General features: G+C 39.7%; 1 protein-coding gene and 1 long non-coding RNA gene across 6 annotated transcripts; one reads left to right on the plus strand and one right to left on the minus strand.

The window, feature by feature from the left end:
• Positions 1-29,243: 29,243 nt before the first annotated feature.
• LOC120566439 lies at positions 29,244-29,691 on the plus strand. Its single transcript, XR_005640400.1, has 3 exons — positions 29,244-29,261; positions 29,412-29,501; positions 29,649-29,691. It is a non-coding gene; the product is annotated as an uncharacterized LOC120566439 (long non-coding RNA).
• A 13,166-nt stretch (positions 29,692-42,857) lies between these two features.
• Positions 42,858-51,665, minus strand: LOC120566266. 5 transcript variants are annotated; one of them, XM_039812583.1, is made up of 12 exons: positions 51,438-51,665; positions 50,649-50,661; positions 50,376-50,506; positions 48,722-48,848; positions 48,202-48,368; positions 47,441-47,594; positions 47,235-47,318; positions 46,889-47,062; positions 46,087-46,149; positions 45,737-45,799; positions 45,401-45,469; positions 42,858-43,705 (listed from the first exon to the last, which is right to left on the minus strand). In XM_039812583.1, the coding sequence occupies exons 1-12, from the start codon at positions 51,447-51,449 to the stop codon at positions 43,524-43,526; spliced, it is 1,239 nt and encodes a 412-aa protein (XP_039668517.1). In that variant the 5' UTR covers positions 51,450-51,665; the 3' UTR covers positions 42,858-43,523. The 5 variants fall into 5 exon arrangements, with proteins under 5 accessions (XP_039668517.1, XP_039668515.1, XP_039668516.1 ...); XM_039812581.1 differs by having other exon boundaries at positions 47,235-47,330; XM_039812582.1 differs by having other exon boundaries at positions 47,235-47,330; positions 50,649-50,668.
• Between the last annotated feature and the right edge of the window lie 20,424 nt (positions 51,666-72,089).

Consider the following 72,089-nt stretch of genomic DNA (forward strand, 5'->3'; position numbering starts at 1 on the left):
TGAGGACAATGTAGATAACAACAAGAGTGCATACATTGGATGAGGAGAATGCTTACCTAAAAGAGAAGGTGGATGAAGCTGAAAACAGGAGCCGTATAAACAATCTCCGTTTCATTAATGTTCCTGAGAAGAGCGAAGAAGCTGACGTGATTGGGTTTCTGACCCAGCTGATACTTGGCCTTCTTGGCAGTGACAATTTATCCGTTACTCCAATGATTAAAAGAGCTCATCGTACTCCGTCTTATAATTCTAATAAATTAAACAAACCTCGACCGATCATCGGCAAGTTCCTGCACTACATGGACAAGTCTAAGATACTGCGCTTGGCCAGGGAGAAAAAGGGGCTCGTATACAAGGGATCGCAGATTCATATTAATCCCGATTTCAGCGCTGATCTGGTTAAACGATGCAGACAGTTTGATACTATAAAAAAGAAACTACGTGGAGTGGGCTGCAAGTACTCCCTCATGTATCCATGCACTTTGAAGGTCGATGTGGACGGTAAAACAAAACTCTCTTAGTGCCGAGGATACAGAGAAATACTTCAATGACATTTGAACTTCTTCATAAGTCAGTGTGAGTAGTGAATATCTGGCTGATCATCTGATTGATTCGGAGTTAACTTTTTGTTATTAAAGAGTAACATGCGTCTCTTGTTCTGATTTTGATTTTCCCCTTGATAAGAATGTGGGCTTATGATCACATACTTGTTTTGTTTGCAGCCCATAGTTTTGGCTGCCATAAATGAGTGACGTAAACTCCATTTGTTTTTTGTCTGTCACAATTGCTGTAAATATATATGGATTAGCTCATTAATGCATCGATATATTTGTGAAAGTAGTCTGGATCTATTCCATCACTAAATTGTAATCTTACAGTACATACATGTTTAGCTTTTTATGTTTTGTTTTTGTGTTATGCATGTCTTTAAATGTACAGTGTGCTCCCCACTTTTTTCACCACCTAACCCTATTGTTGTTGATGGCAAGTTTCTATAATAATGATGGCTTTTAATTCCTATAAAGGCCTTAAAATAATTCATTTAAATATTAGAAGCCTTATGTCTAAAATAGATCTTTTAAGAGCCTGGGCAAATTATAATAAATCTGATATTATTACAGTCTCTGAAACATGGCTACATAGTGGCCTAATAATGATGTTGAAATGGATGGTTACCTGTTATACAGGGTTGATAGAGGATCAAGAGGTGGTGGAGTGGTCACTTATGTGTGTTCCAATTTGTGTTCTCAGCTTTCTATCCCTAAAATTGGCCCAATTGATTTTGAATGTGTTTTTGTTAATATAATATTACATGTAAATAAAACACTTATAATTGGAAATATATACAGGCCGCCCTCAGCCCCTTCTGGCTCTATGAAGAATATATTGGCAACCCTAAGCTCCTTAGAAAACAATAATGAATGTATAATTCTAGGTGATTTTAATAGCAATTGGTTTGACCGATCTTCAGCAGGAGACAGAAATCTAATTAGTAGTGTGAATTTATCACAACTGATTAATACACCTACCAGAGTAAATTTACAATCATCAACATTAATAGATTGGATACTTGTAACTAACCCTGAAAGGATATTATCCTCTGGAGTCATGTCAGATTGTTTAAGCGATCACTCTGTAATATACTGTGTGTGGAAAATTTAAATGTCTAAAGCGCACCCCAAAGATATAACATTCAGACAGTGTAAATATTTTGATGTAGACCTTTTTAATGATGACATGGGCAATATTAACTGGGAGCGCCTCTTGCTTATACCTACTGTTAATGACGCATGGGACTTCTTTTACAGTGAGGTTATGAATGTGATCAATAAGCATGCTCCACTTAAAACAGTCAGAGTAAAAGGGTCTTCCCTGGATTAACTCAGAACTGATTTCTCTGTTTAAGAGAAGAGATGTTGTTTGGGCCAAATTCCGTCTTACTAGAAACCAAAGCGATTGGGAAATATATAGACTATTACGTAATAGTAGTAAAACTAAAACAAGGAATGCAAAGTCAGAATACTATAAAACTAGCTTAAATAGAGAGTTTAAGAATCCAACACAATTCTGGAATAAACTTAACATTTTACCTAACCGTAACAAAACAGGGCGAATTAATCAACTGAATATCAATAAGGAAATTATACAGAACCCCACAATAATTACACAAACTTTTAATGAACATTTTGTTGCAGTCTCTCAAGCTAATGAGACCCCTTATTCACATGCAGTTTTCAAAAATCCCCTGCCCCAAAATCTTTTTTCTTTTAAACTGATTTCACCTATAGATGTTTATCAAACTATAGCAAAATTGAAGTTGAGTACTGGCGCTGGACCTGATGGAATGGAATCTAAATTTATAAAATATGGACTGGAATAACCTCCCATTGTCATTGAAATCTATTACATCGTTACATTCATTTAAAGTGGCATTATTTTTATATTTAAAGATACCATGTTCATGTTTTAATTGAGGATATTTTGTTTTCTTTTTGGGCTCATCTGAATGCTGTATTATTATAATGCTGTATTATTATGTGAACAGCTTATGAGGACTTATTACTTATTACTGTCAATGTAACCCTGTAATTTATTGTATAATTTGGGGAGGTGGTGGACTGGGGGGGGGGGGGGGGGCATACTGTGAATGATGTCTTGTTGAGTTTGTTTTTGTTTGTTTTTTGTGATGTTTTCTTTGTATATGTGTTATTGTGTAATGTCATGTTTTGAGCATGTGTGGCTCTGGCTGATATTTTCTAATAGTGATTGAAAGGACCCCCTTGAAAATGAGATGGTACATCTCAAGGGGCTATCCAAAATAAAGAAAGAAAGAAAGAAAGAAAGAAAGAAAGAAAGAAAGAACTCAGAGTTCAGGGTTAGACGCTCTACAACATGATCGCACCACTTCCTCCTTTGCCCCCGAACGCAAGAGTCACAATTCCTGTGGCCTTCACTTGAATTTTCGCATGGGGGCCACAGCTAAATTTATCTATCGGAAGCCATAGCAAGTTTGTGCAGTCCTGGGGCCCGTTTCAGGAAGGAGGTTTAACAAACTCTGAGTCTAACCCTGAACTCTGAGTTGATTTACCCTGAGATGGGAAACTCTGAGTTTTCGGTTTCAGAACAGCTGATTTGAGTTGGTTTAATCAACTCAAAGTATGTTCATGCGTGTGCACCACCAGAATAAAAAGGCAGCATGAATGGAGCCATGATACTATGATTCACCATGGTAACAACCACAAACAAACGGGTCGGCAGAAATACTCATGCACACATACAGCGAGTTAAAAAAGCAACACAACAGCTGCTGCAAAAAAGAGCGAATTTGGTGGGAGAAAATTGCGTATATTCCAATATAGTGTATATCATATTTAATCATAAGTATAGCCTAATATTACTGGTGAAATGGTATTGAATCTAATTTAGGTGCAATACTGCGGGCAAAAAAGTACTAATCCCATTCTGAGGCTGCAGCACCATCATTAACAGAATTATAATTCATAATATTGTATTTGAAAGGGTTTACATCATTGACCTGCAATACTGTGGAACTCCTTTTTAATGGCTCTTACTGGTTTGTGTCCAGGGAACAATACAAAAATGTTTAAAAAACGTTTCAGAGCGAGTCACACTCTTCTGGCGGCTCTGCATACAGTGGCTTTATTAATATGCTCCGCATCACCAATGTTGTAAAGAAAACTGCCATTTGCAAAAAAAAATTATGTGACACATAGGTTATAATAGGTAATAGGTTCACAGGCTCAGTTACCATAGTAATTGACTCTGAAGTTAAGTTACCTCTCTTTCTGAAACAGAAAACCCAGAGTTTCCCTCATCTCAGGGTTAACAAACTCAGAGTTTTCACTAAACCTGCTTTCTTTAACTGGCCCCTGGGGCTCAGTGACTCTTAAAAACTCAGACTTCCTGAGAACAGGTATCATTGGACCAGTGGAAGATATATTCCCCTGTATATAAAAATATGTTTGTAGTGGAGTATAGGCAGACATCTCAATCTGTTTCTCAAAAACAGCTATCTGCATGTCATTTTTGTCATTTGGGTGAACTGATCCTTAAATGACAGGTGCTGTACATACACACTCTCTTCCAGATACAGTACACTCTGTTCATTCTCCAAGTCACACATAATCAGCTGTGCCGCTTCAACATCAGCACTAGCTGGGAGGCAGCGTGACGGATCTGCTTCACACTGTGTGTGTGTGTGTGCGCACTAAATCTCACACCTGAGTCACAGCGTCACACTTGCCAAGAAGCCCTCTTAATAGAAGATACAGTAACACTCGACTTGGCAAACGTTAGCCCGCACCCTATAACCTGCCATGCAGCATACGTTTCTCCATGCAGCACTGCATCAACAGCGCCTAATAGATTACCAAACAAACACTTCTCCTGCCAGAGAGACACAAACATTGCTGCCACTGCTGATTTATTAATCAGCTAACAAAAGCTGCCTCCCATATTAATAAAGACATGTTTGTCATCAGGCAAGGTGAACCCGCCTGACACCTTCTATATTGCTGTTTGTAAGGGTGGTGTGTGTGTGTGTGTTGTGTGTGTGTGTGTGTGTGTGTGTGTGTGTGTTGGAATGTGCTTGTGTAGAAAGCAGGGGCTGAAACTGGTGTGAAGGTGAGTAATTGGTTGCTATTAAAAAGGTGTAGAAGGTGTAGGTGTGTGTTGTGAGCAACGGTTTGCACTTTCACAAACACACTGAGTTATTTACTTCGGCATTAAAAAGTGTCTTTGTATTTCACATCTTGTTTGTGCCACAGCCTTATATTAGTAGAGTGTATGCCCCCCCCCCCTCTCTCTCTCTTTCTAGCGTTCAGTGTTTTTGCATTAATTGCAGATTTTTCCCGCCACTAGATGGAGCTCTTCCTATTCTTCAGGAGCCTTCCTTCCCTCACTCTCCACTCCCTTCCTTTCCTGTGGATGTGGCTGCCAGCTCTCTGTCTTAAGCAGTGAACGGATCAGCGGTGGATAACAAAAGGATGGATATGATCCCTCGATATCCTCCCTTTTTCCAACTCTGGCCTCCTCTCCAACTGGCACCAGCATGTGTCTCATATCTGGCTTGTGTCTCTGCTCTGATTTAGCTGGATTACATTTACACCTGGTGTTAAAATGCATCTCCGGTATACACACTTAAATTGGATTTCTCTTCCAGTCTCCAAAGCCTCAACAGATTGCTCTGCACATCTGTTGTCGTTTTTCCCTTATTCTTTTTTTTTTTACACCAACAGCAGTGCATAAACGATGAGTTCAACCGTGAGATACAGTTTACACACCTTCTCTGTTCCAGATCGACTTCACTGACACGTGGAACTGTTGTGGCACAGCAAAAAGGAACAAGGAGCATGTGCTATTGTGAATTCTGACATAATGTGGGTCTAAATACTTTAAAAATTAAAGCAAATACTTAGTTTTGCCTGCTTTCCAGCCGCTAGTAGCCTATATTCTTATTCAGAGCCAGATGAGCCAGCTATGCGAGCCCAGGGCAAAAATAAGATTTGTGCCACTATTGACCCCCCTTTTCATCCACTCTACATTGTCCATGCATTGGCCTGTAATGATGAATTATTTTGTTTTTGGTCCTTGGATTAAGCATAAATTCATTTTGGAATGTACCATGTATGCCTAATATAAACTGAAATAATAAAGGCCTCAAAACTAGATCTTAACTTGGGTTCCCTCTACAAGATGGGGCCTCAGGAGAATCATAATACCTCAGGTGTTGCCTTAAAGTAGGGATGCACCGATACCGCTTTTTCAGACCAAGTACAATATTTGGGTACTTGCCGATACTCAGCACTAATATGAGTAGGCTACTTAATAATACAGTTCTAACAATGACTTTAAATCACTCACAATACTGTATTGTGTGAACAGCGAACTTCATTTAATATTGTACGTGGCGTTTTCTTTTGCGGGGTGCGAATGTTCCACCAAAACACGTTCAGTGTTTGGTGTTTTAAGCCCCCAACGTCGACTTCAAGGCAGCGCTACCTGGAGGGCACTAGGATTAGGCAATGGTTAAGGTTAGGGTTAGTTGCCTTGAAGTCGACGGTCGCAGCGCTGCCTTGAAGTCGACGTTGGCAGCTTAAAATCCCATCGAGCCGTTCCTTCCAGAGACTATTTTGCAGAGCCACCGTCGCTGCGTCTGGAGCTTGGCACCGCCCAAGATGACTGTGATTGGCTTAAAGAAATGCAAACAACCCAGAGAGTTTCAGTATCAGTGGTGTAGCCAGACCATACTGCAGAGACTAGGCTTTATCCAAGCAATGTACATCCGTTGTGACAGACTAACCTCAACTTAATGGAATTAAACGTTCTTACACTTATACAAACAACATAAACAGATGACAACAGTGAACCAGAGGGGACAGTGTTATGTAGTGGACCTCCCCAAAATTAAGAATTAAACAAACTTCATATGAAGTAAGTCTCGCCAATGATCTGAATAGAATTTGCTCAACAGCAAACACTCACTCAGTACTCCCTATATAGTGTTTATTAAATAGTGAACTATATAAGGAATGAATAAACGAGATTTCGGACACTCACTGAAAATATCGTTGTGTCAGTAGATGCGGCGGTTATTTTGATTGGTTTAAGATTTTTCTCCCATCTCGGAATGCTGTGTGGACTCGCCAGACCTTCCTCTGCAGTACTGTGGAGGAAGGTCTGGCTATGGGAGAGGTTGTATATATTGAAAAGGTTGTATATGTGTTGCGTGTTACGTTTCCACTGTTTAGAAACAAAAGCCTGCTCCATTTTTCCTTTTCAGTTTTCGCAGTTCTTGTTCTTCTCTACGATGCACCCCACAGTAAATTGTAGGGTACATTGTACGCATACTCAAATCAGCTGTGCATTGTGGGTATTTTATAAAGGACTACAGTATATAGTGAATGAAATTAACCGCTGAGAATTCGAACACCACTACAAAATGGCATACACACTATATAGAGCACTATTTCCATTATAGGGAACGGTTTGGAACACAGTTATGTTAATAAAGAGTTAATCTCTCTCCTAAACTCTAAGCTAATATTGCTTCCTGTCCTACTCTTTGACTTGCTTGTCTTTCTTCCTCCTCTCATCCCCTGCTTCCTGTTGGTAATCCACTGTCTTCTCAGCCGTGTGTGATTGACTCTAGCAGAGCTGATTGGTTGTAATTACTCCCAACACGTTGCTGATTAAACCTCTGACACACATTGGAGCACATGCACAGATGCATGTGTGGATTTAAACGCACCTATACACAATTTTTACACCTGCACACGTCTGCAAACACTCAAACTTCCTGAGTTGTTTTATGCTTGCCAAACCCTAAACCATGACTGTCAATCTAAATGCTAAATTTAATCCCATCCCAAATTTGAAGAAATAGTTCAACATTTTTGGAAGATGGACAATATATATTTCAATATGTCTGTGTTAAGTACAGTTCCAAGCAGAGGATGGGACCAAGTCACTGTTTTGCTAGTCACAAGTAAGGTTGCTTTGACACCTGCCTCGTTTGATCCGTTTAAACGAACCCTGGAACGTTTGGTCTGGTTGGTTTGGGGCGGTGTGAAAGCTCATCCAAACTCTGGTGCGGATCAAACAAACAAACTCTGGTCCGCTTAAAAACGGGGGTCTCGGTTCTCTTCCAAGTGTATTAAAGTTCAGTTCACTTCAGGTGAGAACGTGATCCAACCCAAATACAGTAGGTGAACCAAAAACAGAGCGTTTACTAGGCATTGCGGACTTAAACGTCCCATGACATGCTGCTTTTTGGATGCTTTTATATAGGCCTTAGTGGTCCCCTAATACTATATCTGAAGTCTCTTTCCCAAAATTCTGCCTTGGTGCAGAATTCCAGCCACTAGAGCCAGTCCCACATTGAGCTTTCCTTAGTGTGTGCCATTTCTGTGTCTGTAGCTATTGAGGAGGGGGGTGGGGGGGCAAGGTGGAGGTGTGGCCTTGACCAACTGCCACTTTGCTCGTTTGAAAGCCATGATGTCTCTCTCTCATGGGTGGGCCAAATTCTCTGGGCGGGCAAAGCAGAGAAAGGGGAGCTAACCTTGCTCCTTATGACCTCATAAGGAGAAGATTCCAGATCGGGCCATCTGAGCTTTTCTCAGAGGCAGAGCAGGATACCCAGGGCTCAGTTTACACCTATCACCATTTCTAACCACTGGGGGACCATAGGCAGGCTGGGGGAACGCATATTAATGTAAAAAAAACCCTCATAAAGTGAAATTTTCATGCCATTGGACCTTTAAAAACAGTATGATTTAAGAGATGATAACTTCAGCTGTTCTGAGCACACATCGCTGGTCGTCTGTGTGACATCATCAGTCTGTGTGACATCAGCATCTCTCTCATTACTTGCTGTCTGTCAGCTGCTCATTGTTCGCCTTCTTCTAAAATATTAGAAACACTAAAGCAGAACCAGAAAACCCAAGATATTATAAATGTGGTGTTGCTCCATTATTTCTGAGACCAGAAGTGTCGGCGAGTTTCAGATATTCTGTCCAATAAACAAGCGACCGATGGTGTGACGTATGTTGACAGTGTTTGGTGTGTTTGACAAAGTGCAGTGTGAAAGCAAACCAAACCAAATGAAAGATGCAACGTTTTTTTGTTTTTTTTTTAGAATTGAGTTTTGTGGCATTTTAGGCCTTCATTAGATAGGACAGCTTTTGACATGAAAAGGGAGAGAGAGGGGGAACGACATGCAGCAAAGGGCCGCATGTCGGAATCAAACCACGACCACTGCGTCGAGGACTGAGCCTCTGTGTATGGGCGCACGCTCTACCAGGTGTGCTAACCAGGCGTCAAAACTGCAACAAAGTTGCAACTTCAACTCCTAATCGCTTTAGTCTACTAAACTATAGGTGTGAAAGCGTCCTAAGTCTCAAGTCTTTGCAGTAAAGTCCTAAGTCCTAAACTTCAAGTCCTAAACAAGTCATTATGCAATATCCACCAAATGTAGAGGAGCAGTTAACCATTGTCCTCATAAATCCACCGGAGTTTAGAACGCCAACAAAAGGAAAGAGGAAGGTAACGGACATCCGGCCGAAATGAGGGACATCCGGCGGAGTTCTGGCGGCACTTGAGCAATCCTGGAAATGAAACGTTGTCGATATAGACTATTGACATACTAACCTGAAAGAGAAAATAAAGGCGGATGGTAAAATGATTACCCAAACTGTTGTTGTAAACCTCCATCACAGTTTACAGACCCACTTCCTGCTCCAACTTTGATCAATTGTAGGCCAACCAGCTATAGGCTACATACAGGTTTCCAAATAATCTGGATAAACCTTTGCTTTGTTTCCAACATGTCCGATTGTCTCACCACTATTATTTTTTTGGCCTGTTGGACCTATTTATTCTAGTCCAGTAAATAAGTAAAGTTTATTTCTAGAGCACTTTTAAACATGACATAAGCTGACCAAAGTGCTGTACAAAAAGCAGTAAGGTGCTGTATAAAAGAACATTCAAATGTTAAATAAAAATCAGAAAGAAAACAAAATGAACATACCAACACCAACAATAGACAGCAATTCTCAAATACAGAATTATAGACGTGATAAGAGATTGAGGGATTAGTGGGCAAAAAAAGCCAGTGAATCAAAATGTGTCTTTAGCCTAGATTTTAAATCAGAGATGGGAGGAGCACATCTGATATCTAACGGCAGCTGGTTCCACAGCTGTAGAGCAGCAACTGCAAAAAGGCTCTGTCACCTTTTTAGTTTTAGTCTTACGGGTGGGACAGACAGTAGAGATTTGTTGTCAGATCTAAGAGACCTCGGGGCTATACGATCTGTTTTATAAGACAAGGTCGCACCATTAACAGCCTTGAAAGTGATCAGCAGGGTCTTAAATTGGATTAAATAAAGAGAGAGGCTAGTACTGGGGTGACATTCTCACACTTTTTAATGCTAATCTACATGGATGTGCATAGTGAAGGCTGCTGGGTGGATCATTGGTGTCTCACCCCCTCACTCCTAACACCTCACCCTCAAAGAAACCAGCATTGTGGGTGATCCCACATTTTCAATATTTTTAGTTTTCTATACTGTTTGGTTTTGCCTTACATTTTTACAATTTAGAATGTATCACTGTATTGCATATATAACTTTTTATATATGCAATTTTATCTTTATTTGTATATATATTATCTTTTACATTGTACTTGTACGTATATTTATGGAGGAGGTACGCCTCCAACAAAACAACACAAGGGAGGTCTGGAGGGGACTGAAAACCATCTCTGGTCAAAACAAAGACAATGGTAGAGACTTTGTTTCTGGTGACCGTGACAGGGCAAATTAATTAAATCTTTCTTTCAATAGATTTGATTCTACCCCCTTTCCTCCCCCCTCCATCCAGACTTCAGACCTGTCGGTGACCTAACCTTTTCCTCTCTGGCCGCTGCGGACCACCTCACCCCCCCTCAGGGCTCCTGAGACATCAGCATCCCCCAATTCACACCTGTCCGCTGCTTTTGATTCCCCATTCATGAATGTTTCACACCTGTCCCCCCCCATCCTTCTCTCTACAACTCCCTCCAGCAGTCTCTCTCTCTGACAGTCAATCAGGTGAAGAAGGAGCTAAAAAAGATCAAGGCAAGAAATGCCCCGGGCCCGGATGGACTTCTGCTCCAGACTGCTTAAAGATTGTTCAGATCAGCTCAGTGAGGTCATCATGCACTTCTTCAACCTGAGCCTGAGTCTGGAGCGAGTTCCAGTCCTGTGGAAGACTTTGTGTGTGGTCCCAGTACCTAAAACTGCGCATCCCAGGGAGCCTAACCACTTCAGACGGGAGTGGGATTAATAAAGTCTAGCTTTTCTTATCTTATTTTATAAATCCACCAGAGTTTAAAATTACAACACAAAGTAAGCCCAAGGCAAGAGATATCCGGCTTAAATGAGTGAAATCTGGCAGGTTTTCCGGTGGCAACGGAACAGTCCTGGAAGTGAACCGTCAAGGGTATAGACTAAGAAATAGGCAACTTAGTAACAGAATCCTGATTCATATTTGATTAGAACCCACTAATATGGCTAATATAGATGTTTTCTGAGTTTCCTGAACCTGGTGCGTTGCAGTGGATGCAGTATGCCAGTTACATTCTTTAACTACGTTTGGTAAGCATGACGCTCCTCTGTCAGTCATCGTCTTAAACCTGCGAGATTACGTAAAATAAATGGTTGTGATTGGCCCATCCAGGCTGTGGTCATCTGGAAATCTGTCTGAATGAGAGGGTGGCTAGACGTATCTGCTAGATCAAATAAAACATGAGCTTGCAGATTCGTCTGGTTTCCAGGCTACCTATTTCTAGCTGCGTTCCCAGATCTCGGCAATTCTTTTGGTGAGCACAAGAGAAAAATAAAAAATCAGTTTTGTCCCAATTGTTTTCCTTCAATGCACAGACAAATAAATGCTTCCCAACATGTTGAATTATGCCTTCATGTTAAAGCAAAAGCTAAAAATGTAACAGGCCCAACTCAAAAGTGAAACTGGCTGTCACAAGGCAAAAAATACAACACACCCGACCACACACACATACACACGTTCCACAGGATGGCAGGGATTACTCATTCGGGCTCCACAGCGCAGCGAGCCAGACGGCAAAATCAATTAAGTTCAGCTTATAGCTTCATGAGTTAAAGCATCTGCAAATATTTGATAAATGTCAGTTCTCACATCGCTCAATCTCTCTTCACACCGGCCAAAATCCTTCATAATCACAGGAAACTCCACTCACAGAAACAAACTTGAGAATGTGACAGTTATTTTATGTAAAAGTCGCCTACTTATTATTAATAGACTCCTGCTACCCCAGTGTGTGTAAGTGCTATAGATATGGAGCGGGTACAGTGTCACTTAGCAGTTGTGGTGGTGACATGTAGATAATTATCAGCTATCATATTACATGCTGTCTAATATGTTATTGTGTTTGAATGAGTGTGATCTCAGCTCTCTGATTAGCTGCCTTTATCCGTGTGTAGAACACTGGGATGTAAAATGGCTGGATTAAAAAAGTAAACGTCAGCAACTCAATTGTCAGCGTATTTCATAGCCCTATAGAATATATATTAATAGAAGCACAGGTGATACAATGTGCTTCCTTATGAGGCCCCAGTGTTTGGCATTTTAAAGTGAAATTGTATGTATGACACAAAATAGTAAATGTATGAACCTCAGACTAATTACGTCATGGGAAAATTCAAAAACATGATTAAAGGTGTGTTGAGACAAAAGCAAAGTCAATTTTAAATGCATGATTGCATACAAAGTTAATGAACTTGCAAGTTAGAGACCCCCAGTGAGTATACATAGTATATACACACATTATTTTTTATCGCAAGATTAACGTTCTTTTTGGCATAGCAAACTTTGTAGTGAACGGAGCTATCATCGCAGCACGTCCAGTCTGAAATACCACTTGATGGCCAAGCACACAGCTGATGTGAATTCTCTGCCCCCTCGTCAAAGCCAGGCGACAAAAGCACAGAGCAAGCCGATCCACTTTTCCATGTTAAGACTATTAAAATGAGAAAAAAATAATGGGACAAAAAGAAATCAAGGGACATTTAGAATAGATAAAAATGTGCGATTAATTGCAAGTTAAGTATGACGTTATCAAAAATATTTTAATTGCTAGACAGCAATAATATATATATATATATATATATATATATATATATATATATATATATATATATATATATATATATATCCCACGCCACTGACCACCTGTGTGGAAAAAATCTGCCATGCCATGTTGAGAAATTGATTTTGATTGGCTGTCAGGGTTTCTATCGTTCATCAAATCGCTCTGAAAGTTATCCCAACGATATTGTTTGCCACTGTCGTTATAGTTGTGGTGTGGACTCCATCACCCACTTGAGTTAGAAAGAGTTTTTAAAACTATATATTTATAGTTATCATTATACGAGTTATTTTTCTTGGTGTGGACGACCCTTTATTCTGAATAATTCATACACTTCCCTGATGTTGCTGTTTTAAGTTCTAAAGGTAACTATTTACTGTCGCAACTCCTGACTCTGTTATAAGAGCATTTCACAGTGTAATCAAACTTTAATATCTTTATGACAAGTCCAAATTGTTTCATTTTACTTGAGTTCAAAGAAAATATTCATGACACGGACACCTGGGTAGCTCACCTGGTAGAGTGCGCCCATATATAGAGGCCCTTTGCTGCATGTCATTCCCCCTCTCTCTCCCCTTTCATGTCTTCAGCTGTCCTATAAAAAGGACGGCCTAAAATGCCCCCGCCCCCCCCAAAAAAAAATCTAATAAAAAAATAAAATAAAAAAAATATTCATGACACAATTATAATGGTCTCATGACAGAACATTTCAAAACCAACCACTTATGGACAGTTTAATGTAACTAGTGGAGTGTCTGTTCATACCAGCTGCGATCAGTCGCGGAGCGGCTGCACCTGCCCGCGTGCTGCAGTGATCGTTTCGGCGTCTCCTCTATTTCTTCCGCGAGCAAATGTGTCAAGCCAGGCAGGTAATCAGATACAGGAAGGCCACAGTGCAGCCGGATTCTTTACAAAATAAAAAATTATTCCAAATAAAACACCCAGGTTTATGGTGATTTTGGCTGTCTTGACTTCTCAGCTGTGTCTACAGCGAGACACGCGATCAGACACACGGAGAGAGACGGGACAGACAGACAGACAGACAGACAAAGAGAGTGACACACACACACACACACACACACACACACACACACACACACACACACACACACACACACACACACACACACACACACACACACACACACACAGAGAGAGAGAGAGAGAGAGCCGAGAGGAGAAGGATCACTTTGGCATAAAGGTCAGGCGCAAAATCATGCACGAATCTACGCTTCAGCGTGCGGTGTGTTTTCACTGTTACAGGAGGCCCCCGAAGCACTTAGGGGAAAAAAAACAAAGATAAGATTTCCAACTCTTCAATTGGCAAAGAACAAGGAAGGACTTGCTCTCCGCTGCCTAAAGGACTATTATATATGGGCCCTATTAAGGATCTCGTTTTGGTGGTGCAATTCAGATTACCAAGCGAGATGGAAAATAAATTAAAGAGAATGTGTCCGAAGCAGTTCCAATTCAGGCACGTTTAGGGGATTACAGACTAATTAAAAACTTAATGGAAACAGATCAACCGGATCAACCTATCTCTGAAAACATGGTTAAATATTATTACTGAGAGTGGCTTGCTTAAAGAGAGAAAAATTCTGAAAACGGTGCCCCATGATCTTAACTTTACTGCAAACAAATTGGATGCAAGTTATAAGGGATGGGCTAACCTGGGTATGGGATTTAAATGTAATGTTCAGACATTGAATAGAATGAACAGGTTAAATAATTATGACTTTTTAGATTTCTTCAGGTATCCCATCACATAAACAGTTCTATGTTAGTGTGCCAAAAGGAGTTTGAAAACAACCTATTGAAAGTTTATATTAGTGACCATGGGGTAGATTTGGGGGTTTAAAGTGATTTCACGACTATATAGGGGAGTCCAGGAACATAGCAGGTACCACCTACACTAAACTAAAATAGGAAATGGAGAGTTAGGGAACAGTTGCATTCCAGAGGAAGTCTGAACAAAATATTGTGAATTTCAATGGAGGATATCAAGCTCAAACTCATGGAGAGCGTTTGGCTGGAAGAGTCTTAGTAGATATTTAGATAAATATTTAGTAGATATGATAAGAATCACTTTCTACATGAGGCTTCAGGAAAATAAATTTGTGGATATTTAGGAGAAGTTTAAGATGTATATTTCACCGAAACACCCTTCCTTTGTTAAAACTGGTTTAACACATTTATTATTATTAATAATTATTAATAATATTAGGCCTATTATCTCAACTGTAAAACAGCCCATGTTCTGTTCTATTTTTGTGTGAATGGAATCCTATGTTGCCGGTTAGCATGTTGTGAGTAAAAGTGAGCCAACAAAAGACAAAAAAACAACCTAATTACTTGCACTGAGACAAAAAATGCGTTGGCCCACCTATCTACAGCCAGGGTAGACCGTGATAAGCCCTATTTCAACAAACGGTGGCGTATTCCTTTAAAGGCTTAACGGACATCAGAACAGTTTATAAAGCTCACAGACAAGATTTTACATCTCTGGATTGTTTTCATTAGGTTGGGTACCGAAACCCGGTGCTTATATGGCACCGGTGCCATAACGACTGGTATCTACCGGACTAAATAGGATTTTGCGGATTTTGCCACTTAAATGCCTCTCTGATGCTCCGAAACGGACGATAGAGGCAACAGAAAAATTGCTGCATGTGACGGTAATTAACTTGACAGCAGGTAACGTTAGCCTACCATTAATTAGTAGCTGTATTAAACACGGTTAAAATGCTGACAGCTAAACGGTGTAAAGTGTGTCTGTATTTCACTGTAGAGGATTCCAACACCGGGGACGTCCAACAGTCCGCAGCTGCCGTTGTCAGAGAAACAACACAGACGGTGCGTTCACTTGAAACTGGTAAGCCTGGTGGTGCATTCACAGTTATTGTAAAATACCCTTTTCCCTAGTGGTTGTTTTTGTTGTCTGAACAGTAATTTACTGGTTAAATAAGTTATTGTTGTAAGTTATTGATATTACATTTTTAATAAAACATTTAATTTTGACCATATAGACTTAGCAATAAACAAGCATTTCTTAAATGTTGCCTACTCTTGGTTTGTGCTCTTCCTTTTCTTTAAATCTTATGTTTTTTTTTAAGTATCAGTTTAGGTTCCGGCACCGTATTAGAAGTATTGTTATAGTACCAGTATCGGAAAAGACCCAAACGATACCCAACCCTAGTTATCATGGTAACAATTGTTTTACATTTTGATTAGAAACATACATTTTTGTAAAATCTGTTAATATTGTCCACCTGTTATGTAACTGCGGTTCTCCCCTGACCAAATCTCATCACTGTCGTTATATCTTCTTATTCTTTGACCGGACAAATCATTACAGTGTGGTTGTGGGAGGATTTTACTCAACCATCCAAAAAAAAAGCTGTAATGTCACCTGCCTCCCGCTGTGTTAAAGAGCTTCTCAGTGTCCTGTGATGCTGCTTCAGAGGATTTCTCACAGTGCCAGGAAGACAGTTTTGGCATGAGAATATTCACATTTAATATTACTTGGCACAGTCTATCCGCCATCCATAACAACTGGCACTGTCTTCTGAACCATCCTACTCAACACGATGTATTTTACACCAAGTAAAGGCTCATGTTCAGATTCATATCCCACTCAACTCCACCAGGTAAGTATCAACCAAATGCACTTGGATCCTTGCAAACACTCGACACCCGCTTTGGTTTGTATCGTCCCGTGATATAGTCAACATTTGAAGCTGTTTGGCAGTGAGCAAAGAGTTAACAACACTTCATATCCTTCAAACAAAAAAAGAAATTGAAATATTTCCGTTGATTTTCCCCATGTGAGGCCCACTGGTGTACATGGTCTTTTTTTAACAGGTCTGTTATTTAAAGGGGTGATAGAATGCAAAACTGATTTTACCTTGTCATAGTTGAATAATGACAGTTTAGTGGGTAACTAGGACATACATAGAACCTCTAAATCCCATTGACACCTCTTTTCTCTGCAAATCTCACTATTTGAAACTGCCTCTGAAAACGGGCGAATCTCAACGAGCCCCATAGTTGACGTCAACTATTGCGGCTCCTCCTCATTTGGCTCTAGTCTTTCTCTTTGTCACGCCCCAACATTTGCATAGGCTACACAACTGACCTGAGATCAGTTAGTCTTCTGAATCTAGGTCGTGCAGATCTCAGAAATTGTATACATTGTTCATATGCTATTTTAACATTAAATTCACTTCTGACACACTTTTTTATGCGAGAAATCAACTATGTAGAGGTCAAATACGGGCCTTTTTACGAAAATTTATGTCTAATTGCAAATTTTGTCCGCCTGTGTGTCGGAGTTCAGCGCCGGTGCTGCCTGTGTAGCTGCCTCGCCGCCTGGCCTGCCTTCCTTCACAGACCCCGGCCTGCCGTGAGGTAGATGGATCTCAGTCACGGCTGGCAACCCACAGCACTCCATACCCGCGCAAAGTCACCGTTTTGGGCTAATGGACTACGAAACGCCGCTGCTCTGACAGAGCTCCAGGGCCTGCAACTCCCCTCTTCCTGCTAGCTAAATGCCCGGTGTATGTGAGTGAAAGCGCGGTCAGCGAGCTTGTTACGCCAGCATTCTCTTACCACAGGTTCCAGTTACTCTTTTAATGTGTGTAATTATAATGTGTTGAGTTATTTAAACAAACGATTGGGGAAATAAACGGCGCTTGTCCGTGAGTCTCATTGATAGAGCCTGCGGCTGGATGGAGCTCTATCAATGAGAGCTAGCTAGCTAGCCTCCTCTTAGAATTCCTCTGGAATTCACAAAAATTCATTAACTTGAAATTTGACACAGTTGTTAGCTTTATAAAAGATTTAGTTAGATGTTGTGTAAGTGGCGTGACGAAATTCAAACTGTAAATATACTTGAATTAAGGCGAAAAGGAAGCTAACTTTCCGTGATTTGTAGCTAGGATTGAAGGGACAGTCACAGCTAACGAAACACCATGCTAGTCTTCACAAATATTAAATTGAAATCGGACACCGTTGTTAGGTTTATAAAGACATATAGTTAGATGTTGTGTAAGTGGCGTGACGAAATTCAAACTGTAAATATACTCGAATTAAGGCGAAAAGGAAGCTAACTATCCGTGGTTTGTAGCTACACATAGCTAGGATTGAAGGGACAGTCACAGCTAACGAAACACTGTCTTCACAAATATTCATTAACTTGAAATCGGACACCGTTGTTAGCTTTATAAGACCTTTAGTTAGATTTTGTATAAGTGGCGTGACATGTGTGTAACATGTGGTAAGAGATTGCTGGTGTAACAAGCTCGCTGACGGCGCTCTCACTCTCACACAACGGGCCATTTAGCTAGCAGGAAGAGGTGAGTTGAAGGCCCTGGAGCTCTGTCAGGGCAGCGGTGTTGGTAGTCCCTGCTGTGGGCTGCCAGCCGTGACCGAGCTCCAAGTACCTCATAGCAGGCCGGGGTCTGTGATGGAAGGCAGGCCGGGCGGCGAAGCAGCACCGGCGGGCGGCGAGGCAGCACCAACACACAGTCTTACCAAATTTGCAATTAGCCATCAATTTTCGTAAAACGGCCCATATTTGAGCTTTATATAGTTAATTTCTCGCTTAAAAAAGTCTCAGAAGTGAATTTAATAACGAAATAGCCCGACAAACAATGTATAACTTTGCAGTGTCTGAAATATGCGGCCTGCTGCCGAGTCTCCCATATGTTTCCATGTAGTTTGCTCAAACCAATCAGCGCGTAGCTCATTCTGAATATTCATTAGCATACCATATTTGGAAGAAAAGCTCTTGTTCCAAATAGAGCCATATTCACAGGGTAGTTAAGGGCCTAATAAAAATAGCATTCGGGCAATTTTCAGCCCAACCAATGTTACATACCCCATTAGGAGACCTTAAGGAACAGTGTAAAATACCCTATATAATCATTCTATCACCCCTTTAACAAAAATACCCTTTCATATTCAGCAACTCTTTAATTCATAATCACTAAATGCATTTATTAAATTTGTGTGGGTCTTGTGTGTCTAGTTGGTTAAAAAAATGAAAAGAAGGTACAAGTGTTCCAGTGAACTAACCTAAATTATTTGCAACAATGTATTAACTTGCAAAGAGTATGGGAATAATCTTCTCTGTCTCTGCTTATAACCATCACATGATTAATTATAAGTTCATTCATAGATATGACTGGTGCCCCAGGAAACGCTTCCATTTCCAGCTTTCTGTCACACCATTTGTTCCCTGTGTGATAATAACAAATTAATTTATGAATAAGCAATGTGGGATTGGCCAGATGTGAAGTCTTTTTGGTCCAAAGTTGCACATGTATTATTCAACACTATTGGCAGACAGAGTGTTGAAATTGAAATATTTTGCAGTGTCCAAGGATATAAAATACTTTTGTTCAATGATATCAGCACATGGCAGCTTATTAAGTTATGGGAAAATTGTATGGTTAGGATTAGTCACATAAAAAAAAAAAGATTGTGGTTTCAGTTAAAAAAGACAGTCCTCCCAAGAACGACAGCTTTGTTTCAGAAAATGCCCCAAAACAACATGTTTACATTCAAGTAGTGATGTGCAAATGAAGCTTAATAAAGCTTCGTAGAGCATTTTCTTTATTTTATGAACCCACTTGGTGGCGCTTTCAGTTTATCAAAGCATTGAAAGCAACACATTTCCTTGTGGCTTTTTCTTTAAACCAAGAGCGCTATTTAGTGGGCTCAGAAAATAAAGAAAATGGTTCACGAAGCATCATGAAGCTTAATTTGGCCATCACTACATTCAAGTGAAAACGCCCACTATTGGTTGTAGGAATTGTGATGGGGGAAAAGGAGGAAAGGAGGAGATCGGGCTGGAACGAAGGGTCAACAAAACATTGGACTTCAACACCAGAGACTGCTTGCCTGTTTCCTACTGATTAGTCTTGTTTTGGTGGAACATGTGTACGTTCAAAAGTTGTTTTAGTCGTGCAACAGAAAACTCAGATTTAACAAATAGTCTAGCTAGCCGTCTGGATTTACCCTGCAGAGATCTGAGGAGCAGTTAACCACAGTACTCAGAAATCCACAGGAGTTTAAATGCCAACAGAAAGAAAGCACAATGTGACGAAACATTGTCGATATAGACTATTTTTTTTGAACAATGTACATTGAGTTTTCGTTTTAAACAAAGAACTAAATAATAATAATAAAAAAAGTGGATAAAAAATATAGATTAATAATATATATATATATATATATATATATATATATATATACATAACACACACACACACAATAAAAAAAATAAAAAGTAAATATAAGAAAAAATAAAATAAAAAAATATATAAAATCTGTATTTATACATATGTATGTACATACACCCATGAACAGGCGATGTACTTACATACACACCCATACATAAAAAAAAGAAAAGACCTTTTTTATAACATCCCAGTAAGAGTGAGGTATACACGTACACACATACATGAAGTCTTTTAACCATCTACATTGAAGAATATATGAACTGTTAGCTATTAGCTATATATCTACATAGGTACCCTTACATACGCACTCATCCATATATTTGTGCAGCAACCACCCGTTTCCATTCATGAAATAGAGACATTTGCAAAGAAGAGATAATCAAATTAAATAACATAGTACTTGTGCATACATGCACATACACACACACACACACACGCACAGAAGCCCGTATAAAAAAAACAAATAAAAATAAATAAAGGATAAAACTAGAGTCGATATAGACTATTTTAACCCCAAAGCACTATGTTTCCATAACCCTCACTAATTCTATATTCCAACCCTAAATCTAATCAAGTTGTTTTAGACCACAAGGACAAATGATGTATTTTGTCATTTCATTCGGAGAACTTGTTAAAACAAAAACAAATAATGAAGTAGTCCACCCAGTCAGAATCAGCTGACTCTTCACCAGTTACACTGAAACAAGTCAGCAATCATGTTCCATCAAATCAGTGTGTATTCCATGTGTCTGAGAGCGTCTGTTGGCCTCTGTTCTGTAGAGCCCTGAGGGCTTTATTCCACTTCCTGCTGAGCCTCTTGCTGCTGCTTGGATTCAGTGGGGAGAAGGGCCTATTCTGCCATAATGTTAATATATAACTATCTATGCGATAAATGATCCTACATCCTGCGGCACATCTCTAACAGAACACCACTTGTTATTTTCATTTTCTACATATACTTTTCGTTTTATTTTCTTAAGTGAAAAGTCAATTTCCTCTCCTATGAATGTTAGGAAATCAGACGCATTGATTTCCAATTATTATGAGTGGATGAAACCAAAGAGTCGGATTTATTTTCTCATCTAACCTGCTAAAAAAAGAAAAGAATATGATGGTTTGGGATATCTTCACAGCGCAGTGTCTTTGCTGGAGTATAGTCTGTTTACAGTCCTTATCTATTCTTGGATAGGGGAAAGAAACGCTTGTTCTATTTCTTTAAACCAAACACAACTTTCCTTGGTGGCGCTAAGCCCTTGGTGCCAGTCGTGGTTCTAGACCATTTCAAGTGGAGTGGCCAGGCTGGGGCCACATGCCATTTTAGGGATACCAAATATATTAAGCACAAATGTAACATACCACCAACCCTCCATAGATTTGGTTTAAAAAAATACACATATAACAATAAACACAAGTATACTCATTCAGTGTTAATCTACATTTTATTTATCACTGCACATGAAAAATACCCCCTATTTGAGGATAAAGGTGGGATTAAAAATGTATGAAAATATTAGCCACAGTTAGGGTGGCCAGAGGGGGGGGTCGAGGCTTAATATTACGGCACCACTCCTCTGGGTACAGTAATGGGGCTCTTGCAAAATAGATAGTGGCGATGGCGAAAGGGGACGGACGCGCCAGATGGCTTAATCCGAGCATTGTAAATCCAGTACGCCAGACTATGAATAAGGTAACTTCACCCACCTTGATATAAGGGGGTTATGATTTTTTATTCATTTGTAACTGATAATTAATATATATAGGCCTACTTTTGAACTGAACACAATTATGAACCTATAACAAATGGCCGAGATCTTGATTAATGGTAAAAGCATGGCAACCTCACAGTGATAACAAGACTACAGGAAGTCTGACATGGCTAACTTCCTGTAAAACAGCAAATTATTATCTTTACATTTGTTTGTGTACATATTAAGTTAACATAATACACCATGTTAACTACTACTGTCTGTCAAATAAACAAACTATTTATCAAGTGAACAAATAAATAAAACGTCATTTATTAACTTGATTCGTAGTGATCATGTTGAGCAGCTAAAGAGCCAGGTATTTTATATAGTTGGTGGAGACCAAAACAGAGCTGAAAGGAGAGTGAATATTAGACACACAACTTCAAATGAATGCTAATGTGGCTCTGTGTCTGAATTGTAAATAAGCAGCTGTTTGTAGCGTTAACCATAACAACATTATTTCTGCTGCCTTGAAGTGGCCAAAAACTGTAGACCTCTGCCTCGTAAGTTACTGGGAAGAAAACACAATGAGAGTATTGCTGCAGTGCTTAGCCACCCAGCAAAGTGGTTCATTTCATCCAGGTAGTAGGAGACTTTCTGTTGCCGTGCTGACGAGCCAATAAGAGTGGCTCTGGATGAATGGCAACAGTGCCTCCTTCCTGTGTTCCCATCAGCCTGACAAATGAGTGCAGAATAGAAAAACGCTGCCATTCAGATGGGCTACAATGGCTTTTTAATAGCAGCACACTGATTAGTTTTGAATGTTTACTGCCAATAGGAGTGAACCATCAAATCTTGCAACCATTTTAATCTAGATCAGGTTCCACACTTCCTGACTAGAGGATGGATACCCGAACCGAGCCCGTCGGGACCCAACGGTACCTGACGGGTCGGACTGGGTTCGGACAGATATTTAGAAATGATTTTTAGCTCGGGGAACTGCAAGATTGTCCGAGTTCGGGGGGGGGGTTCCGACTTTGACTTCAGGAAATTCGACTTCCGAGTACAAATGGAACGCACTTTAATATGCAGCTCCACTGATGACCAGATGAAGTACAGGTGTGGATGGCACTCAGAAGGGCGTGACAGACCTGCAGCAATGACACAAGACAGCTCTCTTCCAAAAAGGGGCCAGAGTAATGTTAGGGAACATAACAGTGTGTGTGAGCCTCAACAAGTTTATCCCAAAATAGTGAAAGTTCCCGCTCTGCGGTGTTTGTCTGTTTGATGTGTGTCTCCGCTCAAAAAGAGACTCCAGGTATTCTGCTGGCTTTGACTACGGGACCCCAGCCAAGTAGGCAAAGAGAGCATGAAAATTATTAAATGCATTGTAAGTTCATTTTCTCTAATCATTTTTCACACACAGGGATGGATTTGGAGTTCCAGTCGGCCGATGTTCTCCGTCAAGGGAGACACATGAAGAGACTTCAAAAACATAACTAAGCTCTGTATTTAGTCCAGGCAGAAGCCATTCAGAAGCTCAGAGAAGCAGTGATAGACTTTCACCACATGTGGAGTGGAAACAGACAGCACAGAAATATATTTTCAACTCCTGACAGTCACAGCGAGAGAAAAAAAAAACCCGTCCTCATTCTTATGCATCCTCTTTGTCTTTGTTTGAAGCAATAACGGCTGACAGAGGGGACACAAAATTATAAATCTACTCGAAGGAAAAAAGCTACACATGGATTTTCATAATGATCTATTTTTCACACACATACACTCGGCAGAAAAAAAAATCTCTTTACTTTTTACATTTTAGAGCTCCCGCTCGGCGACTGTTAGACAAATGAAAGCAATTTTTCTGCAGTATAATTTGGATTTGTTATCACATTCTATTACGTTAATGCCTGCACGCCTCTGTGATGCATGCTCAGAGAGAGGGCAAGAGAGTAAAAAAAGGTAGAGTAAGACAGAGTGAGAGTGGGGGAATTGTGAAAGTGTACCAACTAGAATGAGCTTCATATCCTTAAGGCAAGCACCCGCTTCGAATGTTATCATTGGATTGAATGGGCGTTATCAGTGGTTATCAGCCTCATAGATATGGGTCAGTAGGGGCCTGCTGCGCCTACTGGTAGGCTCAGAAGGCTGTTATCATCCATTCGCATGGTTAATCACGGATAAATACACGAGAAGACTCCAGATCCAATCCCAGAACAATCCAGGCTCGCGCGGAAGTCTGCTGGATAACGGCATATGTATACACAGGTAAGACCATTAAAATGAGAGCCTTTAAACTGTGATTATTTAGTCAATAAGCGTCAATAAGCGAAAACAATACAGAATTTTTTTTTAAGATGGCGTGACATTAGTGTTAACATGAGAACGTTATGGTATACGTGCAGTTAAGTGTCCCAAATTCCCCATACAACGTTCTTAATTAACTATGAACCTGCTAAACCACCTGTGCTTCCATAATCTTAACCATTACCATAACCTGTCTCAAATAAGACCCTCGTCATTTGGGGAAATCCGTTTTTCTAAACTGCACGTAAGTCGAACGTTATTCTATTATTAGCCTACTTGCTTTAAGTTAGCATAAATGTTACTAATTAGCATGTTTTGTTTTAGTAAATGACCCCATTAGCTTGAAATTAAGTAATTTTCCACAATTTACACAGTGTAAATAGTAAGGCCTATTGCAATATATTGGTGTAGCGTGACATTAGTGTTGACATGAGATATTTTTTGCAATTGGCGTTAGCTAACGTTATTGTATTATTAGCCTACATGCGTTACGTTAGCATAAAACGTTACTAATTAGCATGTTTGTTTTTAGTAAATGTCCCCATTAGCTTGACAGTAAGTCGTTTTCCACACTGTTCACAGTGTAAATAGTAGTTTTCCACACTGTTCCCAGTGTTAATAGTAAGGCCTATTGCATGTAGCTGCTCATTAACGCTTCACAGAAGCTATATCATAAGCCTATTGAGTGAAATAAAAATAAAATAATAATATCACCCAAAAGCACACTCTGTGTGCTTATCTATCTATCTATCTATCTATCTATCTATCTATCTATCTATCTATCTATCTATCTATCCATCTATCTATCTATCTATCACATATATATAACAATAATAAATAATTGCCAAATATTTTGATTTCAGATATGGGGAAAAGCTAGTAAGAGTGCACGCTTCAGGAGCCGTTAAGATTAAGGTGGTGAGGAGGTGTATTGCTGCCGTGCAAAGGTTTCTTACCTTAGTCAAGGTCTTCCCCAACCCAGCGCCAAACAGACCCACCCTTCAGACCCTTCCACATCTGTTACACCTCAGGTTGAATCTGATGATGTGGCACCTAGTTCATGTTCTGAGACTGCATACAGTAAGGCAAAGAAGAGAGAGATTCATGCCTGGGATGCAGTCAAGGATGACATGCTTAAGGTGTCATTTGAATGTTCAGCACCAATCACTACGCAGTGTGTTGTCTGCCTAGAAGATGCTGATTATAGGTGCATTGAGTGCAGCACAACTGCAGTCTTTTGTGAGGCTTGTCTGAAGAGGACTGCACCTACCTGATAAGTGGAATGTAAGAATAATAGCATGCAGTCATACATACAGACATAACTAAAGTAATTTTAAATTGTTATGGTAATATTTTAGCACTATGTTGTATCAATTATTTGTGTCTTCAGTCTGTTTTAAAAACTTTCTTAGAGCTATAAATCTTTCTTACAGAATGCCTACTATGAGCCGTTTTCCCTGGGGTTATTCCTATACTTACCTGAAGGCCATAGCACCCATGCTGTGTACATGAAGGACATGAAGGTCATTATCAGCACAGGTTTGTCATTTTACATTGAAAAAATGTGTATGTAATGTATTTAATTTTAAAGTTGAGGAATCCAGTCCTGTTAAATGTCGAGTAATGTATGTGTCTCTATAGTAGTACTTTGTTATGTTTTTATTTTATTTCCCTCTTTTTATTTGGCAGGACAGCTCTGCACCGTCACTGTCAATATGTGTGCGTGTGAACCAGAAGCCTGCACTCTGCGAAGGTATGGGCTCTGGCCAGCAACAGCTGACAAGCCCCAGACAGCCTTTTCCATCCCTCTGCTAGAGCTTTTTGTTTGTCTGTCACTCGAGTGTCAGGTTTCTGTTGAGGGTTTTTGCAACACCCCTACGCTGGAAAAACAACCTTACACTTGCAGAGGTAAGTCAGTTTGCAGAGGTCAGTTAGAAGTCATGTCTATGAAGTGAAGATTTTAGTTACTTTCATGGAAGACTGACCAGTCCGCATAGATGTGACAATTGGACCTTTTACTTTGATTGTACTGGCGTCATTATTATTTATGGAACTGTCTAGGATTATATAGTTACATGCAAAGTTATTATTGATATTTTTCTATAAAAATAATGTCTTACCATCACCTTGGACTTTATTTAGGAAGTGTAATTGTATGAAAAGTAAAGGTTTTCACTGATGTGAAAATGCTGCTTATATTGCAGGTTAACGCGCTCTTACAGAGCCCTGGTGGGAGAATCCATATCCCAGTTTAGGCATTACACTTTCGACAAAGAAGTTTGGTAGATGTTTGCCCACACTTAGATGATGGGACCACATGCCCAGCATGTCCAAAGGTTGGTTGTAGTTCTAGCATGGTTATTGTTTGATTAACTATATTTGCCATTTTATGACCTTTTGGCATTAAATTTATATCGCAAAATCAGTTAATTGTTGTATAAGGTATTATCATAAAATAGTGACAATATTAGTATGAGCGTATCAACCAGGTGTTCTCTGGTACAACCTGCATTTATGAAGGCTGTATGAGATTAACCAGGATTACTGTAAATGTTTGTTTCCCAGGCAGATGGAGATATGATAGTGACATTGGATGCCAACTTTGGCCCGTGTGCGGAAGCAAAGCTCAGGGACAAGTGTGGTTGAGCCATTTCATGGAACCCGCATGTTTGTTGATGAAAAGGATGTAGAGGAATACCTTCTTTCACATCCTGACGGCTCAAAGCCTAACGAGGTTAGTCACAGTTGCAGAATACTGTATTAGGACTGAAAAATCTGAGTCCATGAAATGTTAAATGTAACTCCTGGAAGAAGACCATTATTGTGCTCATAAATCCGAATAGTTCCTTAAATCTTTAGGACTGCAGTAACTTCAAGGCTGGCAACGTTCTGAGGTCCCAACAACAAGCAAAGAAACTTGATGTTACAGGAGTGTTTGGAGCTTCCTGTCGTCATGAAATGCCGCTAATGTTTGTCAACATGAGCCAAGGAGAAAGGCAAGTAGTGACATTTATGACTATTGACTAGGGCTGGAGCGATATGGCTGAAAACTGTATCACGATATAAGTGTTTAATATCGGTCGATATTGATAATTATTGATATTTTTTATGACCTATTTAAAATAAGGACCAGGAGAAAAATATAATGACTTTAAACCTTTTTATTTTAAACTTAACCTTCCTCTGATTATAATCCCCTCAGTTATAAAAGCAGAAATGTCAACACAACCATGGAAAACAATCAAATAATTAAAATGTAACATAGGTCTAAAATCATAATGACACTTAACAATTATCTCTTAACATTAAGGTGCAAAATTAAGTAATAAGTAAGAAATGCTTCATAAAGTGCAAAATGTTAAATATAAGAAACCTGAGAAGAACTATTTTCTGCAGGTTTAGTGCGAGTTGGTAACCTGGCTTCTGGACAGTGCTCAGCATGTCTGCCTTCGTTATTTCTTTGTAGCGTTTAGTAAGGTGCTGATGCAGAGTACCTCTCCATGGTGTCTGCTGCTTGTAGCGTTTAGTAAGGCGCTGATGCAGAGTACCTCTCCATGGTGTCTGCTGCTTGTAGCGTTTAGTAAGGCGCTGATGCAGAGTACCTCTCCATGGTGGTCTGCTGCTTGTGCGGTGTAGCAGCTGCAGATGTTGTTGGACGTTGCTGGCAAATATGGCTCTGCTCCAAAGTGTGAGCGCGGCTAACATGGTAAAACAAGTTTGTGGTATTACCAGTGTTGGTGGGGACGACAGTCTGATGACATTGGTCTGACTACGGTCAGAATTATAAAATCCCCAAAAACTGCCATACTGACTTTGTTTTATCAACAATTTCAATGCGTAGGATAACATGAACCTAACATAAGCCATTCGGTCTACAGTTGCAGCCTTCGAAGGCTGCAGACCTTGAATTGGAAACAGCTTATACATTTTTTTTCAATCACCAAATATTAATCTCATGGAATGTATATGGGAGATTTCAAAATATTGCAAAATTTAAACCTTGCCACCATTCTAATTTTCATTTTATTTATGCTTGTATCATTTTGAGTGTTCTTATTAAGTCTTCACTTTTCCTCAGTATTAAGTGTTTCATTATTCACATTTTTTGTGTTGAAATAGATTAGCCTATCCTCTGTATGTCATTGATGAGCTTCTTCGAAGACGTGAGGACAAGAACATACACCTCAGAGTAGTCTATGACATTGCCTGTGTTGTTGCCTCACATTTGCGTGTAAGTACTTTTTTTTTTGTGTGTAAAACTGAATTATTGATTTGATAAAAGACCTTGACAAATTAACTCAAAATTATGCCATACTGTGTTCAACTAGAAATCAGGGGAGGGCATACCACAAAACCTCTCCTTGGCCGTACCAGCTTTTCACATTTATGGACACAAATTGCCCTGCCAGGTAAATTCATAATTTGCTCTCTTTTGGCATCCATTTTTTATGTCTATCCACTGTACACCTGAGATAAGTACAAATGCCTTAAAGTAATCTTTTATTCTAACATTTCCCCACACCTAGTGTTTGACTTGTTTCAGAGATGCACTGTTTAGTGATATATTGGAAACCGCTTACAGTGTTCATATCTCTCCGGGTCAAGTTAATAACTGTAAATTGATTGTTATAAGCAAATTTGTTTATTTTTTATGCTGATTAAAATCTAATTTCTATAATTATTACATTAATATAAAGTAATGAAATGGACAGCTTTGCTACTGATTTAAAATAACATAAACTGTATCAGGGCCCTCTCCTGCTCCAAGCCCTTCAAGTCTGAAAGGTCAGGGTGAAAGCATTACACTCCACTCATAAAACCTACAGTAGGTCTACCTGCTCCTGTGAGAGACCAGGGCCAATAATTATTCACCATAAAAGTCTGAAACCGCAAGCAGAGCAAGAAATGGAAGGCAAAATAACTCACTGAGCCACAGTGGTGTGAGTAGAGGAAAATATCACATGACGGAGCTTATGTACACACACACACACACACACACACACACACACACACAAATGAATTATTCTGTCCCAAGCTTTTTGATCCATATAGGCAGTTGGTCGTTGTAACCATGATCACTATAAGCAGTTTCCACTGTAGTAGAATAATGCTTAATGTCAGTGCATGTGATATTCTAAGACTTTGCTTTAATCACAGATCAAGTACAGCACCAAGGCGGCTTGAAGGGTTTGGGCTCACAGATGGGGAAGGAATGGAAAGGCTGTGGTCTTTCCTCCCGAAGATTTGCCAGAGTCACAAAGGAGATGACTCCATCTCACCGCCTTGACCTGCTGACTGATGCCCTTTAATATCCATGGAGGGGGAAATCAACTGACCTGGGTTTGTCCACTGCTGTATAACCTGTCTAAATTTGTTGTTCAGTGTTACCACTGTGCCAAGTTGTTTAATGTCTAAACAATTGATATATTTTGGAGTTAAGCTGATCACACACAAATTGGTAAGCATAAGTACATTAAACTTTCTTTACAGAGGTCCAGCTCCTGCAAAGATTAGACAGAGCAGAGAAAATATCAATTCTCGCTCAAGAAGACATCTCATCTGTCATCAGAGAGGCACCAGGTAAACCCTGCACATAAGAAGCAGTCAACAATAGTTGTGAATGGAAGAATTTTAGATTCCATTTACAAGCATTTTGTGAGTATGTAGCAATGACGGTTTTCCTTTTCTTTTTATTGTCTTGTTTCCTGTTATTTTGTTGTTGCCTAGTGTTGGTTTCTGAGCGAGACATGGAGAGATGGAAGAAAGGGAGATCGAACTAGCCCAACAGAAACAGAAACCAATAAGTATGCAACTGAAGTGACTGTGTGAATGTCTTTAATATTGTAATAAGGTCATGAATATTATTAACAAAGACTATTGCAAATATGTTATACTTACAGTGCCTTGCGAAGTATTCGCCCCCTTGAACGTTTCGACCTTTTGCCACATTTCAGGCCTCAAACATAAAGATATAAATCTGTAATTTTTTGTGAAGAATCAACAACAAGTGGGTCCCCAATTATGAAGTGGAACGAAATTCATTGGCTATTTCAAACTTTTTAACAAATAAAAACTGAAAAGTGGCGTGCAAAATTATTCAGCCCCTTTACTTTCAGTGCAGCAAACTCTCTCAGAAGTTCAGTGAGGATCTCTGAATGATCCAATGTTGACCTAAATGACTAATGATGATAAATAGAATCCAGCTGTGTGTAATCAAGTCTCCGTATAAATGCACCTGCTCTGTGATAGTCTCAGAGGTCCGTGTAAAGCGCAAGAGCATCATGAAGAACAAGGAACACACCAGGCAGGTCCGAGATACTGTTGTGGAGAAGTTTAAAGCCGGATTTGGATACAAAAAGATTTCCCAAGCTTTAAACATCCCAAGGAGCACTGTGCACAGCGATAATATTGAAATGGAAGGAGTATCAGACCACTACAAATCTCACGAAGACCCGGCCCGTCCCTCTAAACTTTCAGCTCATACAATGAGAAGACTGATCAGAGATGCAGCCAAGAGGCCCATGATCACTCTGGATGAACTGCAGAGATCTACAGCTGAGGTGGGAGACTCTGTCCATAGGACAACAATCAGTCGTATACTGCACAAATCTGGCCTTTATGGAAGAGTGGCAAGAAGAAGCCATTTCTTAAAGATATCCATAAAAGTGTCGTTTAAAGTTTGCCAAAAGCCACCTGGGAGACACACCAAACATGTGGAAGAAGGTGCTGTGGTCAGATGAAAACGCAAATCGAACGTTTTGGCAACAATGCAAAACGTTATGTTTGGCGTAAAAGCAACACAGCTCATCACCCTGAACACACCATCCCCACTGTCAAACATGGTGGTGGCAGCATCATGGTTTGGGCCTGCTTTTCTTCAGCAGGGACAGGGAGAGATGGTTAAAATTGATGGGAAGATGGATGGAGCCAAATACAGGACCATTCTGGAAGAAAACAGTGGAGTCTGCAAAAGACCTGAGACTGGGACGGAGATTTGTCTTCTAACAAGACAATGATCAAAAACATAAAGCAAAATCTACAATGGAATGGTTCACAAATAAACATATCCAGGTGTTAGAATGGCCAAGTCAAAGTCCAGACCTGAATCCAATGCGACAATCTGTGGAAAGAACTGAAAACTGCTGTTCAAACGCTCTCCATCCAACCTCACTGAAGCTCGAGGCTGTTTTGCAAGGAGGAATGGGCAAAAATGTCAGCTCTCGATGTGCAAAACTGATAGAGACATACCCCAAGCCACTTACAGCTGTAATGCAGCAAAAGGTGAAGCGCTACAAAGTATTAACTTAAGGGGGGCTGAATAATTTTCGCACTAATATTTCAGTTTTTATTTGTTTAAAAGGTTTGAAATATCCAATAAATTTCGTTCCACTTCATGATTGTGTCCCCACTTGTTGTTGATTCTTCACAATAAAATTACAGTTTTATATCTTTATGTTTGAGGCCTGAATGTATGCGCAAAGATCGAAAAGTTCAAAAAGAGGGCGAATCACTTTGAAGGGCACTGTACCTTTCCATGTACAGTAATGAAATACAATCCTGTAAACTGTGAGGGTAAAGAAGTAACAGTAGCAGTAGTAATGTCTTTATCATTTCTCCAGACACTGTCTGTAGATGGAAAAGGGACTACATCACCAATCTGATTCAGTTTTTACAAGTTCAAGTAAGACTTCCAATGTGTTGATGTAAGACTATATAGTAATTACACCCATCTTTAAGTAACCTACTGATGTGCTTCAACATGGAAGCCTAGGTGTGATTACATAGCTATGGGTGAGACAATAACAGCATATTTTTTAGGAAACTCTTCCAACTTTTTATTAATTACCTATAGGCCCACCTATAACCAGCTCACTAATATGTTGGATTCATTTTAAGACCCAACAATTTTTGGGTCATTGACTCTGAAGACCCCCTGTTGAAGATTCCTGTTATAAATGAAGAGTTGCTATAATGCTGCAGTACCACCAAGGCCTTCCTTATAACTTCTACAGTGTTTGGTCAGGTGTACCACAGTAATGATTTCTGGTAGGTAACTACTGAATTCTTGTGCTGTACTTCTTGTAATGTATAGATCTGGAACTTCGTGGAGTTGTACATGGAGGATGGAACAGAGTAAGTAGGCTGTATCTGTCTGTTGCTGTTCTCTGATCAAGTGTCTAAATAACATTTAATAATATTTACTTGATGACCATTGTAGAATTGAGAACTCTCTGCTGAACATTGAAACAAAACAACGCATTGGGAGAAGATGGAAAGAATCTGATTTAGACTTCCAGTCTACCCTTAAAGATGTTGACAGTGACCTGCAGAGGCCAACTTATATGCAAGGCAAGAACTGAATCAAGGGAGAGAGCAGTCCTCCTCCATCTGAAAAGAAAATATCCAGGTAAAGTGCTGTGGATAAGTTAGGGCTGGGCAATATGGAGAAAATCAAATATCATGATATTTTTGACCAAATACCTAGATATCGTTACCACAACGATAGTGTAGTGTTAACTATTGGTGCTTTCACAGAATATTTACACAATGAGATTTTAGATAAATGATAAAATATAATATATGATAAATAATCAGCAGTAATGTGGATATAACGAATAAGTGGGTAAAGGCAAATAATAGAACAGTTACAACAGTCTGGTAAGTTCAGAAAATGACATCACTTTACTGTAATGTAGCCTTTAAAATCAGGAAAAGACACTTATGCCATTTTATGATATTACGATATCCAAAATCTAAGACAATATAATATTGATATATTGCCCAGCTCTAGGATAAGTAGATACAATAAGTAGATTTTTTAAGATTTGAATTTTTAACTTTCAAAGGACCATAATACAAACTAATGAATTCATTTCTTTGCATGTGTGTTTTCTAACTTTGTTTCAGATGGGCAGGGCATTGCCATTAGACTGTCCAACACGTAGTAACTCCAACAAGAGACTGAGACAAGCAATCAAAGGAATACAACAGTATTCCAGTGGCTACCGCAGATGAGGCATCTTCCTGCAACAATTGATTTTCAGGAAGCATCGCGATCCCTCTTGGCCTGTCTACTTCTGCTCTGATGAAACTGTAAGTCTAGTTACCTAAACCTAGTAACCACACCGCAATCACTCTAGTAACCATCTGACAACCGCTTAGTAACCACAACTACCCGGCAATCATTGTCATCAACCACCTGCTAACATGAGATAGCACTTTGTTTCCTTATGTCTTCTACTAGATTGAAGAAGATGATGTTTCAAGGAGTCTGAAAAGGCGTGGAATTGATGCCTTACATATGAGGACACCGGGCAGCTGAGGAAAAGCACATGCTTTACAAGGAAATGAGAACTGTAACTGAACACCTCAATCAGCAGCATGCCTTTCTGTGCTCTGCCATCAATGACACAGAGCAGCCTGGTGCAAAAGCTGCTCTAATCAACGTCTCAAACAGCTGGAAAGAAAGCTACATCATGCCACTGTGATGTTTCACCAACATGTACCAGACATTGTTCCTGCAACATGTAGTTGTAAGTGTCGTCCAGAAACCCCTACCTGTCTCAGGACCTCCCATGTCAAGCATACAGACACTGGTATACGATGATGATGATGATGATGATGATGATGATGATGATAATGACAGCAACTAGCACTGTAAGCACTCATGACTAGGGCTGGTTTGCTGCTTCCTGGTTTTTTAATGAATAGTTTGAGAGCAGCTTGTAGCTCTTGCTATTTATCATTCAAAATGTCTCCTTAATTCAGCGCTAACCAAAATTCAACAAACCGACAGTTTAGGTTCTGTGTGTTTTCATTGTAACTGATCTGGATCTAATTGATGCTGTGTTGCTGATTAGTTGATTAGTCTAACTGCAAAAAGTCCATGTTTGTTTTTCTTGAGCTCTGAACTGTCCTGCCAATGTGAACAAAAAAAAAATTTAAACAAAACTGTTTTTTGGACAATAAATAAAACTTTTTGTAGAAGCTGCTGTCAAAGTAACTTTCGCTTACGTTGTTATTACTCAATGGTATAGCCAAGCTTTGGTGTTTTGAAGTGACCTTACACTTAACACTTAATACCATAATATATCTGTACAGTATGTTTTTCTAAGAAGGACACTTAAATAAAGTTTTTTCAGTCTTTACGTAGAAGGGTTTTAAGTACATTGACAAAACAACACTACCCACAATGCTCTGCACAGTAACAGCAACGTCTCTGATTGTCCAATCTCCGCGTTGTTACCATAGAAGCGTTTACCCGCAAAATCACGAACGGCTACCTTTGCCTTTTCCATAGATATATATGCGCTTTTCTTGCCGTTTTCAAAATGTTTTTTTGTGCGTTTGAATCAAATGGTTTATGCTCACTATTCATCTACAGTAGCTGGTTGTCATGGGTTACAGGCTTAAAACTCTTTATATCAGCTATTTTTTTGAGATGGGGGAAAAACACTTCCGAAGCTAAGAGCCATTCAAAAAGTGGGTAGTCAATGTTGAGCTCTAGCTATATATCTGAAATAAACCAACATATACATTTTTTCTTAACATAGAACATCTAGATGCCGTGTAATTACTAGTTCGGGCTTTACTAGATGTTGATATATTCAGTAGATATATCTTTTCAGAACCTAGTTTACAACCCTAATTTGCAAACCAGAAGAACTACAACTGTAGTGCTGATTTGATATCAAGCTACACATGGTGGCTGCAGGGAGTTGTAGTTTTTAAACATTACCGTTTTTCTTAGAATTGGAGGTTGTAAATATTGAGATGAAGGTAGAGTGAGGGGTTTAGGTGTATAGTAAACATCTATGTAATCATATTTCAAATATGTAATTGTTAAATTGGTTAAAATTAATTAAATTACATTTTAAGGTATTTGACACCACCCCCAGTTGTTGTTGACTATAATGACTTGATAGATGAGGCCAAGAGCTTTTTATAACACTTGGTCCCATGTCTCCTAACCCCTTTTTGTTACTGAATTACAAGCATTTAAACATGCACCAGGGTGACATTTCAAAGGGCGGTCATTCAAAGCAGGAGCCATGAAGAATCTTTATACTAACATATGTTACTCTCCAGGACAAGACCTTTCCAACAATGTATTTGGTTCAACTCTACAACAAAGTTTTAATTTTTCTCATTTCACAGACACAAGCCATCTCAGGTGTAGTTTCAAGAGCACTTTCAAGGCTTAATATATAAAGTTTTATGAAGCTTTTTGTTTTTTTTTTGTTTCTGACTGTGTAAACATATTTAACACACACACACACACACACACACACACACACACACAGAGTTTATTTCTGTTTGGGACACACATGGCATGCCAGGCTATTATGTTAATGCTGCTATTAGGGTTGTAAATCAAGCGTGTATTATTAGTGTTATTCAAAACCAAGAGGGACACATCAAACTGTAGCCTAAGGCCCTGTTGTATTCTCTGTAGGCTATTTATTCCTCCATTGAAATTTTTTATTTTTGAGCTTTACAAAAGGCAAATATTTAGTTTTTCTCTTAACATTTTCCTCCTTCCAACACCTGTCACTGTGAGCAACTAAATGCTACAGCTATGTTTGGCAAATCTATAGCATAGCCTATTTAGCCTAGTACTGTAAAATCAACCAGATGGTAGGCCTATGTAGAAATTGTTTTATGTTTTCCAAGAACAGCTGATTTAATAGTAACATATCCCCAGCGACATATTCTTTGAAGTATACAATCAAATGACATAAATAAAATTTTACAATCACAGGCTATTAAACGTCTTTTCTTAATAGAGAGATATAGTCTAGTGGCATTTGGATGTGGGTTCGCGGCCAGACCGGGCAATTTGAAATGGAATGGAGCCCCCCGTACGAGACAGCTCTAACCATGATTCGAACGCTCCTAGCCTTCCGCTATCCAAACTGACGTAATAAAATGTACTTCTCAGAATCAATGGATAATAATTAAAACGGATATCCATAACATAAACCCGTCATATTGTTGAGTTGTCACGGACACTTTCATATTTTCTCTAAAAACGTTAGAAAGAAAAAGCTTAACGTGACAGTAAAGAATACTTGTGAGCGAAGTACGTCATACAAGCCACTGATGCGAAGCTGTAGCTGGTTTCAACCATATGTCAATGGTTTCAGCCTCAGCTAAAGCAGCGTCCATAGCAACCAATGAAAACAATGGTTGTCTTGGTATTTGCTAGCTGTTGGGTTGTGGTGTGTAAGCGTGCCTACGTTTCTGTATCTTTTATCTTATGTTTTTTTTTTTCCTTTCTTTGCTTCGCTTTTCTTCTTCTATCTTGTTGATGTATCAATTGTTGTACTTTTCATATTTTCTTTTGATACTTTAATGTCATGCTGCATTTGAAAATCCAACCATTATTTTTTAATTTATTTTTAAATTAGAAATAAAGTGTAGTCTTCCAACTGTATGCCCACGTTTTCATAAGTTTACTAATCCCCTTTGACATAAACCCTCTTTTCAATATCAATTTTGCAAAATACCTACTAGTGACAATAAACAAGGACATTCTAACAGTCTGGGTAGTAGGACTGTGGAAAATAAGTTTAAGTTATGTAAAACTATCAAATCATACAGTGACCCTGGGTATTGAATAGGTAAGCCAATAATGAAACTGAGAAATAGGATACCTTTTATTTCCAACAGGTACCTCCAATTCATTACAATATAACTTTAAATGTTCCCACATATGTACGGTTTGAAAGGGACCACATTGATGGAACCAATAAACAACAATAAAGTACAAAGAATCTTAACTAGGGTAAATTAAAATATATAAGGTTAATCCAAAGGCATGTAGAGCAAGATTCACAAAGGAGTCTATTTTAATGAAAATGATGAACAGGCACCTAATAAATGTTAACAGGCTTTAAATCGCGTGTCAAACTCAAGGCTGCCGGCCAAATCCATATACATATATACAATCCGTTACAGACATGCACCAGAGTTCAAATGAGCTTTCACTGATTTTTTTCAATTCACTCAAGCTGGACTTTCCCGACCAAACACTCCCAGGGTTCTTTTTAAACGGAGTGTGTGTGTTTGTAACGGGATGCAGTGGGGGCCATCAACACAAAACCTCAAACTTGTATGCGTTAGATGCGTAAATATTACAACAGAAACTCCAGATTGGACGAGATAGTCTAGCTAGCTGTCTGGATTTACTGCAGAGAACACAGACTCGCAACACAAAAGAAACAGGAAGGGGGACGGACATCAGCTGAAAATGAGGGACATCCGTATGGGATTTTCGGTGGCAATGGACCCTAGATTATAGACTGCTAGAAATCCAGGGTGAATTTAACCAGATGTGTGTTGACCCTGGCAATGAAGGCACATATGCTTCTTTTTTTAAAACACTAGGCAGTGCATGGGACCATGATTGACTAACACTGAGCACTGAGACCATGACGCCCACTTCTTTTGCTAGCATTCTTCGCTCCGGAAATTAAGCGTCAAAATGGATCACGGCAGACACCTAGCACAAATTGCCTCATCTACCGAGAAAGAAAACATACAGAATATTTTTGGAAGTGAAACCAGTTAGTTGAAATCATTAACATATATAAAACAATGTCTCTAAGGCAGCCATTTCATTTTACAACTTTGCCAAAGAGAAGATCTCCCCAGATTTTTAACGGGTTAAGCTTACCAAGCAAAGTTAAATAACAATAAAATAAGTCAGAAAAAGACTGTGAGACCAGTTGACCTGAAATATCCAATTAAATTTCTTGGCCCCACCATGATTGTGTCCCACTTGCTGCTTAGGATTCTTCCACAATAAATTACAGTTTTATATCTTTATGTTTGAGGCCTGAAATGTGCAAAAGGTCGAAAAAGTTCCATAAATTTAATACTTTCGCAAGGGGTGAATTGCACCTTTCCACAGAAGCAAAATACAATCTGTAAACTGTGAGTAGCGTTGCACAAAAATGCCCTATCTGTCTGTGACACTGTCTGTAGATGGAGGGTATGTAATTGCATCACCAATCTGATTCAGTTTTCATGCCCAAGTAAGACTGTAACAAATTGATGTAAGACTATATAGTAATTACACCCATCTTTAAGTAACCTACTGATGTGCTTCCAACATGGAAGCCTAGGTGTGATTACATAGCTATGGGTGAGACAACACAGCATATTTTTTAGGAACTCTTCCAACTTTTTACACTACCTATATATTCACCCATAAGCAGCTCGCAACTCCATAATATGTTGGATTCATTTTAAGACCCAACCACCTGGGCCTATTTAATTCTAAAATAACTCTGCTAAAGACTCTATGTTAAAGAGTTATTATGAATGCTGCAGTACCACCAAGGCCTTCCTTATAACCTCTGCCATGCTTGGTCAGTGTACCACAGTAATACTTCTGCAGGCACCACCACCCAAAGCAATTTTGTAATGTATAGATCTGAACTGTGAGTTGTACATGGAGGATGGAAACAGAGGCAAATGACCTGCCTCAGCTGCTGTTCTCTGACCTAAGTGTTCAAACATTGGCCACACAATACACCATTAGAATTGAGAACTCTGCTGAACATTGAAACAAAACACCGCATTGGGAGAAGATGGAAAGAATCTGATTTAGACTTCCAGTCTACCCTTAAAGATGTTGACAGTGACCTCAGAGGCCAACTTATATGCAAGGCAAGAACTGAATCAAGGGAGAGAGCAGTCCTCCTCCATCTGAAAAGAAAATATCCAGGTAAAGTGCTGTGGATAAGTTAGGGCTGGGCAATATGGAGAAAATCAAATATCATGATATTTTTGACCAAATACCTAGATATCGATACCACAACGATAGTGTAGTGTTAACTATTGGTGCTTTCACAGAATATTTACACAATGAGATTTTAGATAAATGATAAAATATAATATATGATAAATAATCAGCAGTAATGTGGATATAACGAATAAGTGGGTAAAGGCAAATAATAGAACAGTTACAACAGTCTGGTAAGTTCAGAAAATGACATCACTTTACTGTAATGTAGCCTTTAAAATCAGGAAAAGACACTTATGCCATTTTATGATATTACGATATCAAAATCTAAGACAATATAATATTGATATATTGCCCAGCTCTAGGATAAGTAGATACAATAAGTAGATTTTTAAGATTTGAATTTTAACTTTTCAAAGGACCATAATACAAACTAATGAATTCATTTCTTTGCATGTGTGTTTTCTAACTTTGTTTCAGATGGGCAGGGCATTGCCATTAGACTGTCCAAGCAGGTAGCCAACTCCAACAAGAGACTGAGACAAGCAATCAAGGAATACAACAGTATTCAGTGGCCACCGGGAATAAGCATCTTCCCTGCAACAATTGATTTTCAGGAAGCATGCGATCCCTCTTTGGCCTGTCTACTTCTGCTCTGATGAAACTGTAAGTCTAGTTACCTAAACCTAGTAACCACACTGCAATCACTCTAGTAACCATCTGACAACCGCTTAGTAACCACAACTACCTGGCAATCATTGTCATCAACCACCTGCTAACATGAGATAGCACTTTGTTTCCTTATGTCTTCTACTAGATTGAAGAAGATGATGTTTCAAGGAGTCTGAAAAGGCGTGGAATTGATGCCTTACATATGAGGACACGGGCAGCTGAGGAAAAGCACATGCTTTACAAGGAAATGAGAACTGTAACTGAACACCTCAATCAGCAGCATGCCTTTCTGTGCTCTGCCATCAATGACACAGAGCAGCCTGGTGCAAAAGCTGCTCTAATCCAACGTCTCAAACAGCTGGAAAGAAAGCTACATCATGCCACTGTGATGTTTCACCAACATGTACCAGACATTGTTCCTGCAACATGTAGTTATGTCGTCCCAGAAACCCCCTACCTGTCTCAGGACCTCCCCATGTCAAGCATACAGACACTGGTATATGATGATGATGATGATGATGATGATGATGATGATGATAATGACAGCAACTAGCACTGTAAGCACTCATGACTAGGGCTGGTTTGCTGCTTCCTGGTTTTTAATGAATAGTTTGAGCAAGCTTGTATGCTTTGCTATTTATCATTCAAAATGTCTCCTTAATTCAGCGCTAACCAAAATTCAACAAACTGACAGTTTAGGTTCTGTGTGTTTTCATTGTAACTGATCTGGATCTAATTGATGCTGTGTTGCTGATTAGTTGATTAGTCTAACTGCAAAAAGTCCATGTTTGTTTTTCTTGAGCTCTGAACTGTCCTGCCAATGTGAACCAAAAAAAAAATTTAAACAAGCTGTTTTTGGACAATAAATAAACACTTTTTTGTAGAAGCTGCTGTCTAAGTAACTTTTTAAAGCGTTGTTGTACTCAATGTATAGCCAGCTTTGGTGTTTTGAATGACCTTACACTTAACACTTAATACCATAATATATCTGTACAGTATGTTTTTCTAAGAAGGACACTTAAATAAAGTTTTTTTCAGTCTTTGGTAGCAGAAGGTTTTCGGAAGTACATTGACAAAACAACACTACCCACAATGCTACGCGTAACAGCAACGTCTCTGATTGTCCAATCTCGCTGTTACCATAGAAACGTTTACCCCGCAAAAATACGAACGGCTACCTTTGCCTTTTCCATAGATATATATGCCTTTTCTTGCCGTTTTCAAAATGTTTTTTTTGTGCCGAATCAAATGGTTTATGCTCACTATTCATCTCGTAGCTGGTTGTCATGGTTACAGGCTTAAAACTCTTTATATCAGCTATTTTCGAATGGGGGGAAAAACACTTCCGGAAGCAGAGCCATTCAAAAAGTGGGTAGTCAATGTTGAGCTCTAGCTATATATCTGAAATAAACCAACATATACATTTTTTCTTAACATAGAACATCTAGATGCCGTGTAATTACTAGTTCGGCTTTACTAGATATTTGATATATTCAGTAGATATATCTTTTCAGAACCCTAGTTTACAACCCTAATTTGCAAACCAGAAGAACTACAACTGTAGTGCTGATTTGTATCAAGCTACATGGCGTGGCTACAGGGAGTTGTAGTTTTTAAAACATTACCGTTTTTCTTAGAATTGGAGGTTGTAAATATTGAGATGAGAGTAGAGTGAGGGGTTTAGGTGTATAGTAAACGCATCTATGTAATCATATTTCAAATATGTAATTGTTAAATTGGTTAAAATTAATTAAATTACATTTTAAGAGTATTTGACACCACCCCCAGTTGTTGACTATAATGACTTGATAGATGAGGCCAAGAGCTTTTTATAACACTTGGTCCCATGTCTCTAACCCCTTTTGTTACTGAATTACAAGCATTTAAACATGCACCAGAGTGACATTTCAAAGGGCGGTCATTCAAAGCAGGAGCCATGAAGAATCTTTATACTAACATATGTTACTCTCCAGGACAAGACCTTTCCAACAATGTATTTGGTTCAACTCTACAACAAAGTTTTAATTTTCTCATTTCACAGACACAAGCCATCTCAGGTGTAGTTTCAGAGAGCACTTTCAAGGCTTAATATATAAAATGAAGCTTTTTGTTTGTTTTTTTGTTTCTGACTGTGTAAACATATTTAACACACACACACACACACACACACACACACACACACAGAGTTTATTTCTGTTTGGGACACACATGGCATGCATAGGCTATTATGTTAATGCTGCTATTAGGGTTGTAAATCAAACGTGTATTATTAGTGTTATTCAAAACCAAGAGGACACATACTGTAGCCCTAGGCCCTGTTGTATTCTCTGTAGGCTATTTATTCCTCCATTGAAATTTTTTATTTTGAGCTTTACAAAAGGCAAATATTTAGTTTTTCTCTTAACATTTTCCTCCTTCCAACACCTGTCACTGTGAGCAACTAAATGCTACAGCTATGTTTGGCAAATCTATAGCATAGCCTATTTAGCCTAGTACTGTAAAATCCAACCAGATGGTAGGCCTATGTAGAAATTGTTTTATGTTTCAAGAACGCTGATTTAATAGTAACATATCCCCAGCGACATATTCTTTGAAGTATACAATCAAATGACATAAATAAAATTTTACAATCACAGGCTATTAAACGTCTTTTCTTAATAGAGATATAGTCTAGTGGCATTTGGATGTGGGTTGCGGCCCGACCGGGCGGCAATTTGAAATGGAATGGAGCCCCTCCACGGCGGACAGCTCTAACCATGATTCAAGCGCGCCCTAGCCTTCCGCTATCCAAACTGACGTAATAAAATGTACTTCTCAGAATCAATGGATAATAATTAAAACGGATATCCTTAACATAAACCCGTCATATTGTTGAGTTGTCACGCGACACTTTCATATTTTCTCTAAAACGTTAGAAAGAAAAGCTTAACACGTGACAGTAAAGAATACTTGTGAGCGGAAGTACGTCATGCAAGCCATGATGCAAGCTAGCTGGTTTCAGCCATATGTCAATGGTTTCAGCCTCAGCTAAAGCAGCGTCCATAGCAACCAATGAAAACAATGGTTGTCTTGTGCTAGCTGTTGGGTTGTGTTGTGTAGCGTACTTACGTTTCTGTATCTTTTTTATCTTATGTTTTTTTTTTCCTTTCTTTGCTTGTAGCTTTTCTTCTTCTATCTTGTTGATGTATCAATTGTTGTACTTTTCATATTTTCTTTTGATACTTAATGTCATGCTGCACATTTGAAAATCCAACCATTATTTTTTAATTTATTTTTAAATTAGAAATAAAGTGTAGTCTTCCAACTGTATGCCCACGTTTTCATAAGTTTACTAATCCCTTTGACATAAACCCTCTTTTCAATATCAATTTTGCAAAATACCTACTAGTGACAATAAACAAGGACATTCTAACAGTCTGGGTAGTAGGACTGTGGAAAATAAGTTTAAGTTATGTAAAACATCAAATCATACAGTGACCCTGGGTATTGAATAGGTAAGCCAATAATGAAACTGAGAAATAGGATACCTTTTATTTCCAACAGGTATACTCAATTCATTACAATATAACTTTAAATGTTCCCCACATTGTACGGTTTGAAAGGGACCACATTGATGGAACCAATAAACAACAATAAAGTACAAAGAATCTTAACTAGGGTAAATTAAAATATATAAGTGTAATCCAAAGGCATGTAGAGGCAAGATTCACAAGGAGTCTATTTTAATGAAAATGATGAACAGGCACCTAATAAATGTTAACAGGCTTTAAATCACGTGTCAAACTCAAGGCTGCCGGCCAAATCCGTATACACATATACAATCCGTACAGACATGCACCAGAGTTCAAATGAGCTTTCACTGATTTTTTCAATTCACTCAAGCTGGACTTTCCGACCAAACACTCCAGGGTTCTTTTTAAACGGAGTGTGTGTGTTTGTACGGATGCAGTGGGGGCCATCAACACAAAACCTCAAACTTGTGTACGTTCGTACGTAAATATTACAACAGAAAACTCAGATTGGACAGATAGTCTAGCTAGCTGTCTGGATTTACCCTGCAGAGAACACAAAAACTACTGCCAACACAAAGAAACAGGAAGGGGACGGACATCAGCTGAAAATGAGGGACATCCGTGGAATTTTCGGTGGCAATGGACCTAGATATAGACTGCTAGAAATCAGGGTGTTTGCATGGTGTGTTGACCCTGGCAATGAAGGCACATGCTTCTTTTAAAACCACAGGCAGTGTGGGACCATGATTGACACACTGAGCACTGAGACCATGAACGCCACTTCTTTGTAGCATTCTTCTTCTGGTCGTCAAAATGGATGCGGCAGACACAGCACAAATTGCCTCCATCTACCGAAAGAAAAACATACAGAAATATTTTGGAAGTGAAACCAGTTAGTTGAAATCATTAACATATATAAAACAATGTCTCTAAGGCAGCCATTTCATTTACAACTTTTGCCAAATGAAAATCTCCCAGATTTTTTAACGGTTAAACACCAAGCAAAGTTAAATAACAATAAAATAAGTCAGAAAAGACTGTGGAGCCCAGTTGACATTTAAATTGAGCTGGTTTGACAATCAGAGGGGGCTGAGGGGGTGGGAAATGAAAAAATAATTTCTGAAAATGTTAAATCAGGGAGATAATTTAAGTAATTATTTAGTGACACATTTTATCAGGTGACCTGCACCTCAGTTTATCAATAGTTACCATGGTCAGAAAACACAAAACTGTCGTTTTTTTCTCCATAGATAACAGGCCTGGGGCCTCATTTATAAGACTGTGCATAGATTCTATTCTGAAAGATTTTGTTTGCAAAAATTGTCCTAATAAGGTCCATGATAATCAATCAATGAATATTCCAGCCTTGAAAGGAGCCCTTGATCACCAATCACGAAACGGAAAAATGGGAAAAAATCCGATTCAGTGATTGTGAGATCGATGTGCTCCTAACAGAGGTAGAACATCCAAACTAAATCCTGTTTGGAAGCTTTAACCCTTGTGTGGTGTTCATATTTTTGTTACACAAACTTAATACTTAACAGATTTAGCTCAATTACCAATGATATATACATCATTTATGGTTCATATTTGCCATTTACCCCTGTGAGATCACATTTATGATCATATGATAATTTTCGTTTTTTGTGAGAAAGGAAATTCAACTATTAAAAAGGTAAAAAATAGAAACAAGATTTTGGATCATTATTGGTGCAAAACAGGTGAAAGTGCTTGAAATGTAACAATTTGGTAACTTTGTGGGAATAGCAGGTGCAGAAAGACAACATTCCCACACACAGACACCTACAATCAGACACGACCACATTAAGACGCACAGACACATAGACACACACAGAGACACACACACAGACACCACACACACACACAGCACATTTCCCGGGGAGAGGCAGGGGAGAGCAGCTGTGTGGGAGGATCCCCTGCCCCGCCCCGTTGCTGGCAGCCCCTCGCCGGGCTCTGCGACCGGCTCTGGGTCGGTTTAGCAAGAACGGGATTGTTGGGTTCAGGAAAACCATAACTGGGTTAGGTTCGGAAAACGGGCATACCATCGGAGTTCACTAAAACACTGTCTACAAAACTTTGGGAGCATTACGCATGATCACACGTGTGGTCAAAAGGTTGCGGAAAACTGGGAACATTTTTACGCATGGAAATTCTTTATAAATCCCGACTATTGCGAGGAATGTTGCGACGACAAATTTCACCGTGCTTCACGCAACTTTTTCTTGCATAACAGGTTTTATAAATGAGGCCCCTGGCCTTTTTAGTTGTACATGGAAATATCCCCAATTTTCATGTCAGAACCTTTGTTCTTATATTTTATTTTCAGTTGTTTCAACTTCTTTTTTTCAAATGCATTTTAGGTTCAACCAGTTTTCACCTGTAATAACATAATTGTGATTACATATTGCAGTATTGTAACCTTTTGAAATTACTTGTTTTTATCTTTGCTGCTTGAAAAAGGCATTATTAGTATCAATTGGACTTCCTGGTTAAATATATATAACCACAGTTTGGACAGATACCTTCATCTTCAGTCATCACAATGGCTACATTAGTGGCTTCTGAGGACTCTCCTTCCATCTGCTGTGCACCTAAAGAACATAAAAGAAAACACAATAACATCTTTCTAGATGCAAATTTTGATTCTTAATTAAAATGTATACTGTCAATGGTTATAGTAAACATCTAAATCTAAATCTCAACAGCCAATTTAAAGTGTGAAATGATCAGGATACCAAGCTTATAGAAGCTGTTTAATGTCACTTGGATAAATATTGTATCTATATATTGTAATTTTCAAACAAGTAAATGATTTGTAGCAATTGTTTTTCAAAATGTATTAAGATTGCAAGAAATACCATTTCCACACATAGCCTCAAAGATCTGTTCCACTGACTTCTTTTGGATGCAAACTGCTGTGTCTGTTGATTTAAGGACATTCAACCATGACACAAAGGTGAAAATTTCATCATATAATTTGCATCAGACATGTGGACAGTGGTCAAATATGCTGTGTAATGAGGTTGAATTACAAAAGTTACATATGTAGTGACATGTGCTTCTTAAGTTTAATGTTAAATATTCATTTAAATTTAATTACATTTTTTAATTCATATTTTGTATTGATCTCCAGCAGTTGGGAGGGTTCGGTGCCTTGCTAAAGATCACCTTGGCAGTGCCCAGGAGGTAATAAAACAACTCAGCGTACCTTCTGCGTCCATGTGCTCGGACATTCCCTCTGCCATGTCAGTGGGGTTGCATTGTGTTGTATCTAATTGATATGTTTAGGAAAAAGGAAAACATGTGTAATATGAGCATAACAAATAATTGGTCTTCCCGCATTACTGGAGAACAAATAATCACATAGCACTATCAATGAAGATTAGTTTAATAGTTTATAGTTAATAGTTTAATGAGCAAAATGAGAAAAATATGTAAACCATTGCCAAGGGCCATCCCAGTCACATTCAACTAAACACTTACAGGATATTCTGGAGAGGTACCTTTTTAGAAAACGTGTTATACTATCATTTTAATTAATTTATACTGTTTATTGATCCCAGTGGGGAAATTACAATGTACACTCTGTTTGTTAGAAATCACTACACACAGGCCTGAAACACACACAGACATGCTCAGGACCTATTCATGCACAAATGGAGAGTCAGAGTGAGTGGGTTGGAGTGCGGTGCCTTGCTGGCAGTGCCCAGGAACTGGCATCTCTAGATCTACCAATCCACAATCTGTACTTTGGTCCGTACTGGGACTTGAACCCCCCATAATGATGAAAACTCCAACTGAGGAATATTGTAACAATCATTACAAACTGTCAAAGACGCAAATGCAATAAAGCTGTTCTGGATGTCTGCAATGGCCCAGCACTATACAAAGACTCACATGAAGGCCTGTGTTATTCTTTAGTTAACTTATTTTCCCAACTTTGCATAGAGCCAAATGGTCTGCAGGAACACAAGTGAAGAAAGACAACAGCCACTGTTAATATCACTTACTTATTTCAAATGAAATTTGGTCAGCAGCTGCCAAAATGGCCTCTAATTGGTTTCTTCCGTAGAAGGAGGGCTTCTTGAGGTCAAGTCCAATGGGCAGCCCAGCAACTTTGATTGTTACATCATCGTTATTTAAAATGGATAGGTAGGGGAGCCTTCCAGTACCTCCGGCCTCCTCTGAAAGACATGGGCACACATATGCATGCACATGTTACACAGTTGGATAATTCTGACTTCCCTCCTGTTGAAAGCTAGTTTTGCTAAAGTGTCATAATCTTATGGTTGATGGGTACATTAGATACATAATTTATTAATTTGATAATAAAAAAGTGTTTGAACGTATGCTTACTATATCTTTGGTTGAAAAGATCTTGTACTTTTTTCAAAAGCACACTGATGGGCTCTTTAGTAGGTGCTGCGGCTGAGGAGCTGGCTGAGGAGCTGGCTGCAGATGTGAAAACAGACAACAATTAATTCCATAAAACTGTTTTATGTATATTTGCACTATTATGGGGCTGAGTCCATTTCTGTGGACTTTCATACAACAAATATTACCTTTGAAATGCAGTGCAAAATTGTTCACTGTGTCCGTTGAGTCAAGGAACACAGTGGCTTTCTTGCTACTCGTTTCAAAGACCTCTAAGCTGGCCTTTTGAGTGTCAAAAGATAAAATGGCAGTCTCCACACCCAGAGCCTCAAGCTTGGACACCTTTATAATATTTAGAGAAACAAGCAAACCACAAAAATAGTAAATAATTGATTATAAACAAAATGGACAAACGTTAATTTTAATTCTAATGGACTCATAGCCGTATGTGACTACTAATGTTTCAATTGACCACCTTGATCTGAATAGACTAGCCCAACCAGTAAAAATTTTGTTTGAGAGGGGTGGTATAAGCCTTCGACAATCTTTTTAATGTGAGAATATTTGATGCCGATAGCCTTGTAAACACTTGACCCAACTACTTTGTTTTACAGATTAATTGTGGTCTTACAGTGTTTATTCTTTTATTTTTATTTATTTTATGCTTGCCATTTCATGTTTAATAATTGCTTATAACATACATTTGGATGGATATGGTTTGAGTACGTGAATCATCGGAGGACCTGATTTAGTATACCCTGGATGTTTAAAAATCAGATGGAATGTTTATTTGGGATGAATTCATTTGAAATTCTAAAATAATCTACAGATAAACACTCCAATTGTCTGTCACAATGTACTGCTCACATCACAATTGCCATCAATCATCCTTACATCTAATACTATAATGATACCACTAATGCCTAGCAAAGAAAGCTTCTTTCCAAACCTCTAACTTCAGGTTCTTCAGATGCCCTTTTATTTTAAGATCTCTCATCTCAGGGCTAAGGTCCTGTGACTGCCCATGTGCCTTCAGTGCTGCTGCCTCCTGAACATACTGCTTCTTCACATCTTCCCTCAATGTGGACCACCTACCCTTAATGTCATTCATTGTGCCTGAGAACAAAAATAGATGAACAGAAAACTTAACACCATAGAGTCAGCATCTCTTTATATAGTAAATTCATACAGAGAAAATCTGTCAATCTGTCCAACACACTGGTTCACTTGGCTTATAAAACCCTGTAACAACGCTGCAAAAACAATATAACGTTTGCAGTAGATCACCTGATGATTCTTTTCAATAGACACAGCAGTCTTACACTGAGTCTGTGAAATACTTGGCAAATACTTTCTTGAAAATCTGTTTAATGACCCTTGTGAACCCCTGATGTAAACAGGGCCGCTATGTACAACAACAGTCCATTTAGTATAACAATTAAAAGCATCAATTAAATATTGTTCATCACCTTTGTTTTTGAGAATGTCCCGACAAAAAAGATTGTACGGTGACAGCTCTCTTGTGTAAAGTTTTTGTTTTGGCGGCCCTGGCTTAGAACAAGCTTTAAAGGACCTCTTGTAGTTACCAATCCAGTTCTGAAAGAGAGAAAACACAAAAAAAGAGAATTACACGAATTAAACTGAATCCAATTAAATTATATTTATAGTATCAAATCATAACAGTTGTCTCATAACACTTTACAGATAGAGTAGGTCTAGACCACACTATAATTTACAAATACCCAACAATTACAATAATTACCCCCAAGAGTTACTGTGTGTGTGTGTGTGTGTGTGTGTGTGTCCGTCCATTTATAGCGTAGCAGGGCACTGAAAGGCACTGCAAGGTGTAGCAGGACGTAGCATGGCATAGCAGGACGTAGCAGGGCACTGCAGGGCGTAGCAGGATGTAACAGGGCACTTCAGGGCATAGCAGGACGTAGCAGGGCACTTCAGGGCATAGCAGTGTGTAGCAGGGCACTTCAGGGCATAGCAGTGTGTAGCAGGGCACTGCAGGCTGTAGCTGGGTGTAACAGGACGTAGCAGGGTATAGCAGGACGTAACAGGGCACTGCAGGGCATAGCAGGGCGTTGAGCAGGACCCCAGCAGCAGCTGCAACCATGATTTAGTTGCCATCCTAATCCAAGGAAAACTGCTGGGTGAGAAAACATAAGGACTCCAGGGAATAAGCTCCCCAGAGCTAGGTTAGTAACAAGCATTTCTAGGACATGGATGCACACAGATGGAAAGAGAGAGGAGCTCAGTGTGTCAAAGGAAGGAAGTGCCCCGGCAGTCTAAAACTATAACAGCATAACTAAGAGCTGGTCCAAGGCAAACCTGAGCCAGCTATAAGGGTTGGTAGAGAAATCTGACAACTATGAAGATAAGCAGAGAAGAGAAGGGATGTTAACAAAAACTTTAGATTTTTACCAGCAGTAAAGCAGAATGATGTTATATACAATTACAATAATTACCCCCAAGAGTTACTGTGTGTGTGTGTGTGTGTGTGTGTGTGTGTTTATAGCGTAGCAGTGCACTGAAAGGCACTGCAAGGTGTAGCAGGACGTAGCAGGGCATAGCAGGACGTAGCAGGGCACTGCAGGGCGTCGCAGGACGTAGCAGGGCACTGCAGGGTGTAGCTGGGTGTAGCAGGACGTAGCAGGGTATAGCAGGACGTAACAGGGCACTGCAGGGCATAGCAGGGCGTTGAGCAGGACCCCAGCAGCAGCTGCAACCATGATTTAGTTGCCATCCTAATCCAAGGAAAACTGCTGGGTAAGAAAACATAAGGACTCCAGGGAATAAGCTCCCCAGAGCTAGGTTAGTAACAAGCATTTCTAGGACATGGATGCACACAGATGGATAGAGAGAGGAGAGAGGAGCTCAGTGTGTCAAAAGAAGGAAGTGCCCCGGCAGTCTAAAACTATAACAGCATAACTAAGAGCTGGTCCAAGGCAAACCTGAGCCAGCTATAAGGGTTGGTAGAGAAATCTGACAACTATGAAGATAAGCAGAGAAGAGAAGGGATGTTAACAAAAACTTTAGATTTTTACCAGTAGTACAGAAGAATTATGTATTTATTTGATATGTTGATTGTAAGCGTGGAATTAAAGTAAACCTTACTTCTATGACACTGGTTTCCAAACCAGTATCTGATGCAGCTCTTGATATGAGGGGGGAACCAACCCGTGTCATTCCATCCTCAAAAAATGTTTTCAAAGTTTCCCTTTGTTCTTCATTAATTTGTGTTCTCTCTTGTTTAATAATAAAGAAAAAGTTGGTCAGCAATAAATCAGTAATAAACAAGTGTCATTGTTAATTATGTATTTTAATATCATACTATCTTTCTCATACACACTCGCCTAATGCTCCTAGATTAGCAATTGTAAGGCTTACCTCTCTGGGCCATCTTCAACCCGAAACACAAACAGAGAGAAACTTGCACATGACAGATTTGTATTAACGTTACACAGACAGACAGACAGACATACAAACATACATAGAGACAGACAGACCTATGCTTTTGGGTATTATTTTTGAAGTTCAATGTTCAGGACAACAATGAATTTTTAGGGTAGCCTCCCTCAATGCTCACTTACAAATAAGCAACATAGACACCACAGTCTATCTATTACTAATAGACTGACAGTCATCTTATAACAAACATGGCAGGCTTAAATTCATGGATATGCATATACAATGAAACTCTGGACACCTGGAGTCCATTTGATGTATCCACAATGCTACAGGTGCAATCCTTGGTGCAACCATAAAAATACGTTTTGGGTTTGAATATTTCACTCAATAGGCGTATGATTACGTTAATGAGCAGCTACATGCAATAGGCCTTACTATTAACACTGAACAGTGTGGAAAACTACTATTTACACTGTGAACAGTGTGGAAAACTACTATTTACACTGTGAACAGTGTGGAAAACTACTTACTGTCAAGCTAATGGGGACATTTGCTAAAACAAAACATGCTAATTAGTAACGTTTTATGCTAACGTAACGCATGTAGGCTAATAATACAATAACGTTAGCTAACGCAATTGCAACAATTATCTCATGTCAACACTAATATCACGCCATCATAAAACATTTTTTTCTGTATTGTTTTCGCTTATTGACGCTTATTGACTAAATATTCACAGTTTAAAGGCTCTCATTTTAATGGTCTTACCTGTGTATACATATGCCGTTATCCAGCAGACTTCCGGTTAGCGGCGACCTGGATTGTTCTGGGATTGGATCTGGAGTCTTCTCGTGTATTTATCCGTGATTAACCATGCGAATGGATGATAACAGCCTTCTGAGCCTACCAGTAGGCGCAGCAGGCCCCTACTGACCCATTTCTATGAGGCTGATAACCACTGATAACGCCCATTCAATCCAATGATAACATTCGAAGCGGGTGAGGCAAGGCTAGTTAATATTGAAGTCAATTTATAACCTTTCATAGCGCGGGTCTTCAGAGGGAAATTAATCTTGCATGAAGGGTGATTTCTGTGACGAATTACAAGGCTCGGCAGAATGACCGTCACTAATACACAGTTCACCTCTTTTGAAATCTGGGTAAAGAATACCAAAGTAAGCATATCCACATTTACCGGACTGCAGTTTCCCTGCACAACTATCAGCTGTGCATTATAGTCCCTTAATCTGAAATCATTGACCACCAGAATTTCAAGATTATCTACAGAATATCTAGACTGATAATTGGACATCCAAAACCTCCAGGTTCAATGCATGTCTGTTTGGTTTTGTTAATTTGATTAAGTACTAATTCAATAACAAGACCACGCCTTTGTAAGGTATAAATTAGTTTAATTAAAAATAAGGATATAGGATACAGGAAGGATATGGTGAGGGTCATGTTCGGAGTGATGATTAGGATGAAGGAAAGGGATGAAAATCCACCAATGTTTAGAGGTAAGTTAACACGAGGGGCAGGGGATATGATGTGGGTTCCACACCTTTCTCCGCATACCAGCGCTGGAAAAGCGGACCATCGTCCAGCGTAACAGGCCGTAGTAGAGGGGCCTCTCGCGCCTTGGATAGTGCGTACAACGGCAGTGGGCAAACCCAGCCCCTCCAAGTGTTCCCGCTCAGCGACCAGGCCCATATCCGCTGGCTTATAACCAGGGGGTGGGATATTGCAACGTCCAGCTGTGACAGTGCGTCCCTGTGCCACGGCAGTTGCCATGAAGACCCCGCCAGCCAGGGTTGGGAACCAGGACGCGCTTGTGCACTCCGGTGCCACCAGGATGACCGACAGGCCTGAATGCGTGCCAGGACGCGAGGAATCAGAAGGACGGGGAAAAGCGTATAGGAGGGCTCTGGGCCATGGTCGGTGAGAAAAGTCGTTGACCCCGAGAGGGGGGTTGTCCAGTGTGTTCATAGAGAACCACAGATCGCATTGTGCATTTTCTCGTGAGGCAAACAGATCCACTGTCGCTCTACCGAACCTATTCCACAGTATCTGAACGAGAGAGGGATTGAATTTCCACTCGTTGCCCCCCCCGACATCACACAGATCTGCAATACGGTTCAAAAACCTCCGGAATGTACACTGCTCTTGGTGAGAGCGCATGCCTCTGTGCCCACAACAGCCAATAACCAAGCTGAGTGTACACCTCCTTGGCAGTTTATGTATGCTGCTGCCGTCATGGCGGAGACAGCAGAGCGATGTTGTTCTGTGCCGCGGTCACACAGGTGGTACACAGGTACGCGCGGTCAGTGAAGCGAGCATGGACCTGGTTCAGGGAGATGGCAGTTTGAGCTTCCGTCGGCCTAAAAAAAGTGGCCTTCGGAGGCAGGATGGAGGCCAAGCTCTACCACCGTGGCGCGACCGCTAGGAACTGTTTCCGTATCGCCTTGAGCACTGGTGAACGGTGCACAGCGAGACATCGGAGCCGCCCGTCTCCCGCGTTCGTGGATTGATACTCAGCATTCGCACAGGTCGAGAACAATACCCTCAGCGGTGGGCAGAGAGCCCGCCCACTGTGGAGGAGAAAAGCCACTGATGCGGTGCTCATCTTCTGGGAACGGAGACAGCCGAGTGGCAGGGCTCCGTAATCCTCTGCTGTTTTGAGCTCCAGTTCTCCCAACGTGGAGGAGGGAGAGCCGGCAAGAGAACCGTCTTCGAGGTGGATTGAGTCAGCGGACTCGTGCCCGCCAAAGAGGTCCCCTTCCGGGAGGTCTGGGTGTCGCTGCTGGTGGTATCCTTACCTTACCCGACTGTCGCTTCAGTTCCTCTGTCAGAAAGCGACCGCAGAACTGCTGGCAGGCCGGCAAACGGGGCCGAGGCATGCCTCGCAGCTAGGGTGGAGATCTGGCGCTAGATGTAGCCGGCGGACACCGCTGTTCTTCGAAGTCTTCAAACTTCTTGTCGCTGAAGAAAAATAGGGAGCAGATCTCTGGTCACGCAGCTGTATTATACAGTAACTGCGGAGGAGAGAGGCCGTGCTGGGCACTAGGGCGCGAAAGAAATCTTCACAACTGCGCATGCGTGAGGGATAAACCCAATAGCAACAGCTCTTAGAGGGCGAAGCCTATACGAAATAGAAACATCTATACCTCCATTTCCCCAATTAAAAATCTGTATACATCAATGTGTGGAACATATTGCAATTATTTGTATGTAAGGTATACAGTAACATGAGGTCTGGGATTGCTGTGCACAAAACACAGAGTCAGTGGCCCACCATGACTGAATAAATGAGTCTGATAGTGAAAACACACATAACATTGATGAAGAAGCTGTACTTGATGTAAATTGTTACATCTGACCGATACTTGATCCACTTAATCAGGACAGTATTGGTCCATATCCCAATCCGGCAGCTCAGACTGGTACACCTCTAGTATAAAGGGTACCACTCAGCTAGCTAAGTACAGGACTATAGCCCCTGACACCTGCACTCCCATATCCTACTTTAGTTAATTTCCAAATGTGCGCAGGACAGTGTTTCATCATATGTTGGCCATGTTAGCAGCATAGCTCTGGGAATGGCAGTGTCAGTCAGTCAGTCAGTCGGTGACCCACTTTGGTCCAGATTAAAATAGGTTTGAAAACAATTGGATGAATAGCCATGATATTTGGTATATATAATAATGGTGTCCATACAATGAATCCTAATTTGTTGATCCCCTGATCTTTTCTATAGCCCTCCCCTGACTTTTTGTTTAGCAGCACGTTGAGGTTGACATTTGTGAATTTGAGTGAAATTTCTCAACAATTGGATGATGGATTGCCATGACATTTGGACCAGACATTCATGCCCCCAAGACTGCCCAACTCCAAACCAGCTGGAGATAGTTCATAAATGACCTCTGCTCCCCAATGATCAAAATGGTTTAAATAATTCATGCCCCCCCCCTCAGGTTGAATTATAATCACTTTGGTGATCCCTAAATATTTCATCTAACACCATCATCAAGTCAGTTTTTTTTTTAATCTGTCAAGTACTTTGGTTTATGACCAAATACCTGGTAATTAGCTAATGTTAGTGTGCTAACAAGATAGCTCCCAGCATAAGTACGAGTGCCTAACCGTTATTAGGCTGAAGATTCCTAGTCTTGTAGTTGGAGTTATTGTGTGGAGTTATTGCTGGCCTTGTGTCCTGTATTTGGGATTAGTGCTCAATTTAACATAATTGTATGGTTAGGCGTTGAAAAGATGTCTGGTTGACATATAGGCTAATGTTGAGATGAGGTTAAGCATCAAAGAAAATGACAGCTAGGGGCAGGTTATACTCCAGAATAGATGTGCATGCAGTTCTGTTCATGCTACATTGGATGTCTGCATAGGTGGACATCACACATGCGTATATGTACATGTATATACTCTACGCAGTTACACATTTTTGGCTTGCATGTAGATGTCTAAGTTGACCATCACAGACATGGGCAGAAAAGGAAATTGACTTCACTTAGAACCTGCAGATGTGAAAGTATAATTTTAGCTTTAGATTTAACTTTGTTAAATCTTTAACTTGGTCAGGTTAAAAGGAAACACAAATAGACTGGGACACAAACCTTGACACAACACCTATGAGACTACATGCCTCTTCTTTATCTAAGCAAGGAAAACACTGGGGAAAACCAAAGGGCAAATTTCATACTACATACTTCATTACCCCACTAATAATGTCCGAAATGATACCAAACTTCTACACTAGTACAAATAGGTTATGTACTCATAAAACGATGGACTGTAAAGTTTGTAAGTACACACGAAGTGTATGTAAATAACACTTGCCTGTTGGCTTCTGCTCTCTGCTGCTGTTGCTGCTGCCGGCAGTAAGAGTGCTTAGGGCCGTCTACAAATTACAACACCGAAAAGAAATACAACAAAAATATTTATTAATTGAAATTTTTTTTTAAGTAAGTGCTGTAGTATAACTAGCAGGAGACAAGTTATAATTGAGGTAAGTTTGGAGACATTACATTATTTAATCATTAAATTAATAAATATTTTTGTTGTATCTCTTTTCGGTGTAGTAATTTGTAGACGGCCCTAAGCACTCGGTAGCAGCAGCAGCAGCAGAGATTAGAAGCCAACAGGCATGTTTTATTTACATAAACTTACAAACTTTCCAATCCATCGTTTTATGAGTGCATAACCTATTTGTACTAATGTAGAAGTTTGGTATCATTTCGGGCATTATTAGTGGAGTCATTTACGAGATACATCACTGGATCCATTAGCCCCTGCGATATGCTATTCAGCGGCTAACGCTACTCTACGCTAACTCTCCCAATGTTCGACCCAGGTGAAAAAAGCTTCCGGGGGGGTGTTTGGCTCGAGGTCATGGTGCAAAGGACCCTAGGGTGAAATTACTCCGAACCATCACTTTAAATTGGGCCGGAGCGCACCGGAGCGCAGCTCCACCTCCTCAGGTCCACAACACACCCTGCCGGAGCTCAGCTCCGTCTCCTTCAGCACCAAATTGTTATTCCACTTGAATTATTTTTCATCTCCTGGCAAATACATGGCATATGAGAATGAATAATTAGTAAGACTACAGAGAGACACCCAGGCTACATGGAATTATCAGACGTCATAATGCATTAATCGCTGCTTTCTCTGGTTCAGCACCCGCCCACAGCCATCAAGGGAAAACTGTCACAATTCTAAGCGTAACAGCGACATTACCATGGAAACCCGCGAACGGCTAGAGCGATCGAGCAGCTACCATTGAAATCTTCTGTTCACAGTCTTGAACCTGTCACTTTTTTTGCCGTTTTCAAAAGTTTTTTGGGGGGCCGAATCAAATGTTTTATGGTCACAATTCATCTCGTAGCTGGCTGCCTTGGTTCCAGACTTAAAACTATTTATAGCAGCGGTTTAATGAAACGTCAACGGAGATACTGAACGGGGGGGAAACACTTTGGAAAGGGAGCCATTAAGAAATGGACGTCACTGTTGATATCTGGGTCAAATGAAAGCGAGGCTCGTTCTTCTTTGAAGTCTGCCTCTTCTGGACAGATGTTGCCTCTCCATTGCTCCGGTAAGTGATAGGAAAACAATAAAACTAGGTAAAAAAAAGTTTGAGCTGAAAGAAATGTTAGCTGTTTTTACGTTTAAGCGTTCAATTGCGCTAACGTTAATGTTAGCGAGCTCAGTAACATCAGCTAATGTTAGCTACGTTAGTTGACACTGACGTAAAACCACCTACACAAGATCTGCGGTAAAACCTGCTCTGAGTCTGAAGAGTTGACTTTTAGACCACTGATCTTTATAAAGCTGTTTTGAGATTCAGTAGGCCTACGTGTATTTAAGCTGTCTTGTATGGTGAAGCACGATGATATATATATATTATATTTTTTTTTAAGGCAAATTATACGGGACGTTCTAAAACGCTTAACGTGAAAAAGCTTAACGTGGCTTAAGGTCGGAAAACAACGATCAATGATCACCAAATTTCTCATGGCCATATCTTGTCATGAACACTTAAGCCTGTCAAAACAACTAAACCGAAATCCAACGATTATAGAAGTTATCTCACGTTAATGTTTTCTTCTTCATTGGCGCCTATGGCGAGGAAAAGGCTTAACGTGATTTAATTGCCCGAAACAATGATCAGTGATTACCATTTTACCATTAATGGTTCTACAGTTAAATGTTGAAGTATTTAACTACGGTAATGTCAAACAAGGTTTCACGGACTACAAGGAAAACCCAAACAAGGCGATTTAAAGAGGGTCTTCTGAAATGAAAACACAGTAGATACACTGGCTGTGAGCACAGCTGAATGTGAAAGGGGATTTTCAGCGATGAAAACCTACTATTGTTTCACCACTGAGAAATCAGCTGAAGATTGTCAATGTGTCCTCTTTGATGTTCGTAAAGTTAGTGGGTCCACCAATATGGTGGTGGAACCCAACTAAGTTTGTTAGGAAGTGGGTGATGACAAGGAGGCCAGCAGATCATGCCGCCTGTAGACGAACGCAGCATAAATCAGAGGAGCCTGCCTTTACTCCTATTTGGAAGCTGATGAATGCATGAATTGTAGTATGTGAATAAGTAAAGGTGATGTATTTAAAGATTAAACTGTTATGTCTGCACCCAAGTGCCTCAAGTGTTGTTCGGGTTATTTCATAATGCATTGAGTTGAATAATTACCTCCCGTGTCGGTGTGATTAAATCAAACATAACATAAACTGCCAAAGAAATTGGCCCTGGTTCTCTTAAATCAACATAATTGTCTTGTTAAAAAAAGATGTTTACATATTTGCCAACCAATATTTTCAAACATGTTCAATTTCATACATTTTCCGAGGGTGAAATCCATTGCCTGCCTGTTAACATTAAAGGTAAAAAATGATGAAGTTTGTTTATTTAGGATCCTCATTAGCTCCTGCATTGCATGTGCTATTCTTCCCGAGGTCCTTAACAACTCACTTGAAAATGTGGCAATGCAATAATAAATACACATAACAACATCATAAACAATAAAAATAAAAAGTTTAAGACAAAAACTAAACATACACTGTCATTTCATGACACAACTCATATAAAATAACAAAATACACACACACATAGGACAAGGACAGACACATAGACAGGTCCACCAGTGCAGTCATCGGGCATTCCTTACATTTAGGTTGAATACATTTTTAAGTAAGTAAAAAGTAAGTGAATTGTAAAGTGTTTCTCTTTGTTTGAATAACTACTCAACCCTACCTTACACATTATTATTGGAAAAAGAGCCCCTTTGGTGTAGAAACACATTAAGTCGTTTTACGCCATTTTGAATGATGACCATTCACCGTAAATAAGTGTCATGATTGTGAGTTTCTGTTTTGTTGTTTCCTGTTTTATTTTGAAGTCTGTCTTTTCGCCCTACTTTTCTCCTGTTTTACTTCTTGTCTTGTGTTTCCCGCCTTTTTTGATTGTTCTCCCAGCCCTAATGTGTTTCACCTGTTCCCCAGCCTAGTGTCACCTGTTGCTTGTTTCCTGGTTTACTTTGGGTATTTAGTCTCTGTGTTTTCCTTTTTGTCTTGTGGGAGCGTTACCTCTGTTTCGTCGTTCTGTGTGTAGCATGTGTTGCTGCTTACTGGTTTTGTCTGGAACTATATCTTGTCAGATTTTTGCTCTGCCAGTCGCCTGGACACTCTTTGTTGTAAGTGTCGTTAATAAATTCTGAGCTGCATTTGGGTCCAAGCCTCACCTCTTTATCCACCTGAGGATCATGACAATAAGGGCTCCACCTCCCTACAGAAGCCAATTTAACCACTGATGATAACCACTTGTCACTTTGTCTAACTCAGACAATTTGAAGCCTTATTGGCTTTAGTTGAACTTTAATATGTTGCTTACAGAAGGACTGTGGATTTTGTACTATTTCTTTGAGTGATAGTCAGTCTACAAAGGGATCACTTCCTGGCCAGCAAGGACGGGAGGAATGATGATGATAATATTGAATAATACAAACAAAAATAAAAAGACCTATCCAATAAAGGCTCTGTATGTGGGTGTTTCTCAGCTGTTGGGTGATGTTCTGAGCATCAGTCCAGTTTGCAGTGTGCCCTCAGTTTATTTTGTGATGCCTAACCCCCCTTGCATGAACAACTGCCAGCTATCAGATGTAAACATCCATCTCCTTGTCCCCATGAACCCTTGTGATTTTGTGTTATTTGATTTAGTTTGTTCAGATGCCATTTTCACTTGAGCACACAACAGTTCTGTCAGGCTGAAACAATCATTTCCACGCATCGCAGTGTGGCTATTTCATGTTATCTTAAGGCATCCCTCTCAGCAGTCCAGCTGACGGAACTAGACATGCCTGGTATGAGCTCACCTTTATTGAAAGACATTCAGGTCCAGCTCTGATCTGATGAAAGATCCTCCCAGTCCACAGCCAGTCAATATGTTTATAATATTATTATTTCCTATCAGATACCTGGCAGATAAATCATTCTGTTGTGATATGAGAGGGATTTACTCGACAGTCTGTAAATCTGACAGTAAAATCTGCTTCCTGAGGTACCTTGTGGAGTTTCTGACCAGAGAAATCTCATAGACCGATATCTCAAAACCTGGAAGAATGAAAGCAAAGTGTGGATCCACCACTATAAATAGCACAAGACAAGGTTTTCCCTGCCATTATAAGGTTTAGGTGCAGCACCAGATATGTTTTGGGCACCACCTAAGCCAAATGAATGTGTGAATGAACTTTTCTCCGATCTAATGATTGTAGATGGTCCTCAGTGGACTTCTTTAGCAAGTTTTGTCATTAAGCTTCATGAGTGTTATTTATTTATCTGCTATAGTTTTTTCAACGTTTTAGACACAGATATGGTAATAATGGTCCAAAATGATGGGAAAGAAAGAGACTCAAAACTACCAAAAAGAGACAACACGACTTCAAAGAGACGCAAAATCCCACAAAGGGACATAAAATGTATGGGTAAATTGCATCTTGTTTTCTGGAAAAACATTTTCTTGAGGAAGGACGCCTAAAGCCCCAGCCAAATACGTGCTCCTAAGTCTTCCACAAACCAAATGGAAAACGCTGCAAGATTATCTTTTTTTTTTCTTCTTTTTCGTAATTTGTGTCAACTAGCCTTTTAATAGGCTGCTGACCCACCCAAAACTGTTTCATTTATAAGACATTTTATGGAGAGGTATAGTGTTTTATGTTGATCTAAATGTAGTCTCCACAGCGCTGCAGAGGAAGGTCTGGCTAGTTCACACAGCATTCTGGGATGGGAGAAAAATGTCCTTTGTTTTTTTTGGCATTGCTTTAAACCAATCACAATCGTCTTGGGTGGCGCTAAGCTCCTCACGGTGCCTCTGCAAAATAGTCTCAGGAAGGAACTTGTTTTGGTGGAACGTGTGTACGTTCAAAAGTTGTTTTAGTCGTGCAACAGAAAACTCAGATTGGAAAGATAGTCTAGCTAGCTGTCTGGATTTACCCTGCAGAGATCTGAGGAGCAGTTAACCATAGTTCTCATAAATCCTCCAGAGTTTAAAATTCCAACACGAAGAAAGCGGAAGGAAACTGACATCGGCGAAAAGACATACATCCGGCGGAATTTCCGCACCGGAGCAGTCCTGTAAGTGGAACGTCGAGGATATAGACTGTAGGATATTTTGTCCAAAATATGTGTAGAGACCTTAAGGTCATGAATGGCATTGTATTCTGCTCTTCCTGACTGTCTGTGGGAAAGCCATCTGGCCTGATAAGATTGAAGGGAGTATTGGAACACCGAGAAATTAATTAAACTGAATAAAAGACTCGGAATACAATATCAAGTTATGACCTTGCTATGCTCTCTTTCAGCTCTGCAGAAGATAAGAACATGCAAATATCTCAGGCAGAGGACACACTGTAAAACATTGATGAAACAGAGTATACAATTTGAGACACCTGTCTGGTTAACAATAACAGAACTGTCTTTCTTGCGCGTCATCCTTTAACGATCTTCATGAGAAAGCCGGACCTGGACTATATCCAACTGATAACCGCACGACCAAGGATGGGCCAGGGGACTGGCGAATATGCATAAAAAGTGTGAGGTTTTGAGTAGTGGACATCAGATGCCGGAGGAGACTATGTCTGTTTGCTAGGGAATTATAGACTTTGTCTTGAAGGAAATCTGATCCTTGTGCACATGTTTGAACTGCTAATATAATTTTACTAAAGCTTTGATATAACTTATCTGAGCGTGTCCTGTGAATTGATTTTCTGGTCCACCAGTCGAAAACACTTAAAAGTTAAAGGTGCGAGGGGAAGTGACCAAATTGGAGTCAGATTACATTTGGCCTTTTTGGGCCAGACCAGAACCGGTCAATGGTCACGTCAAATCCTTCAAGACTAATCTAAATGCAACTCAAACCAGGGTTTCACATGTTTTAGGCTACTGAAGGTTAGGATTAGGGAAAGATTGTGTCTTGGGTAAATATTGACAAGACCATAGCAGTTATGTGACAACGGCTGATGTTTAGGTAATATTTCCTATTGTCATCATCTTAGTCTAGCATGTTAGCATGCTGACATTTAGTATTTGGTAATTAGCACTATACACAAAGTGAAGCTGAGGCTCATGGGATGGTCAGGTTAGCGAGCATTTGTAGACAGGGTAAACCCAGCCCAATCTGCCGGCTATGTGATTTCGCCCTGCAGCTCAAGGTTGGAAACCTGTACGTTTTATCTATCCTGCTTCCGTTACAAATTAGCGGGAACCAATCACAAACTGGCTTATCCACCTGGCTCGCTATTGGCTGGTTTAACACGATGACGATAGAGAAGCGACCAAGCAGCTTTTTGTTTACATTCAACATAACGACCACTGAAGCGCAGCAACCCGTTGATGCTGCTGTCGCTGCTGTTTTAAAAGATTTCAACGGAACAGAAACTTGCCCTGGAACAATTCCTACAAAAGAAGGATGTGTTTGCCTTACTACCGGCTTTTTTTTTTTCACTACCAACCGGCTTTCGCTCTGCCTCGCTCTGCAAAGTACGTCACTCAGATCGTTGGTCTGATTGGTCGAAGGACTATCCAATTGCGTGAGTCATTTGAACTATGCCTGTTGATCGCGCCTCTTGCGCAGAGAAAATACAGAGCAGACTCCCCAGACTAATGTTCAATCTTAAAAGATTGATAGCCAGACTAAAGCATTTGGTCATAAACCAAAGAAGTGTTAAAATGATTCTAAAATGATCACTAACCCTATCCCATGTTAGTGATCAATTAATAATTCAAAGTTTCTAACTTTTAACAAGAAATTTGGAGGCATCCCTCTGTTTCCTCGTACTCTACAGAGCAAACAATTCAAAGATTTACCGAGAAAATAATAGGCAGAAAAATCAATACTGAATCAATAATGCAGCCTTCAACTACACTATTGGACAAGATTCAAATGTGAGGGATCATCAAAGTTATTAGGATTTGTCATCCACGGACAGCGAATATCTGTACAAACTTGAACGATAATCCATTCAGTAGTTATTATAATTCAGTCTGGAGTCATTTGGCTTGGATTGGAAGACAGGAACTCATTGACTTTTTCAGTGCTTAACATAAACCACCATCTTTGTCTAACCTTAACCTTAAGTGTTTGTTAGCAACAAACAACACATGGGACACAGGATGTGAACCTCAGTTATTAGTGTCAAAGCATTGTTTTTATCTTCACTTCCTCTCTATGACTTCTAATTGGAAAACCATTGCCAGTAAGCATAAAGTAGGCGGTAATTACTCCAGAATATATTTGACGGAGCAAATGAGCTGTATATCAATGTATTTTGTTGGGGACAGGGATGCAGAATCAGTATTCAAGGAGCAGCATCAGTTAGGTTAGCTCCTGAACATTAGCATGCACGTCCACAGTCTCTCACACACCTTTCCTGGTAACAGACTCTGACCCTCACAATGATCCAAAGGCCTATTCCTCCATCCCTCCATGCTCTATCTCCCACTCCTCATCCTCTCTGTCTATCTTTCCCATTTGTGCTCCACTACACCCAAACATGCTCTGCCGAGTCAAGCTGAGTGCTTTGCAATTCACTGCCTTTCTGTCTCTTATATTATCTCTCTCAAAAACACACCTAAATACCCTGAAAGCTGTTTTCTGTAACCTCAACCTAAAATTCATTTCACTTTTCTTTCTTTTTCATCTTCTCCGTGCTATTATTCAATTTTGCAGTTTCTTTGCTCGTTTCCATTGCACTTTATATTTCTTTTTTGGGCATTCAGATTGGTAACTTACAAGGAGTGCAATATCAGAATGAGCTTACATTCTTTCACATAGTATATACAGCAGGAATGCAAAGGTTCAGGGACAAAGTGCCTGTACAATATTTATGCAACCTCACTAAGATGGTGTAAGATACAGAAAAACACAAATAGGAGAGCTATATTTTTGGAGAAAGCAGAGTGAGTCAAAAGGGAAGAATCAATCAGTAGGATGGGGAACATAGAGAAAATAAGAGATTTTAGTCTACAGAGGAGGGAGCAGAGTGACGCTTCTGTTTTCAAAGGTTAAAGGTCCTTTGACCGGACTGTATTGTTACCGGATATTTGTGTGGTTTTATTTGACTCAGGGTTTTTATGGGGACATGAAAGGATAATTACAGTTTCATGCAACTTGTTATATTCTTCACTGCTTCATGTTACTAGATATAACAATGATAACCCAGGCTACGATGGAATATTAACCGTTTTTTTAGCCCAACAGCACGTCTTTACAGCAGCATGGCTAACACCATAAATGTAAGCTAAAGTTACCCACAAACCATCAGGTGTATCTCACTATGGAATAGCCCAAAAGACACAACACAACTTTTCTCTAGGAATGGCACCACTTTGGTACGAGATTGTCCGCCCTTGAAAAACGCTTTTCTTCAAGCAGCAATTACGACTCATATTTCTGTTTATAGTGACGGCGCCTTCTAGTGGCCGTAGTATTTATAAGGGGAGCAAAACAGGAAGTAAGTTGATGAAGTATTAGAGTGCCAAATTTCGACATAAGGCAGTGCATTTGGATGGTGAATGGGTCGAATATCTGATTTCTTTTTTTTTACTTTAGGGAACAAACAGAGGTACGTCACGTTCTGCACCACATGCGTAATCCGAAGTGAAGTAGTGTCTGATTATAATCCAAACCACCATCTTTTTCTAAACTTAACCAAGCAGTGTTTGTGCCTAAACCCAACCAAACTGCGAAAACAGTTTCACAACATTGGCGTTGTGAACCACGCTGTTCTCTAGTTTACAGCTAGGGGCGCTAATTTATAAAATGCTCCCGTGGGTTGTAATAGGGGGTAGAAATAAATGACCGATATATCGTATGGTTTGGAGGACTTGTTGTTCGGTCCGGATTGAAAAATCTTGACAACCGTTACATGCGTTCCAAATAAAGGTTTGTTAAAACCAGTTCAGACCAAAGATTCGCGACAAGACAAGTTGAAACTTGCAACTTCTTGCAACGAGTCGGTCTGCAGCGTTCTAAAACCTGCCAGTTCACACCAATGAGACGAGACAGTGTATCATCTCCATAACAATGCCTCTTTGTACTTCTAACTTCCGACTTTTAGGCTTTTTTTCTAGCTGGATATATCATTTGTTTCGTCTGAATATGAATTTGGATAACGTTAGTGATAGTGAGAGGCTTGCTACAATTACATTTCTAGTGATGAATCGGCGAAAACCGTAAAAAAAAAATGGATTATGGATCAATTAATTTTTATAGTTTATAGCTGACTTGACCATGTGACTTCTCGATTGACTTTTGAAACAGGTGACGTCCCATACGTTCTTAAACCAGTCTCTGGAAGTTGATCCGCTGAGTCACAGTGACACCATCAGCCACTGCAACCTTTTCCCTGCGACGTTCTAAACTGGTTTCGTCTCGTCGCAAACCTTTGGTCTGAACTGGTTTTACAAACATTCCTAATACAGAGAATTAGATCACCAACGTAATATTAAAGGTCCCATGACATGGTGCTCTTTGGATGCTTTTATATAGACCTTAGTGGTCCCCTAATACTATATCTGAAGTCTCTTTCCCGAAATTCAGTCTTGGTGCAGAATTACAGCCACTAGAGCCAGTCCCACAATGAGCTTTCCTTAGGATGTGCCATTTTTGTGTCTCTAGCTATTGAGGAGGAGAGAGGGCGGGGCAAGGTGGAGGGTGGGGGTGTGGCCTTGACCAACTGCCGCTTTTCTTGTTTGAAAGCCATGATGTCTCTCTCCCATGGGTTGGCCAAATTCTCTGGGCAGGCAAAGCAGAGAAAGGGGAGGTAACCTTGCTTGTTATGACCTCCATAAGGAGCAAGATTCCAGAACGGCTCATCTGAGCTTTCATTTTCTCAAAGGCAGAGTAGGATACCCAGGGCTCGGTTTACACCTATCACCATTTCAAGCCAATTGGGGACTATAGGCAGGCTGGAGGAACGCATATTAATGTAAAAAAATCTCATAAAGTGAAATTTTCATGCCATGGGACCTTTAACATTTGTGGTTTGGATCGAAATGGCTATTGAATGGATTGCTATGAAACTTACAGACATTCATATTCACGTTGGTAATCCCTTAAACCTGCAATAACTTGGGGCCAACAAACAACATTGACATTATCATCACTTTCTAAGACGATATGTTGAACTTGTTAGCAAAAAGTTGCTTATTTATACATCCAGCTGTTACGGAGCAACATTACCCTTCATTTGGCATCGTGTTTGTGTTCACGTGATTAAGTCTAATATTCTCTCTTTTACCTCTGTTTTTGATCTATACCAATTCCTGAGAAAAAAATATTAGCTGCTAAATGCTCCACTATGTTCACCAGCTAGTCTCTAACTGTGTCTTTGTGTTTGGTGCTGAGCAGGTTGTGTACAGTGGGTTTATCAGAGCATGTGGTAGGCAGTGAGTTTGTTATGTGATTTCGAACACAGCCCTGGGCTGTGTAAGGTGATTTGAAAGTAGTGGCCACATTTGGGATTGCAGGTCACGTAACGTCCACAGGGCCAAAAGCACTCAATAATTACAAAATAAACAGCTGTTAACAAATGTCCTTGCAGGACAATACAGTATATCTTATCTATCTGTAAAACAATGGTTGTCTTGAAGCCTCACGACTCATTATATGGCTGCATGCCTCACCACTAACCTGAAAAGCTAAGCTAACATTTCTGCCAATGTTTCCCTAGAAGGAAGCACAAGCACAGCACATCAGGAAATGACAAGTCCAGAGCCTAGACAACAAACATTAACGCTGTTGTTTGAAACCTTTCTGATTGTCAGACTTCTTTTAAGGGATGTTGCCATGTTAGCAGATTCCAGCAATTACCGTTGTGAGCACAATATTATTGCAGATTGGAATAATTACCTATAACTATCAACATAACACAATGATTCTTTTAGAATGACTCCGGTTACAGCATCCTGCCCTCATAATTTGTATCTTTACTTGTCTGTCCTCTCTGTTACTCTCTGTGTATGTTAAATCTGGTTGACATGACCTCTCTCACAGCTTCCTCTCTAAAAGGATCAGTGCTGGGGCAGAAAGGGGATGATATTCTCACCTCTTCTTCCTGCATCAGTCGTTTCTGGTTTGGGAAATGTTCCTGTGCTAAAATATATATTGGAGGATAATTGGCAAGAAGATTAGATCCGATCTTTGTTTCCTCCTGTTTTCCACAAGCCACTCAGGCAGAGGGAGTTCACATCAGCTCTGATGTTTCCATTGAGCACACCAGGATGTCATCTGACTGTTTGCATTTCATTATGATACTAATTGTATGCCTTTATTGAAGCTTTGCTTTAGTGCAAGAGGGTGATGATCTAATTATTTCATCTCTATAGATGATGTAACAGGACTGCAACCAGGTGGACACCGCCATATTTCAGCTAAAACTGATGGCCATGGTGGTGAAAAACACTGACGCCACACAGCAAGAAGGTTTAGGCTTTGGCTGTGTTCTTTCTGAGTGGAGTCAACATGGTCTTCTTCCCAAAATCCAAAGACAGGCATGACAGCTGCCTTGGAAACACCATATTGCTCATAGGTATGAATGTGTTTGTCTGCTGTGTACTCAAACTCTAACTTCCATCTGATGCATGCTGGGATAGCCAAGAGGTTTAGAGGAAGAATTATTGTTCATTGAGCCATCTCAGCACCTTCTACAATGTTTTCTTAAATTGTCTTTACTGAAATTTAGCCTGGTTCCTATTTTTTCTAAATCGTTACCCCATTGTCTGGTTTGTTTAGACCACTGGTTCTGGAAGTGTTTTTCTTTAATTTTGTATTTTCCATTTCCAATTTTTCTTTTAATAACGTCCTCAATGTTACTTTACACTAGTGATGGCCAAATGAAGCTTCACGAAGCTTCGTGGAGCTCCGTGAAGCATTTTCTAGATGGCGCTCTCTGTTCAACAAAGGGTTGAAAGTACGCTGAATTGCAATCCCTTGAGCCTTTTAATTAAACCAAGAGCACCATCTACTGGGCTCAGAAAATAAAGAAAATGGTTCACGAAGCTTCATGAAGATTAATTTGGACATCAGTACTTTATATAAATGGGGTATCATAAAACAAAAATGACGTAGGGTCCATTTCACTGAAGCCTGGTACTAAACTAGTAAGAAAGTGAGTACATTTAATATAAATGGTTTAAGAAGCTTTATGAAGCTTCATTTGGTCATCACTTCTTAACATACACTGAACAAAGTTATAAACGCAACCCTTTTGTTTTTGTCCCCATTTTTCATGAGCTGAACTCAAAGATGTAAGACTTTCTATGTACACAAAAGGCCTATTTCTCTCAAATATTGTTCACAAATCTGTCTTAATCTGTGTTAGTGAGCACTTCTCCTTTGCCGAGAAAATCCATCTTCCTCACATGTGTGGCATATCAAGACGCTGATTAGACAGCATGATTATTGCACAGGTGTGCCTTAGGCTGGCCACAATAAAAGGCCACTCTAAAATGTGCAGTTTTACTGTATTGTATACTATTATACAAAGCAGAAGCATGTGATAGATTGCTGGAGGGAGGTGATACATTCAGACATCACCCTTAACCACGATGAGCATGGCATTGCTACACTTGATTGTTTTGTTATATTTTTATATTGTGATATTTCATTTTTAACATTTATTTTATTTTATGGTATTGTTGTGTACACACAGCATTTCTTTTTCTTTTAGACTAACCAGATCATTTATTTTACTGTCAAAAAATTTGACAGCGCTGTTATTTCTAAGAACTATGCACTTTGAAGCAGTTCAAACTTTTTCTTTGCCTTTTTTCTTTGTTGAAGAGGAGCAAGAATGACAGCCAAATACTCAGCTAAGCGTAACTGCTTCTCCATGTTTTTTTCCCCCTCATTTGACCAATTTGTTCCATGAAAGTGCTGTATACATACATACATACATACATACATACATACATACATACATACATATATATGTAAACAGCACATAATAGTCTATTACAAAATGAATGTGCACTACAACGACAGCTATGTTTACTGTAATAAATGTTTCCTTTTCAAAAATAAAGAAAATTCCACACTTGTCAGCTCTGCATATGGTTAATTTGGTCGGTTGAAATTTCGGTCACAAGGACCTTTTTCAAGTGGTAGTAAAGTGCATAGTGCTTAAATACAAATCGTGATTACATGATGAAATACATAACTGCACTTGACTTTCAAAAAAACTTTTTCTTTTGTTTCTCTATTATCTTGAACAAACATGCAAAATACATCAGTGGACTTCAGTGCTGGTCTAGATTTTAACACTGCATCATGTAAACAAGCACAACCTTTTTCTCTCGTTTTTTTGTAGATTTGACATACACAATACATCACTGGGCTCCACAATCAGCCCACATTTTAAAACCATGTTAACACAGGCCCCACCTTATCACTAAATGTTTCCTCCCATGTGCTGGGTGTGTTTGATCTTTTGACATTGAAAACTTGAATCGAGGTTTAAGGAGGGAACAGGGTGTAGTGTGTTGTTGATGTGGAATCAGGAAAATACTGAATTATGGGAAATATGTAGTTTGTCATTAACATCCTAAACTACATGACCCAAAGTAGTTTACTGAAAAAGCTAATGAGATTTGAATGTAGTTAAACTATCATCCAACTACTGCAAACAAATTGAACCACATATAGTTAACCCTCTGGGGTCTGAAGGTACTTTCAGACACACAGATGTTTTTTGCATTGTCTGATATTGTTGTGAATTTTAATATTTTCAAAGTACCATGGTATTTTTTTTTTGTATTCAGCAAAAGTTCATAAAAATATCTAAGTTGAATGTATTTCATGATTGTACTAAAGTTGTACAACTTGTAAAAAGCAGTTTTAGAAGTGTGCTGCACTTGAGGTGATTCTGGTTCGGTTCAGGTTTAGGTAAGTTGCAATCACAAACACTTTCATCTGCTCCACAGTGTTATACAATACATTTGCAATCTAAAAATGTATGTCCTATTGTTTTGTGACCAAGAGTTAGCAGTGGGAGGGGTAATGGCTCTTTACACTGAATTTGCAAAAGGATGTTCACAGCTAAGTCAAGTCAAGTCAAGTCAAAGTTTATTTATACAGCACTATTTATACAGACAAGCTGACCAATGTGCTTTACAGAGCAATAGAATATCACAAATTAAAAACAAATTAAACACTATTAAAAGCAATTGAATAAAAGTGTGTTTTCAAGAGTGACTTGAAAACTGACAAGTCAGAAGCAGAACGAATATGAGAGGGCAAGCTATTCCATAGTGTTGGGCCAGCAATGGCAAAGGCACGATAACCCCTGTGTTTTAACCTGTACCGTGGTATGGATAAAAGTTTCTGTGTACCTGACCTAAGATCCCTGGAAGGAGTGTATTGCTCTAGGAGCTCCGATAAATAGAGGGGAGCTTGATTGTTAAGACATTTATAAACAAATAAAAGAATTTTAAAATCGACCCTAAAACGAACCGGCAACCAGTGAAGGGAAGCTAAAATTGGAGTGATGTGTTCGTATTTACGAATGCCTTTTAAAAGTCTTGCTGCCGCATTCTGGACTGTTTGAAGACGTGTTAAAGTTGTAGAATTTATTCCGTAATATAAAGCATTACAGTAGTCCAGTCGGGATGATAAAAATGCATGTATCACCCATTCAAAAGCTTGAGGACATAAAAACGCTAAGCCCAGATAAATGTGACTGCACATAGCTTACAGCAGGGCTATTCATCTATATTGCTTGGGGGACACATTTTCAAACAGCTAAGTGCCCGGGGACATTGACATTTCTCATAGGGCTGCACGATATGAGGAAAATATACGATATGTGATAGCATTGTTGAATATCACAATAACGATATTACTTAAATATATTAAAATGTACTCTTTTCTGGGTAACACTTTATAATAATGGTACATGAATTATCATGAATCAATGCTTGACTTTATGAATGAAAAAGCATGACTTCATTCATGTAGTACTTCATGAACTATTAGTAATATACAAGGATTAATAGTATTTCAATTCAATTTTATTTATAGTATCAAATCATAACAAGAGTTATCTCGAGACACTTTACAGATAGAGTAGGTCTAGACCACACTCTATAAATTCCAAAACCCCAACAATTACAGTAATTCCCTCAAGAGCAAGCATTAGCAGTGGCTATTGCGACAGTGGCAAGGAAAAACTCCCTTTTAGGAAGAAACCTCGGCAGACCCAGACTCTTGGTAGGCGGTGTCTGACGGGCCGGTTGGGGGTGTGATGAACCCTGGCACATAATAGTCACATTAAAGATAATGGAACAGTGACTTCGAAGGTCATCGTGGAAGTTCATGTCATAGCAGGGCACATCGTGTCATACTGAGTAGTGCAGTCTCCTATACTGGATCCTGACTACTCTGTGCATAGGAACATCACAGCAGGGCGTTGCGGGATGTAACATGGCGCTGCAGAGCATGGGTGGATGCGGCGGATGCAGCAGGACGCAGCAGGACGCAGAGAATCGCAGAGCATAGCTCTGCGATTCTCAGGCATGACTTAATGCAGGAACGAATGCATGTTAATGAATGCATCAATTAAGGTACTTCAATCATCATGATTTCTGATTCATTAATGATGTTGATTAATTATGAACGTCCGTTACGTTCAAGCCATTGCCAAATGAGTTGATAAAAAGCTAATTGAGCCTGTCAGCTCCACACAACTCTCTCTGTATTTCTCAGTATGGCTATGTTCAGAAACTGGTGTTGTCCGGCGACTTTCGCACACAGAAAATCAAGTGAAGATGATTACCTCTTCTGAAGATTCCCTCATGTTTTTTAATCCTCCGTGTCTTCCTTGGTTACTAGTAACTGCGTGGAGGAGGGAGGGTGCGCTGTCACGTAAGGCTTGTATCAAGTTGACAGCGTTGTTGTCATTACTTAGACTTCCTCATGGGGGAGACAGAAACTATGCACTATAGCTTTAAACAGTGTGGGCAAAAATACAATTGACAACTAATGGGGCCGGACGTGTAAAAATATGGACCAATTAAAAGAAAAATCCCGAAACATGATTGAAACACGATAGGCAAGACTTGACCAATCAGATTTGACTATGTAAATTCTTAGTTGGGAAAATATTTGAAAATATATTTGAAGTGAATGTGGATGCTACTCAAGTAGTAGCTGATTACTCTCCAATGAATAATAGCTACTTCTTATAGAGGCTCAGGCTTCTGGGTCCCCTGGACCTGTGCCTGGTTGGCCCATTCTGTAATCCAATGTGTCTATTGATGAGAAAGACTAGAATAACACACACACACACACACACACACACACACACACACACACACACACACACACACACACACACACACACACACA

This window comes from Perca fluviatilis, chromosome 10, assembly GCF_010015445.1.
Source record: "Perca fluviatilis chromosome 10, GENO_Pfluv_1.0, whole genome shotgun sequence".
NCBI lineage: Eukaryota > Metazoa > Chordata > Actinopteri > Perciformes > Percidae > Perca > Perca fluviatilis.

Bases quoted from the DNA above. Each gene is read 5' to 3' on its own strand.
- LOC120566266 (XM_039812581.1), bottom strand. The intron at 48,369-48,721 runs GTGATGAACAAT...TTTTGTTCTCAG, and splicing joins GGACATTCTCAAAAACAAAG to GCACAATGAATGACATTAAG. The intron at 45,470-45,736 runs GTATTTCTTGCA...TATGTTCTTTAG, and splicing joins TGAGGCTATGTGTGGAAATG to GTGCACAGCAGATGGAAGGA.